Source organism: Pyrus communis, chromosome 7 (assembly GCF_963583255.1).
Source record: "Pyrus communis chromosome 7, drPyrComm1.1, whole genome shotgun sequence".
NCBI classification, from domain to species: Eukaryota; Viridiplantae; Streptophyta; class Magnoliopsida; order Rosales; family Rosaceae; genus Pyrus; species Pyrus communis.
The window spans coordinates 27,090,821-27,152,227 of record NC_084809.1 but is presented as its reverse complement, the minus strand read 5'-3'; the positions used below and the strand labels follow the sequence as shown (position 1 = coordinate 27,152,227).

Here is a 61,407-nt window from a genome sequence, read left to right as displayed (position 1 = left end):
CTTAATTAAAGCTAAGCCTAGTTCAATTTTGTCTCAGAAGTTAGTCTAATCCGAAATAGTCCAATGCAGCAAACACATCTTTATTTTATAATGTTAGGTTTGAAATTCTTTTTTGTAAGGTTGAATGTTAGGAAGGACTTACATGTGAACATCGGGGTGTTATGAATGAGGATCCTCTTTGTAAAAATTTCGGATATCTTTCAATCATATTCATTTATCATATGTTGTACGATCAGAAATCATTATAAATTTTTTTATTTAAAATTAAATATAAACAGTATTTAAAAAAAATTAATCACATAATATACAATAAATAAATATAATTGAATGATTTTCCAAATCCTCGTAAAGAAAATCCGAAGGGAATTTTCATTCGGATTTTATAGTGATTCAATTTCAAATGTTTCAATGACGTTTGCGTGTGTGATCATGGAACAGGCAATGGGGTCAATGGTCCCATATCAATTAAAATACTGACAACCGACATTAAATTACTAACAACCAACATTAAATTGCTAGGCTGGAGATATGTGGTTCTCCTTAATTCGTGCATGCAGATTTTTCGATTGAGTTTGACAGCACAAATGGACTTCACAGTCAACTTTTATTCTTCCACGCCATATTAGAGAAAAGCTTCAATTGTGGATAAGTACTCAAATTAGTAAGAGAAACCTCCTAACCAGCTTTAATTTCTATAGAGGAACCGGTGCACGTATTTCCAGTGTAAATTTAGAACAAATATTGGTAAAAATTACAAAGGCTTAACTATAGTTATAGTCTTTCAATTATACTTTTATTTTTGTTTGGATAAATTGTTGACTTAATTTCTGAGTTAACATCTAAGTAAAAATTAGATTTTGAAATTATTTTTTTGATAAAACAAGATGAATTAACAAAACATTGATCAAGTGTATCACATACAAATTATAAATTATGTAACTTAAATTGAAGAAAATTTGAATAGAATAGCTTCGCATCCAATATTGGAGATATAATTGGAAGATTTTAATTAGTTTGAGGACTGATTTGGGACATCCATTTTGTGTTTGGTAAACAATTTTTGGACATCTAGTAAAACTGAAGTGTTAAATTTTAGCAGTACAGAGTTGAAAAAAGAAAAGAAAAAAAGAAAGGCCTGTTTAGGAAGCAAAATATTGTATTTGCATATGGTTTAAAATCCTAGTGGATCGAGTTTCCACCTATGCGTCTAGAATTCGAAACTCTCATCCCCTAAATTATTGTAATAGTTTTGAACGCTCCCCCTTCCCTGAATAATAATAATTAAAAAAAAGCTAAATATTGTACTTAGTGTCACAAAATTGATTTTTAGCACCTCTACAGTCTTGTTGTGAGGTTTTCTTCATGCAGAACACTCACCTCATTGATGTTATAATACAATAAATATTGTTAATTTGTTGGTGTTGACTTCCACACCAAAGTGCTGAATAATTGCCATGAAAATTAATTGCGTCACTTAAGTCTTTTGTAATTACATACCACGTGAGGGTTTCTCTACTGTCTCACTCGTGCGTTCATTATATCCTCTTCTTATGCTAAGAGAGTTGTTCTTCCCATCCCCCTTCTCATTATTTGCTCCATCTTCTTATTAAACACACTTGTCTGGTTTTGTTTTTTCATCACAGCAACCTTCTTTTGCTTAATCTACTTTGCTTTACTTCTAAAAGTGAAAAATCAAATCCGTAAACCCAGAAGAACAAAAAAATATTACATTCTGTCAATTTCGTTGTTTTTCTGTGTCTCTTGATTTCATTTTCTGCCAATTTCAACTTCTTGTCGATCAATTTTACTTGAAAAGGAAAAAAAATGGCATACATACCATGTTCAACTTCATTTACAGACCGATTGTACTTCGGCTTTCCATAGGCAAAGGAGTTTGGAGAGATAAGGTAAGGTACGTGTTTTGATTTTTTTTTTCCTTGTTTTTATTTCATTCCTCTGGCTTTTATAGTTGTTTGTGTGGATTTTGTCCGTTTTGTTTAACCCAGATTATTGCTTTACTAGTTATGTTGAGATTCAAGTCCATCAACTCTCAAATCTGAGTCGTACACGTTGGCAATGACACACTATGATGCTTTGAGGAACGTTAATAGGAAAGTCAACCCTTTGGTCAAAGCGGCACCTCTAAAATCTTTGATCTAAAGTCTACGAACTTCAGGTACATGAACGTAAGTTTTTATAAGTTGCATATAGCATTAACAATAATATATTTAAAATTCATGACAATTAAACTATCGGATTGCCACCGTTCACAAAATGGAATGGCGATCAATTACGGTTTTTCCGATCAAGCATTTGAATCTGGAAAAACAATCCTAGAATTAGATTCGTACTCTCTATTTTTAGTTAAGTTTTAGCTAAAAAGGTTACAAAGCTATTTTAGGAGCTCCATAAAAAATTTCTAGTATAACAATAGTCTCTAATTTAGGGAGTCATAATAAATATGTACCCTTAAAAGCTTCTTTCTCACTTCCTAAATTTAGGAGCTCCTGGCAATTTTGCTATCCTATAAATATGATAGGAGTGATTGGCGTTGGAATTTTCTAAAGGGAAATTATGTTTGCACTAAACTTTTGTCTTTAGACACCCATCAATTTTATTTAATGTAAAATAATACTTATGCTCATATGTAAAATTACTATAAAGGACATACTAGACTCTTTAACATAATCTTAATTTCTTCGACACCCAAATTGAAAGAGCCACTAGGGTTTATATACAAAGAAATATGGCATCAAGTACAACTTTTTAAATTATATTTTTACATTTTTCTTAGCAACGGAAAAGTAAACATCTAACACTATGTTTGGAAAAGTAAACATCTAACATTATGTTTGGATGAAGAAATCTAAGATTACTACGAAATTTTAAAATGATTGAAACTGGAATTACGAGATTTTATTTTCTAAAATTTGTGAATTTTTTTGTTTGGTTAACATAAAAGAACAATGGGATTGAATATCAAATTTATTGTTTTGAAACTCTCAATCATATAAATTGAGAAATTACTAATATTTACATATAATTCAAACTTGGGAATTAGAGGTCCCAAATTCTAAGTTTTTTTTTTTTTTTTCACACGAAAATTCTAAATTTATATGTTTATAAATCCAAATAAGGAAATTAGTGCATGTCAATTTATAAATTTTGACTTATACTCAAATTTCAAGTTTATTTCCCTCATCCAAATATAGTTGAGATTTAAATTTTCGTTAATGCGCGTGTCCATAAATAAAAGTTGGGTGTAAACAAAATTTCTCTTCTCTAAATTCTTCCCAAATTTTATGTAAGGACCTTATTTAAAGAGCCCATTTTAGATGCCATAGCAACGGACTTAACAATCTCTCCTCCCTCTTTAACCGGCTAAGAGAGTTTCACTCAGCCTCTTTTAGACTTTATGGAATTATGCTGTCTTACAACTTAAATCCATGGGCCCCGATTGGGTCTAGGCCCAAATGAATTCCCAATGTTTGTGCTTTGTAGGATTAATAGACTTTTATTTCAATCTCTTTATTTCATGAATTAACTATTTAATTGATCTTTAACTATTCCAACAAAAATAAAAATTGATCTTAACTATCCTTGTTAGTTTCTTCAATCTATTTCTCAAACGGGTGTATGATCCATAATATTTTAATTAGCAAGACAGTGAGTAATACATTTTTTTCGATAAATTAATAAATTAAAATAAATTCCAATTCTCACAAATCAAGAATGATGTCAAATAGTATATTATTATTATCAAAATTTATTTAATTAAATTACAATACAATACAATTCTTCTCTCAAATCAATACTCTATGTCACATTCATCTAGGCTATCATGTCGTGTGCCTAAGGCGATCCATCTATGATTCCCTCAAATGTGATTATCTTTCTCATTGTTTTTCTTTTTCTTTTCTTTTTTGTCAAACATTGTTTTTCTTAAAGTACTATTTTTTAGTGCAATGAGATGAGACTAAATCTTGACATATTAGTTGCAACGCAATAATTGCATATGGTTGCGGCAACTTTGAGCTTTTTGTATATAAATGTATTATATACAAAAGGAGTTGTTATTGACAATCTAAAAGACATCATGTTGCATGATGTTAAATAATATCCACTATTATCGTCACTCCTTAGATTCAAAATCGGCGAAATAATTAAATTCCCGAACTCAGTGGGTGGATAAAAAATAAAATAAAAAAGAAAAAGAAAACAAACATCTCTTAAATTACATTGCAAAATTTTCTCTATAATTTCTATGAAAGTCAACTACTTTTTCGAGACTCACCTGTCAAATATTCATAAAGGTTGAGCTTCCAGCTTAGTAGGGTAAATGTCACACTTCGATTCCGAGATGCGTTCAGGATCGACACATGATACTCAAATGTGATAAGAAAAGAGACAAAACATCGAATGAGCTCAAAAGTGCATGTAGGATTCCGTTTAGTCCAACAAGAGCATTTTTGTCATTTTACAAATTTGAAAAAAAAACAAATTACGCCATACTTAAAGATGCATCGCAACAACTACGAAATACAAAATTTAAATAATGAAATTCGGGATGGGATTTCACATCCTTCCCCCTTTAAAAAAGAGTTTAGTCCCCTAAACTCAATGTACTTGAATCAAACAAATGTGGATAGTGCTGACGCATCTCGTCTTCTGTCTCCAAGGTGGACACAACCACCCCACGATTGTTCCACAAGACACGCACCAAATAAATAGCCTTGGTGCAGAGAGCATTCTCTCTTCGGTCAAGAATCTCAACGCGTCACTCGTCATAAGAGAGATCCTCTCTAATTTGGATAGGCTCATAAGAAATGGAATGAGATGGATCACTGCGATACCTTCAAAGTGAAGATACGTGGAACACCGAATGAATGTGTGATAATTCTGGTGGCAATGCAAGGCACCTCAAACGATCCCACATATCCCAGACTAAGTTTCCCGCCCGAATATGAAGACATCTCTTATATGAGAAACAGTAAGGAAGCATACTTTCCATTCTCAAATGTCACCTCACATCAGTGAGGATCGGCATAACTCTGTTGTCAACTCTGAGCTGCTAATAAACGTGCACGAATCAGAGCAACCTTCTTTGCAGTAATCTATACTAACTTTGGTACCAACAGCCGACGCTCTCCTACCTCATCCCAATACGAGGGAGATCTGCACCTCCTCCTATATAGTGCCTTGTAAGGTGCCATCTGAATACTCGCCTGGAAGCTGTTATTATACGCCAACTCAATCAACAGAAGATGTGTGCCCCAATTACCCTTCAAGTCTAGGACGCAGGCTTAAAGCATATCCTTCAAAGTCTGAATAGTACGCTCTGATTGACCATCTGTCTGAGGGTGAAAAGTTGTGTTGAAACTCACCTTAGTCCCCATAACTTTGTGAAGACTATTAAAAAAAGAGAAGTGAAACGAGGATTTCAATCAGAAACTCTCACCAAGATCCTAATATATCTTCATGCCCTCAGGGTGAATAGAAAAAGTAAAAGTATGAGTCTCTTCCATGACCTCCATCCATAGATCTCTGACATTCAGAACACTAAGTCTGATCCCGAAATAAAGAACACCACTATCAGAGATGGAAAATTGGAAGCGAGTACCTACTCGAACTTCATCCATGATCCAAATCAAATTTAGTCCATTAAGGGTGTTTTTGTCCTTTTACTAAAAAAAAAAAATTGTGCTGCAAATGTAAACGCATTGAAATTAATAATACTAAAATACGTAATTTTAAATAGTGAAATCCAGGGACATGATTTCACATCATAGGTAGAGAAAAGTTTTTGTCCCCACAAATATGTCTCGTTGCTTTGGTGTCAATCCACCAATCACTTGTATCAGACACCATGTTGGTTTCTGAAACAACCCCAACCAACACATCTCCTTCTATCACATTGGATTCATTGGTCTTGCCATTGTTGGTGTTTGAATTGTTAGATTTCATATCCTTTTGGTAACGACGATCTTGTGCCCTATGCCCTAGTTTTCCGCACACCCAGCATGGTCCCTTGATTTTTTTGAAGTATTTTGCTTTTGGTGCATGGATAGACGAGTTATTTTTCTGTTTAGTATTCTTCTCCATGTTTTTTTCTGGAAATTCTTTGGCCTTGGATTGCTTACCTCAACGAAGTTGGCCTTGGCTTCAATGGAAGACACATCAACTTTGTCGCCTTTACTGTGATCCTCTTAGACCCTTAGCCTGAGAATTAAATATTCCAGAGACATCTCTTTGCGCTTATGCTTTATATAGATTTTAAAGTCATTCCAAGATGAAGGCAGTTTTCCAATGATTGCCTTAACTAGGAAGTGTTCATTAATAGAGCATCCCTCAACATGTAAATCATGGATTAGGCATTAGAGTTCTTCCACTTGGCCCATAACAGGTTTGGAATCCACCATGTGGAATTTCAGAAATTTACCAATGATAAACTTCTTTAATCCAGAATCTTCAGTGATATATTTTTTGGTCAGTGACTCACAAAGGTTCTTGGCAATATTGCATGAAGAATATACATCATATAGACAATCGTCCAACCCATTGAAAATGTAGTTTCTGCAAAGAAACTCAGAGTGAGTCCAAGAATCTATTGCAGACAAGATGTCCTTATCCGCTGGCAGTTCAGTCGCCACATGAGCCTCATTCTTCACAACATGGGCTAGGTTCAAAGTGGTCAGGAAGAACATCATCTTTTGTTGCCATGTTTTGAAGTCCATACCTTTGAATTTCTCTAGTTTCTCAGGGAGAGGATTCTTAACGCTTGTTGCATTCATTGATGTTTGATCCATCTTAATTTTGTCTTTAGATTGTTGGAACAAACAATCAGAATACAACTTTATTGATAAAAAAAAATTATAATTAACAACTAAAATAACTATAATCCAATATTGTATTACAACCAATTCGTAATTGAAATATTGTAAACTCAGAGAAACAAAAAAGTAGGAAAACTGACTTGATTGATAGATAGAGGCCTACAGATTTTGCAGTGTCCTAAAGACAAAATTGCACCCTTACTCCATACTTGTAGTTCAACGGGTGGCCATCCCCCAGGATCTAACTATTAGTAATTCAAAGTTACAGCATCAGAGCTTTGAATTCTGGCAAACTTTTGAATGCTTTCTCTTCCAAATGATATGTATATTATATGCAGTAGATGCATATTATTATTATCTTTTTGTGTTTGACCTCTTGGTATTATATAGGATACTAAGTATCATTTCCCAACAAGTATTAAGAAGTTAAGAAACTGACCGCATAAGTCAAATTCAAATTGAAGAGATAACTATGAAATTTTGAATTTGGCTTATCCAAATACTTGTTCGGTCTTTTACCAACAGACCCATACAACATATTATTCACACCAAATTACTATTAATATGAGGAATATTGTCACGCCCCGATTCTGACATAAGTCCAGGATCGACACGTGATGTCACTCAAATACTCGTATATCTCACATACCCCGTCTCAGAAATATGGCAAATCACAATTTGAGAATCAAATTGCAAAGAAATTTTTCGTTTATCTTATGGCTGCATCTAACCTCCTCGTTAGACTGCCTACGTACCCTCAATAGGGATCAAGCTATTCGTAGTTCACTTACACAAAATCAGACGTTTATTCCACTAAGTTCAAGTAGAAAAGCATAGCATTCCTCAATCATTTATTATAACCTGACAACATGTAGTTCCTGGACTCAGGCTACATAATCAATCCCCATGAAAACATGATTTCTCTCCCAGCCAACATAAAAATCATTAAGTCTCATCATGATATCGCAATTCACAACACATATCATATTTAAGAGCCGACTAACACAAAACCATCCTCTAGCCACATTAATTAATTAATTAATTAATGAGATCAAAGTAAAACAATCATTCTCATATCTTCTAAATTCATACCTTATGAAATCATAATCGAATCATAGAAAATCCCTTAGGAGTCACTCAGACGTCCAACATCTTTTCTAACTCAATTCACAAGACTCTCGAAACCATTGACACAAATATATATATATATATATATATATATATATAACTAAGACTAGAGTGACACAGTTAGGCCAAGCCTACTTCTCCAAACAATGGGATTTTAGGCCACTCCACGAAATTCAACAACCTCGGGTTCCGGACCATTCAACGGAATCAAACCAAATATGATCGCCTAAAAATGTATCATGTACAACTAATCCTCATCACCTCTAGAATGCGTATGGTTCCCCATCGCGGATATACCAAGCAGGACCATAGGCATAAACTCATCGTGCAGGCAATGATCACCCATCACGGGTATACCAAGCATGAACACCTCTGAATACATATGGTCCCCCCATCACGAATATACCAAGCAGGACCATCCATGTACCATAACTACGTGATGCAATCTCATCATCACACATTACACATAATTATACGCATACATGCTATCGATTCCACATATCAACCAGCATCAAGTCAGATGGAGCACAACACAAGGAATTCCCTCAATTACTATGTCCACTAAAAATCTAATAAGGTAACTAACTCATCTCTTGCCTTCCATCTCCATCTCATGCTAGGTAGAATGCCAAATTCAAATAGATATACAGTTGGTAAGCATATCCAAATAATTATCAAACAATAATTAACTCCCATAATTGTCATAACATTCATCATAATCATCGTTCACATTATTAAAAAGATAATCAAACACATATATATCACAAACATCATCAATACACAAGCCAAATCATAGTTAATTAGCATAGGTTTATGGCTAAGTATATAAAATTCACATTTCAATAGAAATCACATTATAAAACCAACTCACATTTTCATACTAGTAAACATGCATATTATTTCTCAACTATACAATCAACATCGTAAGGTTCTATGCCTATGCTTCGTAACCTTCTTTCTCTATCCTTTAATAAACCAACCTAAAGTTAATGGTTTTCAAAACGCTATCTCTTCACTTTTGCCACTACCCCTTTTTGACATGTATAAGCAGCAAATATATATATATATATATATATATAAGAGAAATTGGTTCGTTTACCATTGATTTGAATATAAATACTCGTAAACAATCTAAACTCTTAAACCCCAACCAAACACACTCAAATAAGCACAAAATTAACAAGGATGTTATTTCAACTAGAATTCCCTTCTAGGTCTAGATGCTTGGTAACGAAAGAAGCATTTCATAAATCAAATGTTACATATCGGAAAATTCAACTTTTCCCAAAAATTCTCAAATTTCACAAGAATGAAGATCTCAACAAGTAAAATAAACTTTATACCTGCGGCCAAGGCCAATTTGGCCGGAAAACACCCCAAACTGGCCACGAACCGCCCGAACCCTAAGGTGGGTGTTCTTCAATTCGATTTCATCGGTGTTCTTATGCCCTAACCACTAGTTGGGTCTTGTTCCTGGTTCCAAGGGAAGTTTATTAAGGGTGATGGTGCATGGTGATACTCACCGGAATGACGAATCGCCGTCGAGAACCCCCGGGTTCTCCGGTGAAGTTCTACCCGAATTAGACCTTAAAAACCCTTGATTTTTGGTGGATATGGAAGGAGGAAGATAGCTGAGTAGGTTGCAGGTGATGAATGGGTGCAAAACACCTGAAAAATGAAGGATTTTGGCCTGAAATTGGTCGGGTCGAAAACCCTTTTTTTTTTTTTTTTTTAATATGGGTGCACGGGTTGACAAATGAGGGGGGAGAACTTTTTCTCTCCTCTCCTCATTCCTTTTTTCTAATCCCCTAGCCGGTTCCCTTAACCCCATTTATATAATTGGGCCTTTTACCCTCAAGTGGAAAATTAAATAATTCCCACAATCTATAATTTCACAATTTCAAACGTCCGTAACTATACCGTTATAATTCGGACTCGCAAACGGCTTTCGCCTATGCGCTCGTGGCTTCGAGACCTATTTGAAAACGTTACTTGTGACCTCAAAAGGTGAACGAGTAAAGAATAATTTTCCAAACTTCACTCTTCGTAACTAGTTTATTTGAAATCTAATTTCAAATAAATTAATATAAATTCTCGAAAAATAATATAAAATCTCAATAATACAAATACGTAGATTATAATAGTGAAATATGGAAAACGGGATTTCACAAATATAATATCAAGTATCTTGATAATATATACACTAAAGATATGTGACAATTTGCTTACAAACTCCAACATTTGTAACCGATAGCTTTCTTATCGTTAGGAAATTTAGCTAATTCCCAAGTTTTGTTCTTAAAAAGAGAATTCATCTCGCCACCCATAACATTGCACCACTTCTCATTTTCTTCACTCTCAATGGCTTCCTCAAAATTGGATGGAATCTCATCAGTGATAATACGAAGAGCAAAAGCAACATAATCACTATACCGATTTGGCTTGGTAATATTTATCATTCCTTTGTTCTTGGCAATAAACTCTTGAGGTGAAACTTGTTTTTCATCTTGAAAAGAGTCTTCAACTTCAATATCTTCAACATCCTCTTGGTCTCCCACTTCTTCACTTGTAGTGGCTTCAACATCAGCGGAAATAGGATGTGAAGTACTAAAGGAAACTTTCTCAAGCTCCAACTATTGGACATCTTTTACATTCTTCTCAGTCTCTAAACATACTTTCTTCGTCAAATGTCACATATCTGTTGATTACAAGTTTCTTCATCTTTGGGCACCACAAACTGTAACCTTTGGCACCACAACTAAAACCAAGAAATATGAATATAATCATAATCAGAAGAAGGTTTTCTAGTCCATACCTATATTGATGTTTTACCCTGAACAACAACTAAGGGTAACCGGTTGATGATTTGACATGCATAAGTAACTACATTTGCCTAAAACGACTTGCTCAAACCCGGCTAAGACAATATACATCTAACTTTCTGCAACTCCATTTTGCTGTGGAGTTTCCCTGACTCTGAAATGCCTCATAATCCTTTCCTCTTTGCAAACTTTAAGGAAAGATGTGTATTCTCCACCATTATCCTATCTCAAAAAATCTTAATATTCCTCCTAATCTGGTTCTCAACCATTTTCTCTGCTAGGTCGAGACTGTAATTTTTTCCTACTAGAGAAGGATTTCCTTTTCGATGATCTACCTCTAACAAACAAAGCCTTAGAGGTACTATCATGATTTTTATCTCTATGTCTCATTTCATAATTCATCAAAACATTCAACACATCTTCAAATTTTACCATTTCTTTACCATGCATAATAGTGGGTAACAGAATGCTCATAAGAGTTCGACAAAGAATTCAACAATATTAAGGTCTTGTCTTCATCCTTAATATCCTCATCTAAATTCATCAAATCGGCAATCAACTTATTAAAAACATTAAGATGTCTAATCATTTTTGTACCTTCTTTATATTGGAAGCGGTAGAGCATTTTCTTCAAGTATAGTCAGTTTTCTGCACTCTTCGTCATGTACTTGTTTTCTAGTTTCTGCCACAATATATTTTCCAATGTCTTCTGCATCACAAAATACTTCTGAGTTTTTGCAAGGCACAACCAAATTGTAGAGCAAGCTCGCAAATTTAATTTCTCCCAATCCGACTTCGACATAGTTTTCGACTTATCTCCCAAAGTGGCAAGTAAATCTTGTTGAGCCAACACATCCTTGATCTCACATTGCCACATCTTGAAGTTGTTTGTGCCATCAAACTTTTCCACTTAAATCTTTGCATTTTGCACTGTAATTCTTGCGAACTCGGAGTTGCTTCCAAAATGATTCTCATCTTGCCTGTTTGACATTTTTAGCAACTAAACGGTACCCAAAAGCAACCAATGCTCTGATACCAATTGTTGTGCTTGGATAGCACCAACCAACTCAAGTTAACGCACAAGAAATATATCAAATGAAATGCAAGAACAAAAATAGAAAAGACATCAAGAGTTAATGAGGTTTCTCAACAGTCAATATAACTGGAGTACGTTCTCGGAACAGGAGAAGCTCACCAATAATCCACTATCTACTAAATGGAAGTGTGTTTATAAAATGTTGATAATCTCACAATCTAAAATCTCAGTACTCCCAGTAGCTCTCACTCACCAAAGAAACAAAACTATTACAACAATAACTGCTTTGATGGATAATCGCTAACCAAACAGGGCAGCAACTCTCTTCTCTTCTCCAATAATGGAGTTGTCGGCTCCTCTTAATTTTCCTCTTTTTTTATTGCTGACTTCAAAAGGCAGCTGCTACCAATTAAAACCCTAGCCACCGTCCCAAAAAAGAAAGAAAAAAAAAAAACTATTACAACAATAACTGCTTTGATGGATAATTGCTAACCAAACAGGGCAGCAACTCTCTTCTCTTCTCCAATAATGTAGTTGTCGGCTCCTCTTAATTTTCTTCTTTTTTATTGCTGACTTCAAAAGGCAGCTACTGTCAATTAAAATCCTAGCCACCGTCCCAATAAAAATAAAAAATAAAAAAATAAAAAATAAAAGAGAAATCTCAAGAAATCTTAAATCCGAGTCAAGTCGGTCTTCTCCAAATCTCAAATCGGATTAATGGTTCTCGTGGCTACAGAGTATTAGGAAGATCGCGTTCCACCAACTCAAAGCTCAAATCCGAGTCGGTCTCCTCCAAGTATCCATCTATCTAATTTCTCTCATTTTGTCAAATTTTTCACAACTATTTCTGAATTTAATGGATACGTGGTGAAATGGGTGTCAGACCCGATAACCCAGAAATGGTATTTGGGGATTTCAAGCTGGTTTCTCCAGAATCCCAGAGAGATGGGTTTTCGTTGGAGTTTTCTGATTGGTGTTTAGAGAGAGGAGAGAGAGAGAGAAGGAAAGGTACACTTCTGCAAAACCTTTTGTTTTAGGCTATTTGAATTACTATTTTGGGTTCTGAACAGTCAGACTTGGGTTTGGGAATTTGCATTTGTGTGTGCGTGAATTTTCTAACTTCTAGATAGAGAGAGCAGAAGAGGAGAGAGAAGCAAAATTTGCAGTCTTTGAGATGTTTAGTGAGGGGAGAGACAAGATATTGGAGGTCGAAGAAGTCTTTGCATCTCTCACAATTCTATTAATGAAGCTTGTAGGTTTCAAGAACGGCGGAGATGGCGGTGGAGGGCTGCTTCTCCACCATCATCATCCAAACAGACACCAATTCTCTGAATTTCCAAACAATTCAATTGAAATTTCTAAAAAAATTATGAACAATACCGACTTGGCCGGATTCGGATCGTTGGATTCGAACTGCAACTGGGATTCATTATTTGTCTGAAAATGTTGGTCGAGATACAGACTAGAGAGAGAATAGAGATGAAGAGAGAACATGAAGAAAAAATGCGTGGATTGGACAAAAATACATATTTATCCCTTGATTTAACAGACAATGAATGAAAAGTTATTTTGGGGTAAATTTATTAACAGATTTTACTAGGGGTGGAAAAAATTCCCAAAAATCCCGAACCGAACCGAAAAAATCCCGATCCCAAACCAAAAATTTTCCAAACCGAAATTCCGGAAATTTTCGGGATGCTATCCCGAACCAATCCCAAAATTTCGGTATGAGATTCGGGATTGGCTTCTCGATATTTCGGGAATCCCATACCAAACCGAAAATATATAATATTAATTATTATATATATTTATACATATATATATTATTCTTTTATAATTGATGCTAGTTGTTTCTAATTCATGCTCAGCAACCTAGAATGCCCTACACCTTGCATATTTTTCATGTTCTGTTTGATATTCATGTGGATTTTATTATTGCTGCTGCCATGGCTGATGATTTCAGAAGGCTTGATTCTTTTGTCTCTCAACAGATTGCAAAAAGAGTTTAATTAATTTGAATTTTGACTATGATAAAAAGAGTCAAGCATGCCAGTGTTCAATTAAATGGTAGTATGAATGAAATGAAATTCCTAGTTCATAAATGTGTTCTTGAATTATATATTTGAAGAACAATTCATAATTTCATATTTCAATTTGGGATTCCCGATTTGTCCCAAAATCCCGAAAATATTTCCGGATTCCCGAAATTTGGGATTCCCGAAAATTTGGTTTGGGATTGGTCTTCAAATTCCCGTCCCGAAAAATTTCGGTTTGGGATTCGGAATACTAGTTTCGGTATGGTATCCCATACCGAACCACCCCTAGATTTTACCATAAGGGTTTAAATTCTAATTTTTTTTATTATAGGAGTTCTCTTTCGAATACCTTATCATTACGAAGACCATTAATCCGAATGAGGATTCTCTCCGAATCCTCTTTGTGAGGATCATGGGAATCCTCTAATCGTGTCCGTTTATCGAACATTGTACGGTTAATTTTTGTCAGATATTGTTTATATTCAATTTTAAATCAAAAAAATTACAATAATTTTTTACCACATGATATATGATGAACGGATACGATTGGAGGATCCTTGGGTCGGATCCTCTTTGTGAGGAACTCGGAGGAACCTCACATCGTGTCGACTTGTTCGTTCATCGTACATTGTGTAATTAGTTTTCGTCAGGTATTCTTCATGTTTAATTTTAAATAAAAGTATTTAAAGTAATTTCTGACTGCACGATGAACAATGAACAGACATAATTTGAAAATCCTTAGAATCCAAGATCCTCACAAAGAGGATCTTAGGAGGATTTGTCTATGTTCCTTACCTCACCTTCGCTCTAAAAGATAGTAGAACAATATTTGTAATCTCAACTCAATGGATGAGCGAGCCAATTATCATTATAACAAAAACATGATTATCTATGACGCATGGATACTTCTGTTTGGTCCCATATCCTGTATATGATACTTAATCAGATATGATATTTGCCTGATACAAAGAGCTTCTCTCTAATTAAAACCATGAATACGACTCTCATACTTCTTCTACTGTATAAAGAGGATTAGTTTTCGAACTTTTCTTCTCTAACAACTCAAATGTACTTGAATTTGAATGATGAATTATGTTTTAAAATGTTTAGTTTTGTTGCTATATACATTTGTATTTGCCATATCATAGCGGATTGTATCGTAATTTCTAGAGATTTTTCGTATCGCCATAGCCATATCAGTATCCGAGCTTAATAGATGATTATAGTCAGAACAACAATAGAACTGTCGAGAGGACTAAGACTCGGATTATGTTTCAGCAACAGGAGGCGTATCCTTATTGAACTTGGATTGTTCTTCAGCAACAGGAGGAGACGTGGAAGACACAGGTGGTTTATCATACTCGAGCTCATGGCTGCCTTGATCTCTCGGTTGATGGCCTTAGATTTCTTTAGCTCGTCATGAGCCTTTGGAACTCGTCGAGCCTTGGCAGAGTTAACTCGGTCAGCTCGCGAGAATCGAGGGTCAACTCCATCGTACCATCCAGCTCAGTAACTCTGTGATACAGTGTTCAACGAGCCTTGGTGGTCTTCAACGAGCAAATCGTTCTACATTTCGTGAAATTCAGATATGGTCGGCTTAAACTGTGCAGATATGGTGTTTGTTAAAAAGTCTCAGTGAAATTCATAACAGATTATATATGTTTTCATAGTTTTTAAGATTTGAAAATAGTTGCTTAAGTTCTGTACCAAGCAAGTTTTTTTAGTATAATAATTGTATTTGAAAACTTGTTCGTGGTCTCGACTTCTACTTTGCAAGTGTGGTTTAACCTTCTTTTTGCTTTTACTATGCAGATTTCTCCAAAAGCAAAAGAAAACCAAAAGATTTGCATACTGCTCTGTTTTTCTTCAAGCCTATTCTTGATCATGAGTTAAGGTATGACCTATTGTTTTCATTTTTCAAATTTCATCTGCTTTGATAAAAAATCAAAAAAAAAAAAAAAATTATAAAAAAAAGAAGATACCTTTCTCGCTTCCTAAAATTTTTGTTTGGATTCGTATATATTCAACAGATAGAAAAAGAAGACGAATTGGTAAGCTGAAGGTGCCAAGGCGATGGAGATAATCACTGCAATTATTCCTGCAATAATTGACTACACAGTTAGACCACTTGGACGCCAAGTGAGTTATGTCATTTTCTACAAAAGCAACCTTAAAGATCTAAGGAGTACATTGAAGCATTTTGATGCTGCCAAACAAAGGATGAACCATTCGGTTGAAGAAGTAAAAAAAAAAGTTAATCAAAAAGTCGAAGCTGATGTCCGGAACTGGCAGACAGAAGCAGATGAGATCTCTCGAGAGGCAGAAGCATTATTGGATGATGAAGGCCGTGCAAAGACAAGGTGTCTCTATATATGTCCTAACCTGATATCCTATCATCGGCTCAGCAGAAAATCAACTAAATTGGTGAGAAAGATTGAAGAACATGAAAATAAAAAAGAGTTTGCCAATATTTATTACAATGATGCCGTGGAAGACATATCTGCCATAGCCTCCGACGAGTACATGGCCTTTGAAACAAGGACTTCAATGGTAAAGAATATCATTACGGAACTGAAAAAACCTGATATCAACAAGATTGGTGTGTACGGGTTACCGGGCGTTGGGAAGACAACACTTGCCAAAGAGGTTTACAGAGAAGCTATGGAAGAGAAGTTATTTGATGATGTGGTTATAATTCTAAATGTAAAAGAAAAAAAAGACGACGAAAAAATTCAAAAAGCAATTACCGAAAAGTTGGGGATGGACATTGATGAATCTGATGGTATGGGAAAAAGGGCAAATCTCCTACGGGCTAGGATAAAAGAGGGGAAGACTCTTGTCATTTTAGACGATGTCTTGGAAATAATTAACTTCGAGGCTGTGGGACTCGTCGGTGTGCCGCACTGTAAGTTATTGTTGACATCTAGAGAAAGAAATGTTTTATTCTATGGTATGCATATTCAAAACAATTTTCAACTTGGATTTTTAACAGAAAATGAAAGTTGGAGTTTGTTTGAGAAGATGGCAGGTAATGTCGTTAAGGACAATCGTATACTGAAAGAAGCAACCCAACTAGCAAAGAAATGTGGAGGTTTGCCGGTTTTGGTTGTTGCAGTTGCAAGTGCTTTAAGGGAAAGTAGTTTGGAGGAATGGAAAGATGCGTTGAGAAGTTTCAAAAGATTTGACAAGAAAGAAATGAATGAAAAAGCCTTCTTGGCTCTAAAGTGGAGTTACGAACAATTGGAGGATCATGAGCTTAAGCAATTGTTCTTGCTTTGCGGGAGTTGCAGCAATTTGCTCAGTGACTTGTTAAAGTATAGTATGGGTTTGGGTTTGATAAAAAATGTTGAGACAGTGGAAGAGGCACGGAATTCATTGAATAGAATGGTTAAAAAACTAAAAAATTCTTGCCTATTGCTGGACAGTTATGACGATGACTCTGTTAGAATGCATGAGCTTGTACGAGATGTTGCTGTCCGGATTGCATCTGATGATCATAAGGCCTTTTCGAAAGCAGATGGAGAAGAGGTGAAAGAATGGCCCACTGAGGATTTATTTAAAAAGTACACTGCCATCTTCTTGAGTTATTGCAAAATCCCCAGATTTCCTGAAATACCTTGGGAATGCCCAGAATTAAAATTGTTGGTCTTGGAGAATTATGATTATATTGGCGACTCCCAGGAAATCCCAAGCAAATTTTTTGAAGAGATGAAAGAACTCAAAGTGTTGGATGTAACCGAATTCAGTATTCAGTCACTACCTGCATCTCTTCAATCCCTAAAGCATCTCCAGACATTGTGTTTAGATCAATGCGAGTTGGTAGACATAACTCTTGTTGGACAGCAAACAAGCTTGAAAATTCTTAGCCTGATACACTCCAAGGTTAAAGAATTGCCCAAAGAAATAGGGCAATTGACTCGACTACAATTACTGGATTTGACCGATTGCTCTGAACTTGTTCTGATCTCACCTGGTGTTATATCAAGCTTGACAAGACTAGAAGACTTGAGGATGGGAAGAAACAGCTTCAAGCAATGGGAGGTTGAAGGTTTGGTCGATGGCAGAAGAAGTAATGCTAGCGTTTCAGAGCTGAAGCACTTATCTCATCTATCCGCATTGGACATGCATATTACAGATGCTAACCTTCTTCCAAGCAACTTGTTCTCTGATAAGTTAGAAAGATACACCATACTTGTCGGTGATTGTTGGGAATGTCCTGACATCTATGGAACCTCCTCGAACATGCTAAAACTCAAGCTTACAAGGAGAAATCAATTCGATCGAGGTATAAAGTTGCTGGTAAAGAAATGTGAGCAGTTGTACTTGGATGGGATGGAGAGTGTGAATATTATTTCGTATCTATTTGACAGTGAAGCTATTAAACAACTGAAGCATCTCCATGTCCAAAACAACGACGAAGTTAAATATGTCATTAACTCCGTCAATTGGAGTTATTCTCATAATGCCTTCTCCAGCTTGGAATTTCTCTCTCTTGAAAGCCTTGTGAGTTTGGAAACTGTATGTTATGGGCAACTCATTGACGGGCCTTTCCAAAAGTTAAAATCTTTGACACTCAAAAATCTGCCAAAGCTTATTGGTTTCTCTTCCAAAGACAAGCAATTAATGGTTGATACAGAAGCCAACGAAATCGTTTTGGAGGATGAAGTTGGTGGACCACCGAGACTTTTCAGTAATGGGGAGGTACTTTCTCTGTTATTTTTATAGCAAAATGATTGCATGATTTTTTCTCCAAGTAGTTTTCTTCTTCGAATTTTGATTCCTTCTTAAGATTCATTTTGATAACCCACGTTTTTTTGTTCAAGATTCGTTTTTAAGATTTAAGATTTATTTTTTCAATAAACCAAAACCATTTAAATTATATATTTAAGTTATCAGGTTTTGATAACCCGCGATATTCAACTATAGATATTTTTTTTAACAAAAAATATTATTTACATTAAAAGAGTGGAAGAGTTAATTAAGACTCACAATAAATTAACAATAATATATTTCAAATTCGTTTTTGATAAGAATCGAAACTAGACATTTTTCTTAATATGCTAGCAATAATATAATTTAAATTCGCTTTTGACATGAATCGAAACTAGACGTTTTACTTATCAGGAAAGATAAATGTTGCTAGAGTGTATCATTAAGTGAAAACTTATGGTATTCAACTAATAAGTTCAAATCTTGTGCATCTATTTATGCATGTGACCTCTATGTGACTTTCGTACAATTTTGACATCTGTCCATTCACTCAACCAAACCTAACGGCGTTAAATCTAAATAAAATAAAAAAATCAGAGCGTAGCCCAGCGTACCGGTCTCTCTCCCATTCCCCTCCTTCCTTCCCAACGCCACCAATGACCGCCCCCTCCTCACGGACCTCCACCTCCACCTCTTCAAGCACAGCGGCAGCATCTCCCTTGATGACGTCATCGAGATCGGCAAGGTTATGAGAAACAGATCCATGGCCGAAGGAGCTCGCGGGAACGGTGAAGGAGATTCTCGGAACCTGCGTCTCCGTGGTCTGCACGGTCAACGGCAAGGACCCCAAGGATTTGCAATAGGAGATCGTCGATGGTGACGTCGAGATCCCTCTATTGTTTGAAGGAGCAATTAAATGGAAGGGCGAGGCTTTTGGGTTTGATTTATGGATTTAAAATGTGAAGGAGAAGGAGATGCAATTGATATTGCTGCTGTTGTGTTTGGGGAAGTGAGAGAGAGAGAGACGAGGAGGATGAGCGGCTTCTTTTTTCTTATTTTTATTTAATTTTCTTGGGAGTTGACAGGGTAATGTTAGGGTTAAGTTTGTTGACGGATGTCAGGGATTGAGTATTTTAGGTGTAAAAAATGGAACCCGATTTTAACTACTAAGATAATTCATAACTTACCACTAAAATCTTTCACAATAATGTGTTTTTAGTATCAATTTAAATAAAATAGATTTTTTCTGTCGAAAATAAAATAATTTAAATTTGAAATTAAATTGACATAATTTTTGGCCCTATATTTCATTTTTCAGAAGTTTTTTTTACTCCGTTTGTTTAATTAATGATGGTACAAAGGACATACTTCTGTCTAGTAGCCTAATGGCTTACAATTTAATATATTACCTTTACTTTATATCTACATATTAGAATATATACAGCTAACAATGTAAATAGTAATTTCTAAAAATAAACATGATTATTATTCTGTACTCTGCAGGTTTTGATGCCCAACTTAACAACCTTGAATGTGCATCAATGTGATAGTTTAAGATTCTTGTTTTCGAGTTCCATGGGTAAATGTTTCGGGCAACTCAAAAATCTCAAGATATCCAATTGTCAAATCATGGAAGAGATGGTAAGAAATGAGGAGAATATAGATGACATGTTTGATAAGCTAAATCGTTTAGAGTTACAACATCTTCCAAACCTCGCTAGATTCATCTCTGGAAGTTACATTAAATTTCCGTCTTTGGCGTATTTGGATATATACGATTGTCCTAAACTGGAGACATTCATCTTTGGTGCTAAGAGTGGAAATATTACAACCAACAAAGAAGAAAGAGATATTGAGCTCTTTGACGAAAAGGTGAATTATACCTTCACTTCTTTTATTTATGCTTTTATTTCCAACTTATGCATGTGTCCCACTCTTGTGAAAAAAGGTTTGTTCACAAGTTCTAAAATGAATATGTGACAGGTAGGATTTCCTAGCTTGGAGACGTTGTACATAAGGGACTTACCTAAGTTGAAGACAATATTCCACAACCAACTTCATCCAGATTCTTTTGGTAAGCTCAGAAATATGGATGTTCGTAGATGCCACAGTCTGATTAATATCTTTGGGCCAAGTATCATGGGAAGATTGAATGCTCTAGAGTCCTTAGTAATAATGCAGTGCCAGTCATTACAAGTGGTATATGACACATCATCTACCACTCAGTTGAACTGTTTTGAATTCTCTAAAGTAACATATATGATGTTTGAAGATCTACCCCAACTACGGAGTTTCTATTCAAGGCTGCATGTTTCTAATTGGCCATCACTCAACGAATTAAATTTCACAAAATGTGGTGGTGTGGAGATTTTTGCTGCCGAATTTTCAACATATCAAGACAAACTTGAGTTGGGCCACCCAAAACCAATGAAACAGCCTTTCTTTTTAATTGAGAAGGTAACCATACTTGTACACAATTTTTTTGATATTAGAAATTTTATGTGATTGCATGCGTCCCACTCTTGTGAAAAAAGGTTTGTTCACAAGTTCTAAAATGAATATGTGACAGGTAGGATTTCCTAGCTTGGAGGCGTTGTACATATGGGACATACCTGAGTTGAAGACAATATTTCATAACCAACTTCATTTAGATTCTTTTGGTAAGCTCAGAAATATGGATGTTCGTAGATGCCACAGTCTGATTAATATCTTTGGGCCAAGTATCATGGGAAGATTGAATGCTCTAGAGTCCTTATTAATAATGCAGTGCCAGTCATTACAAGTGGTATATGACACATCATCTACCACTCAGTTGAACTGTTTTGAATTCTCTAAAGTAACATATATGATGTTTGAAGATCTACCCCAACTACGGAGTTTCTATTCAAGGCTGCATGTTTCTAATTGGCCATCACTCAACGAATTAAATTTCACAAAATGTGGTGGTGTGGAGATTTTCGCTGCCGAATTTTCAACATATCAAGACAAACTTGAGTTGGGCCACCAAACACCAATGAAACAGCCTTTCTTTTTAATTGAGAAGGTAACCATACTTGTACACAATTCTTCTGATATTTGAAATTATATGTGATTTTACATGCTAGTTAAACATACACCATCAAGTAAATACATTTATTAAGTTTTCAATATTAAAATTATTATCTGGTGTCCAGTTTTTCAAAATATTTTTAAGCATCCCGTTACTGTTGATAATATTTCAGGGCAAGTCATTCCTCAACTTGGAATACTTGATGTTGGATGAGAACACGGAGATTTGGTATGAACCGTATGGTCCACTCCCGGCAGAGTTGTTGCGCAAACTCAAATCAATTAATTTTGCTACTTCACATCCCAAGTCAGATGTTTTCTTTGAGAATTTACAGAACATTGAAATGCTCTGTGTGCTCTCTGCTCCTTGGAAAGAATTATTTGTTCACGACCACCAAGGAAGTAGTGGAGGGGAAATACATGAAGTTGAGACCCTCCCACGCGGTCCTGTTTTTCCAAACTTGGAAGTTCCAAGCGTGCACAAATGTGGCAGATTAGAGAATCTAGCTTCAACTTTAATATCCTTTCGGAATCTAACCATTTTGAACATATGGAGTTGTAACGGACTGCAATACTTGATACCTTATTCTGTGGCTAAGAATTTGCAGCAACTCAAGAAGTTGGAAGTTAAGTACTGTCAAGGAATGGTAGAAATAGTGGCAGACAACGGAGAGGATTGTCGAGAAACTGAGATCACTTTCAGTTGCTTGCAACATCTTGAACTTTCTGATCTACCAAGTCTGCAAGGCTTTTGCATGGGAAATTGCATTTTCAAAGTCCCATCCTTAGAAACTTTGATTGTCAAGGACTGCCAGCTGATAGAGTTAAAGATTTCTCCTGATAGTTTACTCCAAAGTGATCCAACATCAGAAAGACTACAAATAGCAGAGACATTGGGGAAAGAAGAAGAAGAAGAATATGATGACGAAGACGATGCATGATTAAGATGGCAATGATGATGAAACGGTAAGTTTCCATATATGCTAAATATCATGTAAATATAAACTTTTATAAGTCGTAATTTCTGTTACTACTTGTTAATGTTCACTTACCGACACAAAATTTGCAATACTCCGTACTTATATAGTGAATAGCATCAAATAAATAGAACTGGTTTCTAATTTCTCTTGTTACTTGCTCTGACTATTCTCTGTTCTCCCCTAGTCTGCCCAGCCTTGCTTCCGTGGCCGATCTCATCTTGTTTGATATAAGCCTGCAAGCTGCGGTCTTAATGGAAAAGCTATCCTAGAAACTTGTGTGATTTGTATTTGGAGCTTTGTTCACTACACTTTCGGTTTGGGTGTTTGGGAAATAATGCTTGTGTGATTTCTGTAAACATTGATGCATTTGAAGTGGTGCTTTTGTGCACGTCTATTGAAACTGCTTTGTACTAGAGTGTGTTTATTTTAGCTCTTTACTAAAATTGAATCAATCGAATCCGCATCTTTTAACTGGATTGTTAATTTTCTTGATGTGTGTATGTGTGTATATTTTTCTTTTTCGTTTGGAAGGAAAGCTAGATTCAATTCATAAAATGCAGGTTGAAATTGAATTGGTTTAAATGATTTGGGGCCTTTTATCCGTGAATTGGTTTTGGGATGAACCTCAACTTCCATAATTTTCTTCAAACTCAAATATTTCTTCCCATGTTGTTTGGCCTCTTTTTTCATTCTTGTATTTTGCTTCCTGTGAATCATGAAAAATATCATTTTCCAATCATCTTTTTAGGAGAATCTCCAATGGACTCCCTAAACCAGCTCCTAACTAGAATTTAGAGAGCACTAGAAAGTTCTACCCGCGCGTTGTTGCGGGATTAATAAAAATTGTAATAAAGCTTATGTTTCAAAGATGTAAAGTCTATGCCATAAAAGATTTATACTAATTACATATGAAAACCTATGCAACAGACACCAAAAATTGTAGAAGTTTTATTACTTTATCTAGAATGACAAAATACGATAAATGTTGTTTACTGCAACGCTCAAAGTTTTTCTCCAATACTGTTGATTGATAAGAAAGCACCCTAGGTAAGGAAAGAAAATATTGTAACACATGAAATAAATTTATATGACAATGGAATAATACTGTAAAGAAAATAAGAATAAGTATGGTTACCTTTTTTAGCAATTTTATAGCACCTCATCAACTTTTGTGCATTTGCCTCTAATTAGTTTTGTCTCACTACCTTAAACGTATAACAAAGATTGAAAATGACAAATGTATATTAGATAAAAGCTCGATGAAAAGTAGGAGAACACACTGTTTGGTAGGGTGTAAACAGAAGGTTATATACCCGTCGATCAATTGGGGTGGCAAAAGTTGTATAGCTGAAGTTGCAATGTAAGCATTCTATATCATTGCGAATGTGCATCATTCATTTCTTAGTTTCTTTTAGTTCAAACCTAAACCAAAGATAACAAACAGAATATTAATTACAGTTTATTTAACTTCTAACATGACTAAATATAATCTGAAGGCAATAAAGCTTGAGCCTAATTCTATCAGCCAAAATGGAGGAACACTAAATTTTACACACGAAGTCCCAAGGGGTTTAATAAAGAAATCCCAAAACAGAAACTATAATTTGAAAACTCTGCATAGATGGTCAATTGTGTTCAAATGTGTTGATGATGTACATCCACCAAATTGGAAATATCAAGTTGTGAAAAATGAAGCTACTTCCTTTATAATAACAAAATGTTGGTCAAAATACCACAATGTGAACAAATATATCATAAAGAACAAATAGAAAAATGATACTTACCAATATTGACATATGGATTTCTTCGAAAGAATGTTACATGTAGTGTTATTATCTCAATGGTTTGGTCTGCGATAAGAAGAGTAACTATTTAGAAAGCAGTATCATTGCTACTTGCTAGTCTTCCTACATGATTTAAGAATATAATTAATTAAATAGATATGGGATCATATTGACCATAAATTATTACATGCAACTCAAAAAAAAAATAAAAAAAGAGAATAGTCGTCGGAAAAATAGAAAACCCTTGCCGGAAAAAGTAATTGTTACGCAATTAGATCTCTTTTAATAATTGCACATTTAAATCTTTTTCTTGATCAATAAGATGTCATAAATTTAATGTTCCATAGTTCATTACATTCTCATTTCTAGCCATTAGAACCTGAAACACATAACTAATGAGTGTAATAGAAACTTACCACAACATTGTCAAAAGAGAATATAAGACCATAAACTTCATCCAGTTTGACTACATATCGTATTCGTTTAAGAAAATCTTATTGCAACTTGTCTTCCAAAAAATCCTACTCATAGTAAAAACTAACAGTAGCAAGTCATAGCATAATCAGTAAAGTAATTTCGACAAAGCGTATAAAACAATCACTACCGTACATATATCTCCATAAATTACACCACATCAACCTTGAGAGGTCCAACATGTCCAAAACTCTCAAAACCTTCTCGATATTCAACTCAAATCACCTGAAAACAATGAAAAGTGGAGGAAAAAAAACATAAATTCATCAAAATTTCCTACCCAAGGATAAGTTAAAAATGGAAATATTTTCACTGACAAATATATGCATAGTATTAGTTACTATGTTGAACTGTTGGTAACACGGAAAATACTATTCCATTATCTTACCCACCAAAAAAAGAAAGCACTATAAAACTCTGTTTTTGTAACACATTTAGTTTGTTGGGTTCAAATTTTGGAAAAATAATCATTTATACATGAAAAAAATGTCGGAAAAATTATGTTGAAAAGAAGATGAGTTGTTCATATTATTTGATTTGATATAGTTTGGTAATACTCACTGGTCCACTTTGATGCTAGAAAGTGGTTGGCCATATGGCTTCAACAGCAGAACATATGCACTTCTGTGTAAATACAATACCAAAACAAAAAATGAACAAAAATTCTATGAAAATTAACATCTCTTATTCCATACAATATATACAGTATATATGAGTAAATTGCTTACGGGTCTGACTTCAATATAACCCCACTCCTCTTCATCCATCTAGAATCCTAGCAGCTGCTACTGTTGTAGTTCCTGCAGCTGCTACTGCTATATTGAAATTGACTACCTTAGATAGTTTATTTCACATTCTTACACACATGACAAACCAAAAAACATTCAAAACATATCAATAATCTAAAAAAAGGCCAATTTAATACCTTTTCTCAAACAGGTGGTAAGCACTGTTAACAGAAAAAACAGATGAACAACCACTGTGAAAAATACACCCAAAGAGTTAGTGAAATTAGATATAGAACATGCAATCATTCATAAAACATCATGAATAAATAAGGGAAAACTTAACAACTCACCCTCACCGAAATTAATCAAGCACTGTAAATCTGCAATTAACAAAACAAACAGTAAAAATTCATAAAATCAAACATGCAAAAAAAATAAAAAAATCAAACATGCAACGATATAAATCTATTAAACAGTTGTTAAGATAACATTAATGAATTTGACCTACTATTTTACTATATTCGATTTTTGGAATTTTGAGTGAATGAATGGCAAAAGAACATATAACAAAATAACAGAACCGTACCCCATTGAAGGAAGCCTGCCCGGCCAACCGGCCACAGACATCAGCAAAGGTACAGAGCCTTGTTGCACTGAAGAATCAGAAGACCAAATCACTATATGAGCAACCCAAATGAGAGGTAGAGGGGAAATTCCAATATTATTAATTTATCCTAATTTATCCTTTAAAAAGGGAAAAATATGACGGGAAAAAAATGAATTTGATGAAGCTCACCATCAGATCTATCTTGAACTTTTCTTCTCGGTGGTTTTCAACCTCTAGGATTGTTGAATTTCTGGAAGAAAAAAAAAACCCATGAACAGAAACCAAAATATGTAATGTACAACATAGTCATCTTTACACATGTATTATGGAACAAACCAAAACCAAATTAAGGAATTTTAATTTAAAAACAAAGGTAAAACATAAGGTATAAATTACACTAAAGTATGGACATTGCATCCAAAAAAAAGAATGGATCATTTACTGTCAAGTTAATATTGTAATCTCTTCTTACATTATTAAGGTCTTCTTCGTACTGCAAAGATAATAAACAAAGTTTAAGTCCACTAATCTTGAGGCCAAATAAGAAATAATATCATAATTATAAAAAACTAAAATAGCTGACAAATAATTTGATCAAAGTGAACAGAAGATGATCTTACAATGCCATACCCTACGATCAATGATAATTTGATACAATGCCACGTGGAAATTCCTTAGCCCATCTACTGAAGACTAAATGTGTGAAAAAATAGGGTGCAAAAGAAGAGTTAACGAAGCATAAGTTGAAAAAGAATATTTGGTCACAAATGACCTGACTGTTAAAAAGTAAATTATGAGAACTTACCATGGGTATTGATAGAAGCAGAAGACTGTTCATAAAGATTATCTATTACCAAAGAATTAGTGAAACACATGACTAAAAGCAAATTCCTATCTACCCAAGTCTTTATACAACTAAAAAAGTTGGGAACATTTAATCATAACCTGGAAGAAGAATTCATTTGGTGCTTTGATTCAAACCTGGCTGAAATCTTCGAGTCTTCTTACGATTTCAAATGTCGCCAAACCACCTGGTGTTTCAAAAAAACATCAAGCCTAATAAATACTACTCACACAACAAAAATTAATAAATATAAAAATCGATTTTGTTCGAATCAACACAAAAGACCAAAAACTTATAGGAGCTTCCTTCTAAGAATCTCAAACTCTAACCATTTCAAAAAAGTTCTTCGCATTTCCTCAAATACGTGCTAAACTCTCTCCTACTGCTCAAAATCCAAATGAGTACTTAAGATATACAGAACCACATTTAAGTTAAGGCTATACTGCACTAAATGACATTCAAAACCACAAAACGCCAAAACAAAGATGAATTCAACACCTTGAACGTGTAATAGTCATATCTAAATCTAATTTGAAACATAATTTTCGCCCTTAAAATTTTTTCAACAAAAGAACAATCAATTTAGGAAAGCAACTACAATGCAACTGAAGAGCTGTCGACTTAGCTCCATTTAGTATGGCCAAAAGCTTGAAAAACAGCTTAGAAGCACAATTCCAAATATTACCAAAAGCAAGCATCTTTGGGGTAAAGAGCCCACTTTCCCAAATAGAGCTTTAAGTTCATGCCACATGATTCGAATTAATTTATCACTAATATAAGTTCTAAAATGGTAAAAAATGAGGAAATACACCTATCACCCTGTTCACTGTGATCTTTGAAATCCAAGTTCCACTACGTGACCCTCTGCATAGTTGCGTAACTTCCAGTGACGAACACGGTTTCAGAATATATAAACTTTAGAACTTAACTCATTCTATAAAATAGAATAAAAAAAGATGATTTACACTTGTAAGGCATGCTCCAATGTTGATATAAAATTGAGTCAGTTGATTTATGACCACCAACTGTAAACGAAAAATGTAAATGCTAAGTTAGTTTACATGTTTAAATCTTTTGGTAAATGCTAAGTTATGTTATTATGTATGATGGCATGCCAAAGACCAAATAAAAAAAAATACCAGTAAGGAGTTAAAACTCAAAGTTGAAATACCATCTTCAATGTACCATCATATGCCAGCATTTAAAGTTGAATTGTTAAAATTTAAATCCTAGATCAACTCACCTTTCTTAATCTTTTCTGGAGGAATAAACAGAACGTTTCTTGTACTCTTCTTTAACAACTGCACTAAAAAAAAACCTTAATGTTTAAATATTAAAATTGAAGATCTTAAATTCATAAGTTATAAACTTAAAAGCTAGTTAAAATAAGCATCCATCACAACAATAGCACGGAAATTAAGTTGTTTTATCCTTGTCCTTAAAAAATGCACAAGGATGTCCTTTGATGGTTGCAGGATCCGCAAGCTTTCTAAAGTACCTTGGGAATGCCCAGAATTAAAATTGTTGGTCTTTGTGAATGATGATATTGGCAACTCCCGGGAAATCCCAAGCAAATTTTTTGAAGGGATGAAAGAACTCAAAGTGTTGGATGTAACTGCATTCAGTATTGAGTCATTACCTCCATCTCTTCAATCCCTAAAGCATCTCCACACCTTGTGTTTAGATCGGGGCGAGTTGGGAGACATAACTCTTGTTGGACAACTAACAAACTTGAAAATTCTTAGCCTGCTAAATTCCAAGATTAAAGAGTTGCCCAAAGAAATAGGGCAATTGACTAGCCTACAATTATTGGATTTGACCGATTGCTCTGAACTTCTTCTGATCTCACCTGGTGTTATATCAAGCTTGACAAGACTAGAAGACTTGAGGATGGGAATAAAAAGCTTTAAGCAATGGGAGGGTGAAGGTTTGGTCGATGGCAGAAGAAGTAATGCCAGCGTTTTAGAGCTGAATCATTTGTCTCATCTGTCCGCATTAGACATACATGTTCCAGATGCTAACCTTCTTCCAACTAACTTGTTCTCCGGTAAGTTAGAAAGATACACCATACTTATCGGTTATTGTTGGGAATATCCAGACTTCAATGGAACCTCCTCTAACCTGCTAAAACTCAAGCTCACCAGAAGTAATCAATTCGATCGAGGTATAAAGTTGCTGGTAAAGAAATGTGAGCAGTTATACTTGGATGGAATGGAGAGTGTGAATATTATTTCCTATCTATTTGACAGTGAAGCTGTTAATCAACTGAAGCATCTCCACGTCCAAAACAACGACGAAGTTACATATGTCATTAACTTCGTTAGTTGGAGCTATTCTCATAATGCCTTCTCCTGCCTGGAATTTCTATCTCTTGAAGGCCTTGTGAGTTTGGAAAGTGTATGTTATGGGCAACTCATAGGCGAGTCTTTCCAAAAGTTAAAATCTTTTACACTACGGAATCTACCAAAGCTTATTGGTTTCTCTTCCAAAGGAAAGTAATTAACGGATGATACAAATGTCGACAAAATCGTTTCGGAGGATGAAGCTGGTGGACCACCGAAACTGTTCAGTAATGGGAAGGTACTTTCCCTGTTATTTTAATAGCAAAATGGTTGCACGATTCTTTCTCACTATACTTTTCTTCGAATTTCGACCATATAATTCTTTCATCTTTTAAATTAGAAAAATATTTAAATGGTATATTAAATCAGGTTTCTTTCGCGTTTTAATTTTCATATGTTTTCCTCAGACAAAACCATTTAATTGGTATATTAAGATTTATTTTCCTATGTTGTATGTCATTTCATGTCCATTCACTCGAACAAAACCATTCAATTGGTATATTAACGATGTACGATAAACGGATGTGATTTAAGAATCCTCAGAACTCTCACAAAGAGGATCCTCATTAGCCTAGTACCTTACTTTTTAAATATATGACCTATACATGTAAACTGTAATTTTCTAAAATAAATATGAATTTTGTTCTGTACTATGCAGGTTTTGATGCCCAACTTAACAACCTTGACTGTGCATCAATATGATAGTTTAATATTCTTGCTTTCAAGTTCCATGGCTAAATGTCTCAGACAACTCAAACATCTCACGATATCCAAATGTCAAGCATTGCAAATGGTATATGACACATCATCTACCACTCAGTGGAATGGTTTTGAGTGTCCAAATCTGCACTCAGTTGAGATAGACTCGTGTGATATTTTGAAAAATGTCTTTCCCGCCTCAGTGGCCAAAGATCTTAAGCACCTAAGCAAGTTGAAGGTGAAGAATTGTGGTTTAATGGAGGAAATTGTTGCGAAGGAAGAAGGACCACAAACGACATATGAGGAGTTCGGGTTCCCTAAAGTAACATTTATGGAATTTGATAACCTGCCCCAACTTGGGAGTTTCTATCCAAGATTGCATGTTTCTAATTGGCCATCACTCAACTTAATAAAGTTCATGAAATGTGGTGGTGTGGAGATTTTTGCTGCCGAATTTTCACCATATCAAGACAAGCTTGAGTTGGGCCACACAAGACCAAAGAAACAACCCTTCTTTTTAATTGAGAAGGTAATTATACTTGTACACAATTCTTTTGATATTCGAAATTTTATGTGTTTTTTACACACTAGTTAAACTTACACCATCAAATGAATACATTTATTATGTTTTTAATATTAAAGTTATTATGTGGTGTCCAGTTTTTCAAAATATTTTAAAGCATGTCATTACCGTTGATTATATTTCAGGGTAAGTCATTCCTCAACTTGGAATACTTGAGGTTGGATAAGAACATGGAGATTTGGTATGAACCGTACGGTCCACTCCCGGCAGAGTTGTTGTGCAAACTCAAATCATTTTATTTTGCTACTTCACATCCCAAGTCAGTTGTTTTCTTTGAGAATTTACAGAATCTTGAAGAGCTCAGTGTACTCTCTGCTCCTTGGAAAGAATTATTTGCCCACGACCACCAAGCAAGTAGTAGAGGGGAAATACCCACGTGTAAAGGTTTTGTGGCTCTCTGATATGCCGGAGCTGATACATCTAGGAATGGAAAACTCCCAACCAGGGGGCCCTGTTTTTCCAAACTTGGAATTTCTTTTCCTAGAAAATTGTGGCAGATTAGAGAATCTAACTTCATCGTTGATATCCTTTCGGAATTTAACCAATTTGTACATACAGAGTTGTCACAGACTGCAATACTTAATACCTTATTATGTGGCTAAGAATTTGCAGCAACTCAAGGTGTTGGACGTTGGGCACTGTGAAAGAATGGTAGAAATAGTGGCAAGCAACGGAGATGATTCAGAAAATGCGATTACTTTCAGTTGCTTGCAAGATTTGAAACTTTCTAATCTACCAAGTCTGCAAGGATTTTGCACGGGAAATTGTGTTTTCAAAGTCCCATCCTTACTGTTGAAGAATTTGATTGTCGAGGACTGCCACCTGATGTTAAAGATTTCTCCTGATGGGTTACTCCAAAGTGATCCAAGACTGCAAATAGCAAAGGAAACTGATGATGTACCGATGCTAAGTGATTCAGAGGAGAGTGATCCTGATCAAACTGTAAGTACTTCATTCACTAATTAAGCATCTATTAATTTCACTCTGCAATTTTTCAGCTTTTTGTGAAATCGCCAATTAAATATATATTACTACAGGAGCAGCTGATAATTGCGGATTCAAACGTAAATGTTACAGTTTCATGACTATCTACCAAAAAGGAATCCTCATCTTTTGGCTGACGTGTTAAGTTTTTCTAGGTGTGTGTGATTGCGTGTTTGTGTGTTATTTTCCTCTTCCTTTTGTTTTTTCCCTTTAAAGAAAGAAATATCAGCCTGGAGAGCAGACTGGAAGGCACTCTGATCTGTTGGACCACACTACACATTCCACGGAAATCGCATTGCTGTGTTCAAATTTTTAGATGGAGAAAACTATGCTACTTGGAGTCAAAGGAAATACGCATTGGAAATCCTAGAGGATGCACGCTATCTTGGCTTTGGCGTTGTTGTGGTTGCTTGCTCTAACTATTCTCTGTTCTCCCCTCAATGGTCTGTACCCAGACTTGCTTCCCTGGCCGATCTCATTTTGTTTGACATAAGCCTGCAAGCTGCGGCCTCAATGCAATTTGGGAAGGCACTGATGCATATTCCATGTCATTTGTATTTGGAGCTTCGTTCGGTGATTTGTATTTAGAGCTTTGTTCGCTACATTTTTCGTTTTGGTGTTTTGGAAATAATGCTTGTGCGATTTCTGTAGATATTGATGCATTTGAAGTGGTGATTGTGTGCATATGTCTACTGAAACTGCTCTATACTAGAGTGTGCTTATTTGAGCTTCTTTTAACTGGATTGTTAATTTTCTTCATGTGTTCATTGAATTACAAAATTTGAACAATTTGAGCAATTGAATTACAAAATTTGAACAATTTGAGCAATTGGTTATCGTCAAAATAATTCAAAGAGCAATAATTCAACATGAAAGCTGCAGATAAACAAAAGAAAGACAAAAAATATGTGGAGAAAAATACCCTCAGCAGCCCTGGCAAAAACACAGAGATTTGTTCGGCTCTATAACAACAATCAACACTAATAATCGAAGTCCTTGTAGACCATTTTAAATGAAACGAAGAGAGTTGTCTTACACAGTTACACGCATGGCAGCCCATACCAAATCTATTATCTATGAATCCTACAAAACATCACGCAAACAATAAAAAACCATCCTTACAGATGACAACAAACGAAGCAGTAAGGAGACAGACTGGAACAAAATGTACAACAGGACAAATACAAATTAAGGGGAAAATAACCCAGAACAAAAAGATGAGACTTTTCAAAGTCTACCAAGGACAAATACACATTAGTGGCCAAATCCCTTAAGATATTGGTTTAATGTCTGGACTGCATGCAACTAATTGACCCATCACAAAATTCCCTTGAAGGGAAAATTTCATCGAAATAGGCGAACTCAGGAAGCTTCATTACCTTGACCCTTGTGAGAATTCCTTAAACTCTTCAATCGCTTTTGAGCTTGATTTTTTTGTAACTGTCACCGGAGTAGTGTAGTGGATTCGATTTGCAAGTTTCAAAGTGAACAATAACAATTTAATAGGGTATTTGCCCGAGTGCTTGAGGAATTGTTGGGCATTGTCTAGAAACCGTTTTGATGGGAACCAACTTACCAGGAACATTATAAATGCATTTGATATTCATCCCAGTCTTGACAGAAGAGGATTGACAGAGACAGCATACTTGAGTCTAGAGTGGAGTTGCAATCAATTGGATGAGGAGCTTAAGTTGAACTATATTATAGGTTTATAGTTGGTTACAAATGTCGATACTTTGGAAGAGGCACGAAATGCATTTCATTCCTTGGTTCAAAGACGGTTATGATGATCAAAGTGTTAGAATGCGCGACCTTGGATTTGAATGGTTTCTCTGGACTTAGACTGGTTGAGGGAAGAAATAAAGTCAAAGTATACAGATGCCAGAGTAATGAATATCCTTGTGCCAAGTATGATGGGCGCATTGAATAATTTAGACACCTTGCTGATATGGCAATGATAGTTACTACAATTGGCATTTTAACTGAAAGTTTTTGAGAAAACATCTACCAATCAGTTTCAGAAAATATCTTCATCAATGTAAAAGATCTTCCCTCACAGCATAATAAGCACGACTTGCTGAAAAAGCCAGAACTTGTTTGGAGTAGGTTTTGCTTGCCCCCTTCTTATTATTACTACAATATTCCATACAATCGTCTTTAAATGGTCGTCTAAACCTACACTAATTCCCAAAGTGTTGTGATACTTGCTACGCAACCCATGGAATTGGTTACACAACAGCAAGGAGTTCTCTCGGACCTTTGCTTACAAAATTCCATACAACCGCGTCCTTTTAATACGAAAGGTTAGCGAATTTCATAACCCAAAAATCTTTAGTACATTGTGATGCAGGCCACACAACTCAAAAGATTGAAGAAAGCCAAGGTTAACATCCAAGTGGTCATGCGGACTCGTCAGCTTCTGTAAGTAAGGCATCTCGCTGCTGATCCTATGGCTAACAACTTTGCAAAAGTTCTACACCAACACACATGGTTGCATAGGCTATGATGGCTTGTCTGCTTATAGAAAAGTAGCACACCTGTTGCTGGTCTAAAGGTCAAAGGTTGGGGGTGAACAAAAGAAGCGAAGATGAAGAAGAGCGAAAAAAGAAAATTTATTAAATTTTCTAGCAAAATTGATAAACAAGTAGCAAAGGCCGAAGGAGTTCAAGAAAAGCAAAAAGCAACAAGGAAAACAAAGATAATCCTAAAGGCTACCTAGAAAACTACTCTTCAGCAGCTTGGACATCCCACGACTACTCGGTCACCACACCTTTAGAGCCATGATGCTCTCAATAGTGGCATCATCTGGCACTTCACCCCCGGCTACGCCAGCCTAGGCACCAACTTCTCCGACTATTTCACCAATGGAAGCCTCAAAAGTAAAGGCAAGCAAGTTTTCTGGAGAACTAGAGAAGGTCTCGAAGTCTTTCCCAACAAACTTAAAGTCAAACGGCCTACCAAAGAGATGATTTACATAACCCAGCTTGTAGAAATCAGCCTGACTCTAAACAAGCAAAGCCTCGAGCTTAGCCTTCTCACCCTTCAGCTGCTCGTTCTCCTCAAGTAAACCAACACGGACGCGTTGCAACTCATCCACTTCCTTTTTCAGACTTTCATTGATCTTCGGTGCACCTTGGAGTTCCAACACTTAGGGTTCAAGCTTATCGACGATCTTCTTTGTCACGCCCTGATCCCGACATACGTCCCGGATCAACACGCGATGTCACCAAATACTCGTATATCTAACATACCCATCTCCGGGATATGGCAAATCACAACTCGAGAATCAAATCACATAGTAATTTTTTCGTATACTTTATGGCTGCATTTAACATCCTCGTTAGACTGCCTACGTAGCCTCATTAAGGATCAAGCCATTCGTAGTTCACCATTGCTATAACTCGACATATAACACAGTCTGTTTAAGCCAAAATGCATAACATTCCTCAATCAAACATTTGGACTTGACAAGCATGAATTATTCGATTCAAACTACATAACAACCTACAAGACAATCAAGGTTTCTATTTTATCCATCATATAAATCATTATGTTTCAACATAAAATTGTTATTCATATCATGTAATATATCAAAGAATCAATAAAGCACAATAGCATCCTCTAGTCGTATTGATCACAGATCTAATCATTTTAACAACAATCATATTCATCATCCTTCAACAATCATCTCAAGTAACCCATTCCATGATATCAAGGAGGCACGATATTAACATTTAATTATGTTAATCAGTCAATCAGATCACATCTCAATGCTCATAATTAATAAAGCATTTTCTATACAATTCCCTGCCGGGATTTCAAGTAATAACTTGATAATTCTAGTTTATATTCACAAGATTTATTGTGGATAATTCGCATTCACTCGAATCCGGGGTACAAGTCTAACTTATGGAAATGAGCAAGAGTAGGGATTTTGGACCACTCAACGGAATCCAAAACTATCAATCAGTTTCTCGCATGTAAAATTAGTGTCATCGATCACAATTTATAAACATCAAATATAGAATAATGCATTATGAAATCATAATCAAGTCACTGACAACTTCGAAGGAGTCACCCAGACATCCAACGACTTTTCTAATTCAAAGCACAAGATTCTCAAAATCCATCGTTCATATATACATTAAAAATTAGGGCTAGAGGGACGCAGTTTGTGTTGGAAATGTGCCCTAAAACCAATCATATGATGATACTTTATGGACATTTCACATGTTAAACTAATCTAGTTTAATATTAAGGGCAAACATTATTGTTTGAGCCGTCTCATATAAATGTTATATGCTTAAACGATAAGTCCAAGGAATATGTGATTGGAAGAATGCGATCTAAAGAAGTTAGATTCATGAGACCATTCTTTCGTTGACACATCCTAAACGTTCCTGATCATAGGATTGTCAATTGGGCATTGACAGTCCGTTAAGATCAGTACGTGCTATGTCTTCTCTCAGGGAGAGTGACTAGTCTCGAGTCATTGGTGTGTGTGACATCAAGACAAGTACGTAGGTGCTCAATAGAGAATGAGTTCACTGAACACGATCAACGAAGAGTTCTCATATTCATGTCACGTGAGAACTCATGGTTGGGATAATGCAAATTAGTCTTTTGACCTGAGGCATCACAGTTGTCTTGTGGTTAGGTCCTTAATCTTTGATTATGTCAAAGTCACTCCATCAGGAGGGTGTCCACGGCATCGTTGGGGTTAAGCCACTTAGCCATGGAGGCAAGTGAATGCGCAACAAGGGATCTCTAACCTTCAAACTGTTTGAGGGAGAATACTCTATGATATGATTTAGAATCTCTGGCCAGAGTATGAATGAGATTTAGGAATGTGTTCCAAATCACATTCAAGGTAATCATATAAGCACAAGACTCACATTGGATAGTAGACATGAATAAACTATCAAACCAAACAATGTGGTCAAGAGTATTGTATTAGAGAAAGACCGTATTGCATTTGTAATCCTAAAACTGAATAGGTTCTCCACCTCTTCTGATTAGCTTGGGTAACCATGACATGCTGCTAGGCGTCAACCATGGTTTGTGGAAGCCCTAAAAGTGTATTATCACTAACGGGAGAATTGAAAGTAAGTTTCAATTCACAATCGATTTGAAAGAGTTTGAATCGCCCACTGCCTCGCTAAAAGGAACCTAATGGATCGTACACCGTGTAAGGTAGAGATTGAAGATTCAACGGAGATGAGTAAGAATAATTAAATGGTTTAATTATTTATGGCAAGGATTAATTAATATGTTAATTAATCAAACGAATAAGTTCGTTAAAGACCTCGGGATAGTTTTGGACCTTAAGGCCCAATGGGCTTCGAACGTCAAGTCCATTGACTTAAGTTGTATGACAACTTAATGAATAATGATTCACAAAGGCCCAAATAGCCCAATAAATCCCCTTAAATTCGGCCATTTAGAGGAGGGTAGTGAACTTGGCTTAATTGCAAGTTTGCCACTCCATTTTGAGGTGGTATAAAGACATCTTTATAGCCATTTCATCCTTAGGGTTTTTCGAAGGAGTAAAGATGAGAACAAACTCTCATTTCTCTCTAAAATGGCCGGCCACTCTTGAGGAAAACATCTAGCAATCTTACTTCCTCAAGGTCACTCATTTCTTCTCCAATCTTACCTTGGTGTGGAGACTTAGAGGTTCTCAATTTTGGGAACTTGGAGAAACCTTTTCATCCATCCAAATCCATGGATCTAAGATGCAAGGAATGAAGGCCCTCTCTTTGGGTGATTAGCCTTTGCTTATGCAAAGAGGAATCTACAAAGGTATTGATTTCTCAACTCACTTTGTTTTGAGTTGAGTCTTGGTTCACCTATCTACTAGGCTTTGAAGTTCATGGGTTAAGTTTTGTTTTTGAGTGCATATAAACATGATTCCGCCTTTTAATTGTTAATTGCATGTTGTTGATGTTGCTCAAATGAACTTGTTTTTCACAAATATTCCTTCAAGTGGTATCAAGAGCCTAAGTCTAGTAGTTGGTGAATCCTTTTGGGTTTTGTAGTTCATAGTTTGTGATTTGAATGTTGTAATTGTTACAAGCTTTATTCTTGCTTCTTTGAATGTAAATTTTGTTAGAAAATTTGCCATCTCAAATGTTGTAGATGTAGTTCATATGAGCATGACTTTTGGAGCTAAATTTTGGTGCCATGTTTTTGGGGAAATTCGGCCAAATCCAAAGGGTGGATTTTTGGGTTCTTGTTTGACTTGTTAAAAGTGTTTTAAAGTGACTTTTGGAACCCCTATGTACCCTAGTATGGTTGTATGTTATTTCCCTTAAGTTTGAGTGGTTTTGGTATGTTTTTGGGTGAAGAATGTTCATGGAGCTCTTATGGGTTTTCATGGATGTTCTTCATTGTTCTTGATATGTTCTTGCCAAGAACAAAAGGTTTGGTGTTTTGATTCAAAGTTTTGATTTATTTCATAAAGTTTTTGTTTTGAAATATTTCTTATGTTTAAATATCTTAGATATTTGTTTTGAAAAATTAAAGAAATTTTAGTGGGTAGGTGTGTAATGATTTATTCCATTTCACCCACCCCACTTACAAAAACTTTGAAATTTTTTTTAATACTTTGCTTCAATGGCCGGCCACCCTACTCAATTAGGGTCCTTGTGGGGCTTTTATGCAATTACATAAAGTTTTGATACTTTTGTGTATTTGTAGTTTGACCCAAAAGTTTACGTTTTTGCGTAAAGGTCCAAAATCACTAAAAGGACAAATTGTTTTGCTCCTTTAATGAAGTTTTAGCTTTTGTGGAAATTTTTGGGTTCTAGTTGTAATTACATGAAGTAGTGGACTTTTGTGTTTTTACAAAGTGACCCCAAAAGTTTTTGTTTTAACATAGTGACCCAAATTGTTGTGGTCATTGTTTTTGGCCCAAAACAAAATGAGAACAAAAATTGTTTTGTCTCTTTAAATGAGAATTGGATTTTCATTTCATTTAGCTCCATTTAAATCAATTCTATGGATACAAAAACCAAATGAAAATGTTGCATTCATGTTTAATTAGTTAAAGCGTTAATTAATTAAAGAAAGGGTGATTATGAACCTTAGCCTACGATAATTGAGCTATGTGAAAGGCCGTTTCAAATTTGTTTGAACCATGGGAATGTGTAGATTAAATTTTGGTTGTAATTTGATATGATCAATTGTTGTAAAAGAGCATAAGCTCTTCTTTACTTTAAAGTAATTTGATTTGATCAATTGTTGTAAAAGAGCATAAGCTCTTATTTACTTTGAAGTACTCCTTTCTTGTTTTATTCGATATGCATGAAATTGGAGTAGTTGGGTCCAACGCCCAATAAGACAACACGCCTTAATGTGATTAAACGCGTAACTAAAATCAATCACAATCCCTAGACCGAGATTCAACACTAGGCTCGTGTTGAATCGAATCAAAGGTTCATAGTCATCCTAAGGCCCTAAGGCAACTATATAGTCCATCAATGAATGCAAATCTTATGTTAGTAGTACCATATAGTCTTGCTTTAAAAACCGTTTTAAAAGCATAGTGGGAGTATTATATACTACTAAATCAATCATATGGACCAATAGTTGTAATAGGACCAAAATGTTTTAATTGGATTAAAATGTATGTTTATATGTGATGAGACCTAAAACCCTCAACAAACCATTATTAAGTTGATAAACGAGAGATGTTTTGAACATTTCTTCGTAGGCCTTCCACCGTGGTGGGCTCCAATCGTTTGTGACTCATGCACCGGCTTCACCCTATAATGGGGAAGTACAAGTATGTGCTTACATCCAAGAGGAGTCCATAAACATATGATGAGGTGAGTGTAGACAACGAGTATGACCAACATGATATAATTCTGAGGTTGTGCTTGAACCTCTACATAAACTAAGCATGGTGGGAATAACTTAACTAAGTGCAATGGTGCCAACATGATATAATTCTGAGGCATTCATTCTCTAGAGGCCAAACTAGATGGGTAATTACAAGAGTTGTAAATGACTAAAGTGTTATTCTCTCATCATTATTTTTGCTAACCAACATGATATAATTCTGAGGTGGGCTTGGTAATGGTGAGTCTCCCATGCCCCGCTAAGAGTTCAATATAACTCTCGAATTCCGATGAGGGATATGGAATTTGCCAAAAATAGTGGGTGGTGCTATTTTGATTTAAAGACCCGGATCAAATAGCTTAAAATCAATCAATTTATATTCGTTATGTATTTGTTTACCAATATATTTGCAAACGCTATCCAAAACTTGACAAAGAAAAACCGAACGCTTAAGTTTCCGAACTTGGTACCACAATCCCATAGATTGTCTTGAATGGATTGTAAAAGTGCCTAAGTAGTCACATCCTCACAATCTTCCTATTGATAATGTATCAATGGAAGAACATGTTAGATAAGTCTATCATGAAGAGGACAATGCAAACTCTAGTGCTTGTCTCTTTGTTACACGAACAAGGAACTTGAGAAGTAAGCACAAGGGCATGGACACTTTATGTGCCATGATTCTTCACTTACAAATTGTTGTATGAAGAAATGAGAGTTGCCTTGAACAACTCTTGAAAGTTTGTAATTATGTTGAGAACATAATGGTTGGTTGACAAAAATAGTCCATCAACATGGACTTATGATGATTTTGAATCATTGAATGTTGAAGTGTCAAAACACTTAACGAGACGGAAACTAGGCAAGGACTTCACCTTTGTGTCCCTATCCTAATGGTTCACTAAGTTTATTGTAAACTATATAGTGAACAATAACCGCACGCTCTCCAAATCGTTTGATGTGTATAACACATTTGAAATAAGTTTCAAGAGAGATAGTGGGAGTTTAGGGACCATGACTATTGTAGTCAAAAGGGAAGTCAAATGAAGAAAGCAAAAATAACTCCAAGGGAACAAACTTTCTTTATGAAAGGATGGACATTGGAAGGGGTATTTGCAAGAAATGTCTTGCAAGTGTCAAGAACACACCTTTCGAAGGTGTTGTAAAATGTTCTTGAATAATTCAAAACAGTTGGTTCTTCTACTTGAATACATGATTCTGTATTAGCAACTATGTTTCACAATCGTTGTAAAAGTGTGGCTAATAAGAAGTAGAAGATAAATGAGAGAAGAGAAAGTACTTCACATTCGAAACGTGAATCAAATATAGATCTCTGCGAAAGCGGATTGTACTTACTTCCTCATATGAACTACCAAAGAAATTGGAAAAACCAAAGATTGTCTTTACGTCCCAATTTTAAGGAACTTAATTCCGTCACTATTGTAGAGATGGATGAATGTTTTGTTTGACAAAACATTGTTCTTTATTAATGAATGATTAGATTATGGTAATCTAATTAATTGTCTCTATAGTAGAGATGATGTGGTAGTGTTAACTGTTTAAGAATATAACGATGCTTAAAACCCAAAAGGTTGCAAGGTAGTGACTAATCCCACTGAGTTGTGACACCTCTAAAACATAAATTACGAGTTGGTAATAGATGGATGCTTTGGATCGTTAGATCCGGATCCAATGCCTTCTTGTTAAAATTGTATAGAGGCGAAATGTTCGAATCTTTATTCTTTTGGAAAGAAGAAAGAATCACAAAGTTGTTGAGGTTAATTCACTTAGATGTTAGTGGCACTTGTCCACAACATAATACTACTCATGTTGTATGACATTCACCGAAGATCACTCTCGGTTGGACTATAGTTTATTTTGAATAAACACAAGTCCGAATACTTTGCAAAAGGTTTCAAAGAATTCAAGAAATGTAAGTAGATGAGTAAGACGTCTAAAGTATTTACTTCCTTAGATTTGATCCAAGGAAAAAGTAACACTTTAGATTAATTTCCTTGAAAAATATCAAGGAAAGTAGCATCGTAAAATAATGAATTTCTCCATTAGGAGAAGAATGAACATGAATAAGATTTAGTTCGTTGGACATTATCAATTACCCATATATATATGATATATACTTCTAAGACAACCTAGTTCCTATACCACAAGCTCCAAGGTAGTCCAGAAGGATTTATAAACCGTCTCAGTTGAATGGTTTGAACTTTATGACTATGTCATTGAGTTGCACCTCTTAATTCGAAAGAAATAAGAATGAAAATCCTTATGACTACATTGAGTGTATATACGATATATACTCAAGGAAATGGATCTTAGCAAGCTAGTGGGAGCTATAAGCGTCTTATGAGAAAAGATCAATTGTTTGATTTCTCATAAAGATGTAAATGAATCTTTTGTTTACTAGGTTTACAAAAGATTAGTGGGAGTTAATCGTATTCCTAAATTAGAATATATATACATGATATATATTAATTTTGAAAATGAAAGGAATTCTTCATCGTTAAAGTTATGACTTTAAACATTCTATAATGATAGAATGTATATGGGAGATATAGTCTATATAATGGAATGGAAATCTATAATGATATATTTCAAGATATAATTGGATTATATCAATCCCTAAAATAGACAAGAGATGCTAGGAAGTTTCTCATATGATGATAAACTTCAATTAGAATGACAATTCTAGTGAGACTAGGAAGTTGTTCTTCTCAAAGGGAATGTACCCTTTGACTCCCAAAGAAATAATGCGTAAATAGAATACTTTATGCATACGCAGAAAGGTGATTTATGTATTTCATATTGTATGAAAACATTGATATAAGTTGTACCTAGAACGGTACAAGATGATATCAGTGCAAGCCCAGGATCAGAACCATGGCAACTGTCAAGTGAATCCTTAGGTATTTAAGAAATACTAAGGATGGATTCCTCAAGAATGAGGAAGAATTAGAGTAACGTAATGGAAGCGTAAATGTATTAGATTATGAATCTAATCCACCATTGGATATTTCTTCATTATGAATGAAGAGATAAACAGATATCTCTTTATTATGACTAAAAAGATATTTGAATGGAAACATTAAAGTAATGACTTTAGTGTGTTCCATTATGAATGCAAAATATATTGCCATATAGAAGTTTACAACAATGTTGTTTGGATGGGAAAGTTCATTTATGAACTCTCTATTCGGTTCCAACCAGAAAGTGTATGACACTAATGGGGCGATAGCTCAAGCCAGGGAATCAAGGTCTCATCAAGGTCCGAACTCAAATGAGAGACTGAACCACATGATTGAGAATCATGTATAATGGTGACGTCGTTATTCTCAAGGTTGCTTCTATGGATAACATATAGATATCCATCTTGTTTAGGCCTACTACTCAGCCATTTATGAAATGAATTACAGAAGAGGTATCATCACTGATGACTAAGCTGATTGGCTCTAGTGCAAGTGGGAGATTGTTGGAAATGTGCCCTAAAACCAATCATATGATGATACTTTATGGACATTTCACATGTTAAACTAATCTAGTTTAATATTAAGGGCAAACATTATTGTTTGAGCCGTCTCATATAAATGTTATATGCTTAAACGATAAGTCCAAGGAATATGTGATTGGAAGAATGCGATCTAAAGAAGTTAGATTCATGAGACCATTCTTTCGTTGACACATCCTAAACGTTCCTGATCATAGGATTGTCAATTGGGCATTGACAGTCCGTTAAGATCAGTACGTGCTATGTCTTCTCTCAGGGAGAGTGACTAGTCTCGAGTCATTGGTGTGTGTGACATCAAGACAAGTACGTAGGTGCTCAATAGAGAATGAGTTCACTGAACACGATCAACGAAGAGTTCTCATATTCATGTCACGTGAGAACTCATGGTTGGGATAATGCAAATTAGTCTTTTGACCTGAGGCATCACAGTTGTCTTGTGGTTAGGTCCTTAATCTTTGATTATGTCAAAGTCACTCCATCAGGAGGGTGTCCACGGCATCGTTGAGGTTAAGCCACTTAGCCATGGAGGCAAGTGAATGCGCAACAAGGGATCTCTAACCTTCAAACTGTTTGAGGGAGAATACTCTATGATATGATTTAGAATCTCTGGCCAGAGTATGAATGAGATTTAGGAATGTGTTCCAAATCACATTCAAGGTAATCATATAAGCACAAGACTCACATTGGATAGTAGACATGAATAAACTATCAAACCAAACAATGTGGTCATGAGTATTGTATTAGAGAAAGACCGTATTGCATTTGTAATCCTAAAACTGAATAGGTTCTCCACCTCTTCTGATTAGCTTGGGTAACCATGACATGCTGCTAGGCGTCAACCATGGTTTGTGGAAGCCCTAAAAGTGTATTATCACTAACGGGAGAATTGAAAGTAAGTTTCAATTCACAATCGATTTGAAAGAGTTTGAATCGCCCACTGCCTCGCTAAAAGGAACCTAATGGATCGTACACCGTGTAAGGTAGAGATTGAAGATTCAACGGAGATGAGTAAGAATAATTAAATGGTTTAATTATTTATGGCAAGGATTAATTAATATGTTAATTAATCAAACGAATAAGTTCGTTAAAGACCTCGGGATAGTTTTGGACCTTAAGGCCCAATGGGCTTCGAACGTCAAGTCCATTGACTTAAGTTGTATGACAACTTAATGAATAATGATTCACAAAGGCCCAAATAGCCCAATAAATCCCCTTAAATTCGGCCATTTAGAGGAGGGTAGTGAACTTGGCTTAATTACAAGTTTGCCACTCCATTGTGAGGTGGTATAAAGACATCTTTATAGCCATTTCATCCTTAGGGTTTTTCTAAGGAGTAAAGATGAGAACAAACTCTCCTTTCTCTCTAAAATGGCCGGCCACTCTTGAGGAAAACATCTAGCAATCTTACTTCCTCAAGGTCACTCATTTCTTCTTCAATCTTACCTTGGTGTGGAGACTTAGAGGTTCTCAATTTTGGGAACTTGGAGAAACCTTTTCATCCATCCAAATCCATGGATTTAAGATGCAAGGAATGAAGGCCCTCTCTTTGGGTGATTAGCCTTTGCTTATGCAAAGAGGAATCTACAAAGGTATTGATTTCTCAACTCACTTTGTTTTGAGTTGAGTCTTGGTTCACCTATCTACTAGGCTTTGAAGTTCATGGGTTAAGTTTTGTTTTTGAGTGCATATAAACATGATTCCGCCTTTTAATTGTTAATTGCATGTTGTTGATGTTGCTCAAATGAACTTGTTTTTCACAAATATTCCTTCAATTCGACCGAAGCCTACATCTTTGAAGCTATCTCAATCCAAACTCAATGAAACCCAAGGTGGATACGATCCCAGACCATCACTCAAAGGAATCGAGCAGTAGGAGGGATTCCGGACCATCTCTCAATGGAATCCGAGTGGATACGATTACGGACCATCACTCAACGGAATCACGGAGTAAGAGGGATTCCAGACTATCTCTCAACGGAATCCGAGTGGATACGATTCCGGACCATCACTCAACGGAATCGCGGAGGGCTGACCACCATATATACAACGGGTCAAAGAAATGAGAAATGTACACGTTACTTAATTTACAAAAGTTCAACCAAGGAAAATAAGGCACATATATTAAATTTAGAATGAATCAACGAAACGGGAGATAAAACCATATCGAAGCAACAAATCCCCATCACCACGGGTTAATGGTCTACCACTAGTCCTCACATTTCATTACAAAATGCTAAGCAAACCAATCAAACCATATTTCAATATATACATGTCAAATCTAACCTGATCGGTTCCGCTTGTCTTCTCCAGTGGTTTTCGTCAGTTTTTCAGATGAACCACATGACCTAATCACATAGAAAACATTCCTTATTGCTCCCTCTTCCCTTTACACCCCAAACTTGATGAAAATTAGCCTTGATTTCGTGAGAATCGCACCAGTGGGTGTGAGGGAAGTTTACCAGCGATCCACCATTTTTGAAACAATCTCCACCAATTACCACCACCAAAGCACTCCTCTAGAGGCCAGGAACAAAGCCCAAACAGGTTTGGGGGCGGCGGAGCACTGATGGTGACGGGTCGAGGCACACCTATTTCTAGGGTTCCAGCAGGTTTGAGTAAAATTGGAGCTTTTCCTAGCCAAATTGGACTTGGCCACATCTATGAAACTTACTCCACTCATTGAGATCTACATTTTTGTGAAATTTAAGAATTTTTGGAAAAAGTCAAAATTTCCGGTAAGTCGGGGCGGTCGGTCGCCACGTGTTGCGACGCGTGGTGGCGGCGCTTGGGCCAAACCCCACCTTCCCTTCCTCAACTAATTCAGATAGCTTGATTCCATATGTGACGTCCAATTGACGTATTTCTATCATTTGAACCTAGTTACATTGGATTATCACTAAACTTTGATGCATTATAGTACATAATATTTTAGGACAATAGAACCTTATAGATTGGGAATTTGACATACGAATCTTCCCGAATTGGATTTGTAAGTTCATAAAATAAAACGCTGACTGCTACTTGAATTTGCAATTGGCAGAGATCCAACCATTGGATCGTAATTAAATTTTAGTATGATGTAATAGAGGCATAATGTGGACTTTGGGAAGTTATGAATCAAAAATCTGATTGGCGAATCTTCCGGTTTAGATTTCTAGGTTTGTGGACCCTACTCTTGACTTTGATTGACGGTTGGCTTTTTACTCAACTAGCTTGAGTTCTTCTAGCGCGTCGGTTATCTTAAAATGTTGTTGAGATTCCATAAAGCTTATTGGGCTCAGCGTGATGACATGTCCTTCTCGTTTGACCCGTATCTCGATTTACGTACTAATGGCACCATATTTTGTTATTCTTGGTTATTATAGGTGATTTATATTGAATTGTTATTTTATTTTGTTGCCATCGATCTACATTTATGTATTGTGATTTGATTGTGGATTGAAAACATTTACGATAAGTGATTTGATGTGTATACTTGAAATGTCCTATGATTGTATGTTTGGCATGAGGTGATGAAATATGAGGGTAGTGGACCGTTAACCCATTGTGTCACGCACCGAACCTGACATACGTCCAGGATCGACTCGTGACGTCACCCAGCATCTGTATATCTAACAGATCCCGCCTCCGGGATATGTACAAGGCATAACTCAAGATCCAATTGTGTAATAATTTTTCGTATGCTTTATGACTGTATCTAACTTCCTCGTTAGACTACCTACGTACCCTAAACAGGGATCAAGCTATTCGTAGTTCATCATTTCACTACACTCGAATATTCATCACATAAACCGCCATATCTGAACATAATACATAATTCAACGCATACAGCATCTCAAGGAACAATCAACGAAGCATAATAATGATCTATAGCCATATTGGTCAACGGTCTATCATAATCATAACAATTACATCCAACAACATCCAATAATCACACCAAATAATAACACCTACAATACACTGAAATGTAGGGCTAAGGCAACACAGTTCGGTCGAAGCCTACATCTCTGAAGCTGAAATCAAATCCAAGGAACCAAGATGCCAAAGGGATTCTAGACCACTCAACAGAATCCAAACTATGATATGATTCTAGACCATCACGCAACGGAATCTGAGTGGATACGATTCCGGACCATCACTCAACGGAATCATGGAGTATAATACATATAGAACCACTCAATGAAATACAAGTTGGATACGATTCTGAACCATCACTTAACGGAATCGCGAAATAGAAGGGATTACGGACCATCACTCAACGGAATCCAGATGGAATAACGAACCGATCCTCTTAACGGAACCCTAGCGGATACCTAATTTCGGATCACTCAACGGAATCGAGTGGAAGGCCAAGGGATACAACAACGGCTCAAAGAAACAATACAAGAATCAAGTACTCAATTTAGAAGGGATGAACGACGCAAAAAGTGAAATAAAGAAACAAGATGTGAAATAAGTGTTGAAGCAACAAACCCCATGATAATGGGTTAACGATCCACTACTAGCCCTCACATTTCATCACATCAAACCAATCATACAAATCAAACCACACATTCCATAACAAGTTCAATACATAAGTAAAATCACATAAAATGAACAAGCATATCACATCAAGGTGCACGTCAATCGAGAAGACATGTCATCACGATGAGCCCATCAAGCTCCATGAAATCTCAACCGCACACTAAGATTGGCAACACGCTAGAAGAACTCATGCTAGTTGGCTGAAAAGTCAACCATTGATCAAGGTCAAGAGTAGGGTCCACAACCCTAGAAATCTAAACCGGAATATCAGCTTATCAGATTTCTGATCCGTAACTTCCCAAGGTCCACAATATGCTTATAGAATAACATACTAAAATCTCACTACGATCTACTGGTCGGATCTCTGCCAATCACAAATTCAAGTGGCGGTCAACAATTAATTTTACTAACTTAGAAATCTAGTTTGGGAAGATCCTTACATCGGATTCCCGATCTGTCACTTCGACTTATCCTCAAATATTACGTTCTATAATGCATTAAAGTTTGGTGACGATCCAACGATCGGATCATCGATTCAAATTTTGATCTAGTGATGTATTGTAACGAAAATAAGTTCAGACAATCAAACCATGTCATACGGATATCAATTATGAAATCAAGGCCTCTAATTGAACTTAGAAAGACATCATCGGCCCACTAGCCACACGCCGTCGTGGGTGGCGGTCGGCCGCCCCGACTTGCCGGAAATTTCAACTATGACCAAAATTTACAGAAATGAAGATCTCAATGAGTGGAGCAAGTTTTATACTTGACCAAGGCCAATTTGGTTGGGAAAGGCTCCAATTTACCTCGAACCCGCTAGAAACCCTTAATTTGGGTGCTCTTGTTTCGACTCCAAAACAACTCCACTGCCCCCAAATTTGTTTGGGCTTTGTTCCTGGACTCAAGAGAATGTTATAGATGGTCGAAGGAAAGTGTTTCCAGAATTGGAGAATCGACGCAAGAACACCCGTACCCACCGGTGCAATTTTTCCGAATTCCAAGCCAAAAACTTTTGATTTTGGGGTGTAATAGGATGAGGGAATGATGAGGAATGTTTTCCCGATGGTTAGGTGACTTAGTTCCCCAAAGAAATCGACGAAATTTGAAGGAGAACATAAACGGAAACCGGGTCGGGTCGAAAAAGGGGGACGAGTCAAGGATCCCCCGCTTCCCCTTTTTCCCTCATTTCCTTTCCTTTCTCTTCTCTCCTTTCCATCACAGCCATCCATCCCTCCCATTTCTTTTCTTTTCCTTTCATTCCAACCACACACGTGGCCTTTCCTTTGCTCTAGAAAATCTGGAGCCTTCCAAATGAAGGCCAAATTACAAAAATATCCCTAACTTCAAACGTTAATAACTTCTTCGTTATAACTCCACTTCACGAACGGTTTGCTCCTACGCATTCGTGAGATCAAGCTCTATTAAAAAAAATAAATTGTGACCTCGAAAGGTCTACGGATTTTAAATAATTAATTTTCAAACTTCAACTTCGTAACTAGTTTAATTAAAGTCTAAATTCAAATAAATTGATATAAATTCTTGAAAAAACAATATAAAATCTCAATAATACAAATACATAGATTATAACAGTGAAATCCAGGAACGGGATTTTACGCATTGTCATGGGATTTGTTGCTTTGATACTTGTTTCACATCTCGTTTCCTTATTTTATTTCTTGTGTCGTTGAACTTCTGTATTTTGAGTGCTTGTTTCATATCGTGTTCTTCGAGTGTTGTTATATTCCTTGGATTTTCGCTTAGTTCCGTTAAGTGATCCGGAACTGGGTATTTGCTGGTGTTCCGTTGAGTGGTCTGGTTCCCTGCTCCATCTATATTACATTGAGTGGTTCGGAATCCCTCGTGATCCATGATTCCGTTAAATGGTGTGGAATCGTATCCAGCTTTAATTTTATTGAGTGATTCGATATGCATTGTACTCCATAATTTTGTTGAGTGTTCCAGAATCGTATCTGTTTGAATTCCGTTGAGAGGTCCAGAATCTGTTCTACTTCGCGATTCCATTGAGTGGTCCAAAGTCGTATCTTGGTTTGGATTCCTTTGAGTGGTCTAGAATCCCCTTTGGTGTCTTGGTTTCGTTGAGTGGTCCGGAACCCGATGTTGATGGATTTCGTTAAGTGATCCGAAATTGCATCATTTGACTTGTTGGTTCCTTAGATTTAAGTTCAGCTTTAGAGATGTAGGCTTCGGCTGAACTGTGTCGCACTAGCCCTGCATTTCGATGTATTGTACGTGCTATTATTGGGTGAGATTATTGGATGATGTTGGTTGTGATTGTTGGCATTATGATTAGACTTGTTGATCAATATGACTAGAGAATATAATTGTGCTTTGTTGTTTGTTCTTTGAAATATTGCATGATATACATTGTGGTATATTGTTGAGACATAGCGATTTACGTGATGAATATTCGAGTGTAGTGAAATGATGAACTACGAATGGCTTGATCCCTATTGAGGATATATAGGTAGTCTAACGAGGAGGTTAGATGCAGCCATAAAGTATACGAAAAATTACTATGCGAATCGATTCTAGTTGTGAGTTGCCATATCCCGGAGGTGGGGTATGTTTGAGATACAGGTATTTGGTGATGTTATGTGTCGATCCTGGACGTATGTTGGGATCGGAGCATGACACTTTCCGTCTTCGAATTTCGACCATATAATTCTTTCGTGTTTCAAATTAGAAAAAATATTTAAATGGTATATTAAATCATTTAAATTGTACTAGCCTTCATGAGCGCATCCAGAAGACATTTTTTGAATCATGGCGTGGTATGTGTGACTTACACGTTTTATATGTATTTAGTGTAAATTGACAAAAGGAAAGTATTTGAAGTAAATGAATAATCTTAGATTATGCTAAAAGAAAGCCCTAATAAACCAATTAAAGTAGCTGAATTCACATAATAAAATAGGTATCTATATAATTTACATTAAGAATAGAGAAAATAATCTTAATAAACAATTAATTGAATCACATTATTGTTAACTCATTGTGAGGCTAAGCCCACCCCTTCCCCCTTAGTGTAGATAATATCGTTTGTTAAATATAAAAAAAACAATCATTTGACAACTAATTTAATCACATGATTATCCGCATGCGAATGACCTTTTTTATAACAGGCATTACACGCCTCTTAAGATGTTTTGAACGTGTTTAAAAAGAGAAAATAATATTTAATAAACAACTGATTGAATCACATTATTGCTAGTCCATTGTGAGGCTAAGCCCACCCCTCTCCCTTAGTGTAGATACTATCGAATTATGTAGTGTTGTGGAACCTATCGTTGACCGAGAGTTGACTTTTGGTCAACATGTCTCGAAACATTCTAAATGCTAAAATTAGTACTACAGGAGACTAAGGGAAGTCTACTGGGCCTACATTGGTTAAAGGGTGACTTGAATATATGTGATATGGTTATTACCTTAATTTCTTATATTAATATCGTATGTGATTATGACTTGGTTTTGTAAATGTGAATTCTATTGCAATGTGATTTTTATATATTTAGCCATAGACCTAGGTTTATTAAACATGATTTGGCTTGTGTATTGATGATGATTGTGATATATGTGTGTTTAATTATTATTTTTAGTAATGTGAATGATAGGTATGGTAAATGTTATGACGATGTGAACCTAGAATCTTATTAGCAGTATTATGTAGAACTTTTATGCCTGCATGACAAGATAGTAGTCATGAGAATTTGATAGAGCATGTACCTATATTGTAAATCATAGGGATTGAGGTAAGGGTAGATTATGTGTTGAATTGACTGCACCATGTTGCAGAGGTACATGGATGGTCGTGCTTGGTATATCCGTGATGAGAGACTATACATATTTCAGGGGTGATCATGCTTGGTATATTTGCGATAGGTGACCACCGCCTGCACGATTAGACTATGTTTTCGATCCTGCTTGGTATATCCGTGATAGGGGACCATACACATTCTAGGAGTGATCATGCTTGGTATATCCGCGATGTGTGATCACTACCTAGAGCTATAGGATACAATCCTACTTGGTATATCCACGATGGATGACTGTTAAGGGTGATCATGCTTGGTATATCTACAATGTGTGATCATTGCCTACGTTATTAGACTATGCATATGGTTCTGCTTGGTGTATCCGCAATGGGGGACCATATGTATTCAGGGTTGATCATGCTTGGTATATCCGTGATAGGTGATCACTACCTGCACGATGAGATTATGCCTATGGTTCTGCTTGGTATATCCACGATGGGGGGACCATATGCATTCTAGGGGTGATGAGGATTAATTGTACTTGGTACATTTGATAGGCGATCATAGTTTAGTTTGGTTCCGTTGAGTGGTCCGGAACCCGATATTGTTGGATTTCGTTGAGTGGTCCGAAATTCCATTCTTCGGAGAAGTAGGCTTGACTTAACTGTGTCACTCTAGCCATAGTTTTAGTATATTTGTGATCAATGGTTTCGAGAATTTTGTGAATTGAATTAAAAAAGCTATTGGACGTCTGGGGGACTCCTTAGGGATCTTCTACGATTCGATTGTGATTTCATAAAGTATGAATGTAGAAGATAAGGATATGATTGTTATTATTTTGGGCAAATTAGTTAATTAATGTGGCTAGAGAATGGTATTGTGGTTTGTCGGTTCTTTGATATGATATATAGTGAATTGGGTATCATGTTGAGACATACTGACTTATATGATGGATGGAAGGGAAATCACGATTTTCATGTGGGTTTGTTATCTAGCCTGAGTCTAGGAATTTCGTGCTTGTCAAGTTCTAAAGATTGATTGAGGAATGTTATGCATTTCGGCTTAAACGAATTGTGATATATGTCAATTGTAGTGGATAGTGAACTATGAATGGCTTGATCCGTGTTTAGGGTACGTAGGCAGTCTAACGAGGAGTTTAGATGCAGCCATAAAGTATACGAAAAATATTACGCATTTGGATCTCGAGTTGTGCTTTGCCATATTCTGGAGGTAGGGTATGTTTGAGATATGGGTATTTGGTGACGTCACGTGCCGATCCTGGACGTATGTCGGGATTGGAGACTGACACCTTGTGCCTGGCGTGTTAAGGTTTTCCGATTGTGTGCTATTGCGTGTTTGTGTGTTATTTTCCTCTTCCTTTTGTTCTTCCTTTTAAAGGAAGAAATATCAGCCAGGAGAGCAGACTGGAAGACACTCTGATCTGTTGCAAGCTTACGCCTCAAGGGAGAGCCTTGCTTGTGAGATTACTGTTGGCAATAGGTCAATTTCAAGCCTTGGTTATATTATGTTTGTGTATGATTGTTTGGACCTTTTTGCCTTTGGGGTGGTTGTAGTTACTAGATCAGAGCCATTGTTCTTTGGCATTATTGCGGTTGCTACTTTCAGTATACTTATTTCTAATTTTTCTTGTTACTTGCTCTAATTATTCTATGTTCTCCCCTCAATGATCTGTGCGCAGCCTTGCTTCCTCGCCCGATCTCATCCTGTTTGATATAAGCCTGCAAGCTGCGGCCTCAATGCAGTTTGGGAAGGCACTGATGCATATTCCATGTCATGTTTTGCTTGTATTGACTTGTGTGCTTCGTCGTAAAAGTGTGATTTGTATTTGGAGCTCTGTTCGCTGCATTTTCGGCTTTGGTGTTTGGGAAATAATGCTTGTGTGATTTCTGTAAAACATTAACGCAATTGAAGTTGTGCTTGTGTGCATATGTCTACTGACACTGCTTTATACTAGAGTGTGCTTCTTATTTGAGCTCCTTTACTAAAATCGAATCTGCATTTTTTAATTGGATTGTTCATTTTCTTGATGTGTGTATGTGCGTATATTCCATTCATAAAATGCAGACTTAAATTGGTTTAAATGATTTTGGGCCTCTTTATCCGAGAATTGGTTTTGAGACGAACCTCAGCTTCCATATTACTTTTAAACTCTCTACTAAACTTAATGAAATACGCATTTTATCTCTTCCCATGTTTTGCCTCCTTTTTTCCCTTGTATTTTGCTTCTTGTGATACATGAAAAATATCATTAACAATCATCTCCACTGAGCTCCTAACAAGAATTTAGAGAGGAATAGTAGTGGTAGCCTGCGTATTGCCACATGAATGTCATATGTATAAAATAAGTATCAAACCAGAAATGCACATAAAAGCTCACTGAAATACCAAATTTGAACAACTAGAAAAATCAATTATTTTGGCTATAAATGTTCAATTCGATTCACTTCAAATAAGAACCAAACAAAAAATGCACATAAAAGGTTATTGAATTACAAAATTTGAACAATTTGAGCTGCTGGTTATCCTCGAAACAATTCAAAGAGCAATAACTCAGCATGAAAGCCACAGACAAACAAAAGAAAGATAAAAAATATATGGAGAAAAATACCCTCAGCAGCCATGGCAAAAAAAAAAAAAAGAAAAAGAGATTTCTTCGGCTCTGCGACAACAATCAACACTAATAATCGATGTCCTTGTAGACCATTTTAAATGAAACGAAGAGAGTTGTCTTACACAGTTACACGCATGGCAGCCCATACCAAATCTATTATCTATGAATCCTGCAAAACATCACTTAAACAATAAAAAACCATCCTCACAGATGACAACAAACGAAACAGTAAGGAGACAGATTGGAACAAAACGTACAACAGGACAAATACAGATTAAGGGGAAAATAACCCAGAACAAAAAGATGGGTCTTTTCAAAGTCTACCAAGGATGAATACACATTAGTGGCCAAATCCCTTCAGATATTGGTTTAATGTCTGGACTGCATGCAACATATTGACCCATCTCAAAATTCCCTTGAAGGGAAAATTTCATCGAAATAGGCAAACTCAGGAAGCTTCACCACCTTGACCTTGGTGAGAATTCCTTAAACTCTTCAATCGCTTTTGAGCTTGGTTTTTTTGTAACTGTCACCGGAGTTGTGTAGCGGATTCACTTTCTAAGTTTCAAAGTGAACAATAACAATCTAATAGGGTATATGCCCGAGTGCTTGAGGAATTGTTGGGCATTGTCTAGAATCCGGTTTGATGGGAACCAACTTACCGGGAACATTATAAATGCATTTGATGTTCATCCCAGTCTTGACAGAAAAGGATTGACAGAGACATCATACTTGAGTCTAGAGTGGAGTTGCAATCAATTGGATGAGGAGCTTAAGTTGAAATATATTATAGGTTTATAGTTGGTTGAAAACGTCGATACTTTGGAAGAGGCACGCAATGCATTTCATTCCTTGGTTCAAAGACGGTTATGATGATCAAAGTGTTAGAATGCACGACCTTGGATTTGAGTGGTTTCTCTGGACTTGGACTGATCAAGGGAAGAAATAAAGTCAAAGTATACAGATGCCAGAGTAATGAATATCCTTGTGCCAAGGAAGATAGGCACATTGAATAATCTAGACACCTTGCTGATATGGCAATGACAGTCACTACAATTGGCATTTCAACTGAAATTTTTTGAGAAAACATCTACCCTTTCTTATTATTACTACAATATGTTCGTAACACTATCTATACAAGGGGCTGCTTCCTGCTCGCCCCTATCTCTAATGGTGAGATATGTAGATTAAAAAGTTAATAATTTAAAATATAAAATTTTTCATCACTCGTATAAAAACAAGTGGTGTACCCTTCATATTTCGGTCACAACTAAAAATTTCTCCCTTGTACACCCAGAATATGGGCCCAGAAATTGCGGAGCATTTGGATTCAGAGCGGTGGCTGCTGCAAGAACAAAATATTCCAAAGCATTTGCTTCTGAAAGAATTTGAACCAATTGTGCCACAGTTGAGCATTTATGTCCAATTGCTACTTAGTGTCGATGAATCGACATCAAAATAGAGGAATTCAAATTTTCTTTTCAGAGTAATGCAATGCAATCGAACAAATTTATTCAGAAGCACGTAAAATAAGGCAATTTGCACAAAAGTAGTTGGCTCAAATTTTAATTCTGAATGTAGTTCTGACCTTTAATCTCCTTTTTCCTTCCAGGTGTTCACCTGGTTAGGAACAAACAACACAAATTGAAATCATTTTTACATGACATAGTGATCGCCTAGACCTAAAGGAACCCAGTGAGTGACAAAGAATCCGATTCAACAACAATGGCTTAAATCAGGTGATATAAATCCAGACATACATAATTTATCTTCACAATTTACTTATTTACAACCTCCAATTCGATAACCCTTTCGCCAAAATAACAATTGTAAAGCCTAATTGAACATTGATCCCACGTAGCCACTTCGAATTTCACAGTTCCGATCGGAATCACCCTGAAAACAACAATCAAACGCAGAAAGAGCACGAAAGAATCAAAATTTAGGAGAGGGCAAGAAATACCCACAAAATTATTCAACTGCCTAACGAAGCTAGAGAAATCGTAGTGCTTGAAATACTTGGGAAGGAGGTCCCTCGAGGACTCGGGGACGTTCCACACGCCGAAGCTGTTGTTGTCGTTGCTCCAGGAGGGAGATGAAAGCGTCGGTGGAGGGGTCATCCACCATATCGCATATTTTGTTCAGAAACGGCGGCGGCGGAGGAGTTGGCCACCGATGCCGCGTCTTCAACTCCCAACATGGTTGTTTTCATCAGTGTTTGGGAGGATTGGGTGTTTTTATAATTTTTGACACAGAGTCCGAGAGAATTAGTGAAGAGAGGAAAAGAAAGAGTAAACTATCGATTTACCCTGAACCTTCTCCTAGCTTTTAATTTCTTTCTTAAATTTTTTTATTGGAAAATTAAGAATTCAAACTAATTTTTTTAGCCGATTTACACCGTACTGTTAGTTTTTCATATATTTCATCCATATTTATATTAAGTGAAATCATGTGCACAACATGTGAGGGTAGTAAAGTCATTTCACTCTTAAAAATGATTAAAAAAACTGAAAAAATAAAATAAAATACTTTCCCTCTATTTTTTCTCACTAATTCCTATGCTCAATTTTATTTTTCCCTCATTCCTATGCATGAGAAATGACATGTGATGTTATTGTCTTCATAAGTAGCTAAGTTAGTCTTTTTCTTGAAGCATGTACTACCGTTTTTATTTTCTCTAACAAATTAATAATTTGACAAATGCTCATGGTGTTATTGTCTTCAATGCAGTGCATTAATGTAAGAAACATGTTCATAATACTCATAAAAAAATGCTCAAGATAATTACATAGTTTTCATAATGTCATAATAATCCCAATACAATTCCACAAAATGATCCTTAAGAAGTTGGAAAACATAACACCCTCAACCTTACTCAACCATCAGAAATGAAAATAAGTTTAGGTACAAGATTCCAACCAAACGAGGAAGGCCATGGAAAGTGTAGTTGATCTCCAAGTGTCATATGCGTTTCGAGTAGAATGTTTGTGCTCTTGTTTTGATAACTAAAATTTTATTTTGCTTGTGTTTGGTTAAGTTGAATGCCCATATTTTGTAATCCAGATTCTATGGGTTATATACCTTATGGATGGTAAAATCTCTTATGTTTTGCAACTTCTTAAGGATCATTTTGTGGAATTGTATTGGGACTATTATGACATTATGAAAAGTATGTAATTATCTTGAGCATTTTTTATGAGTATTATGAACATGTTTCTTATATTAATGCACTGCTTTGGAGACAATAACACCATGAACATTTGTCAAATTATTAATTTGTTAGAGAAAATAAAAATGGTAGTGTATGCTTCAAGAAAAAGACTAACTTAGCTACTTATGAAGACAATAACACCATATGTCATTTCTCATGCATAGGAATGAGAGGGAAAAATAAAATTGAGAATAGGAATTAGCGGGAAAAAAAATAGAGGGAAAATTTTGTTTTTTTATTTATTTTCAGTTTTTTAATCATTTTTAAAAATGAAATGACTTAACTACCCTCACATGTTGTGCACATGGTCTCACTTAATAGAAATATGGATGAAATATGTGAAAAACTAACTATAGGGGGCAAATTGGCTAAAAAAATTAGTTTGAGTCCTTAATTTTCCAATGGAAAAGCTCAGGGGGGAAATCAAAAGCTAAGTGAAAGTTCAGGAAGTAAACCGACAGTTTACTCGGAAAAAAAAAGCCCCCCTTCTTCCAGAACCCCCTTTAATTTTGTATTATTATTTTAATCCTTTATATGTTTTATTTATCTATTATATATTTTGGTCTCACAGTGAGTAACAAGAGACTTACCATAGCTTTAATCAAAATGAGACTTTGGCTAATCTTCCAACTATGAAGATTAAAAGTAATCATTTTCATCATAAATTGAATTACAAAAGTTTAAACATTAATCGTCATATAGTCGAGTCAAATAACTAAAATACAAATTTAAGGTGTCACGCCTAATATAGTATAAGCGAGATTTGAAAATCTACACTCAACTTAAAGAGTTTTTGCGTCGGAAATTTCAAGATTCTAGAAAAGCTTGATCAATTGGGCCTCCATACACCTATCAACACCTTTCTTTTTTTATTGACAAGGTAAGATACTTGTAAACAACTTTCTTAAGCGAAATTCCCTTTTACACATTTTATTTGAAAAAAAATTAATTTTATAACGATTATGTTGTAATCTTATTAGATTAGGAATGTGATTGTGTAAATCCTAGTATATTTAGGGATATCTTAGAATATTCCCTTTCGTAAATGTTATCCTATTACATCTCTCTCATCTCTCTTTTTTGCCAGCGGTCCTCTCCCTCTCTAGTCCTAAATAAAGTTCAATAAATTAGGCCTACAACACATTATCAGCACGCTCTTTCCAGAAGTTAAGGAACTGAAGGATCGTGGAGGAACTTAATTGTTTTTTGCCACTCAGATTATTTTAAAATAAATTAAGATATTTGAAACGACCTTGAAGCATGAAAATATTCCCCATGATGCATGAACCCCCTATATTTATATTTTCCTTTCAATTATATATATTATTTTTCTACCATGTCGGATGCTTTTACTGATCTAGCAAAGGTGACAAGATCACATATACCCGCTACAAACGCACCTGCAAGGATGGACGTACTTAAGGTACGCCGTAACACCGCCTTAGAAGGTCGGACCGTCCCCGAGGGGTGAGGCAGCCACACCTCCCATGCAGCCTGGTACACTGGCAACTAGCCAATCATCTGCTCTTACCCTAAAGCGTGGCAGACCCCCTAGGTCAAAGGATTCACAACCTCGGAAGAGGAAAACGACACAAACTAGTGAACCTAGTCTGAATCCAACCACCGCTTACTCATTTGTTCCAATGTATGAGATTATTTTAGATTATGGTAATGTCTTAGACGAGACAAGCCGGCCTCCCGAGAATCTTAGATTTCAGTCTATTAATGCATTCGCGTATACAGTTGCTACCCACATCATGCTTAGAGATGACATTGAACCACGTTCCGTTGATAAATGTCAACATAGAACATATTGATTAAACTGGAAACAAGCAATCCATGTCAAACTTGATTCACTTGCGAAACGTAAAGTGTTTGGGCTCGTAACTCTTAATCCACCACATGTGAAGCCTATAGGCTACAAGTGGGTTTCCATGAGGAAGTGTAATGAGAAGAATGAAATAGTGCGATATAAAGCACGCCTCGTAGCGTAAGCCTTCTCTCAACGATCTGAGATTGATTACGAGGAGACGTATTCCCTCGTAATGGACGTCATAACGTTCCACTACCTTATCAGTTTGGTAGTTTTCAAAAAACTGAATATGCAGCTTATGGACGTGGTAACTGCTATGTCTATGGGGATCTAGATATGGAAATCTACATGAAAGTTCCAAAAGGACTTCCATTGACTGGTTCAAATAGTTCTAGACCATGGAACACCCTTTTGATTAGATTAAGGAGATCACTCTACGGATTGAAACAATCAGGGCAGATGTGGTATAACTATCTGAGTGAATATTTGACAAGTCAGGGTTACGTGAACAATGAACTATGCCCATGCGTGTTCACCAAGAAGTCACATTTCGGATTTGTGATCATTGCAATTTATGTCAACCACATGAACCTCATCGAAACTCTCGTAGAGATTGAGGAAATTGTCGTTCACTTGAAATCAGAATTTAAGATGAAGGATCTTAGGAAAATTCGATATTATCTTGGCCTGGAGATCGAACATTGTTCAGATGGAATCCTAGCTAATACATCAATCGAATTACACTCAAAAGGTGTTACGACATTTTAATGAAGATAAAGCGAAGCCTTCGAATACTCCTATGGTTGTTTGGACTCTAGATGCTAAATGAGATCCCTTCCGTCCCAAGGAGGATGAAGAAGAAATTTTTGAGTCTGAAGTTCTATACCTAAGTGCAGTTGGTGCTTTACTGTACTTGGCTCAATGCACTAGACCTGACATCTCCTTCGTTGTTAATCTTTTGGCTAGATATAGCAACAAGCCTAGACACTGGAATGGTGTTAAAGTCATTTTCGGATACCTCAAGGGTACGATGGATTTGGGCTTGTTCTACACCCATGAATCATTAAGATAAGCCGCCACCCCCTTGGTTGTAACAACCCGTCCCGGGATTTACGTAGGAAAATGGGTATTTTTGTATTTTCACTAAGTTTGGGGGATACCTTTCTTTTTAAAAATTGTTTTTGAGCCTTAATTGGTGAGCCCAAGGGGGCCCACCCCCTGTTTTGTCCCCCGTCCTTTCCCTTTCCCTTCTTTTCTTTTCTTTTTCTGAAAAGTCTTCTCTTCTCTCTTCTCTCTTTCTTCCCGTGCTCTCTCTCCTTTCTCCCCCTCTCGGTGCTTCTTCCTCCGACAAGAACACACACACACACACACCCATGCCCACACCTATAACTCTTTTCTAACCCCCATGGTTGTGTTTTGGACGTCAAACCATGAAGAAACCACCTCGGAGACATTTCCCAGTTTTCCGGCCAGCACCGCCCCTTTCGAGGCAATTTCCGGCCAAACCACGGCGATTTGGCCGGCGTGCGAGGTATCAATCTCTTCGTCTCGCTAAGTACTACAACTTTCCTTTTTGTTTCACCCAATTTCATTGAGTATTGAAGAAGTTATGCTCATTTGAATCTTACCCAGTTCCGGCGGACACCCGTGGCTTCCAGGCTGTTTTCCGGCCAATTCCGACCACAATGACGGGAACCAAGGGTATATTTCGATTCCTTACCTTCGGGGCTTCATTTTGGTATATTGAATGACATGTTTTGGTTGCGTTTTGAGCTCCAACGGAGCTTGGGAATTCTCCGGCCGAATTCTGGCGTCTCCGGCGCACCCAGGCCTTCGGGCCGTTCTCCACCCTCACACGGGCCTTAGGCCTGTTTGGTCTCTGGCCCAAAACCCTAAACCTTTTCCTTTTTATTTTTATTTTTTTTCATTTAAAAACCCAAAAGGCCTTAGGGCCTGTTAGCCCAAAACCCATCACCCTTTCTGTTGTGGGCCTTTGGGCCGTATGGGTTCAAGCCCAACCCAACCCACCTAAAACCTAACCCAATTACCTTAGACCCAAACCCGGATCCAACCCAAGTCCAAACCCTTTAACCCAATCCGGATCCAAGCCCAAACCCATTGACCCGTGACCCTGACCCGTTGACCGTTGACTGGGTTAACGGTCAGCGTTGACGTTGACTTTGACCGTTGACTTTTTGGGTTTTCGTGCGGGACCCCTCCTAGGCTAATTTCGACGTCCTGAACCCGTTTCCGATGTCCGTTTTCCCAAATTCAATCGTTTGAGTAGAGTTTGACTAAATGTACCCTTTATGTGCTTAGGGGCGTTTATCTGTGGCGTTTCCTTCTTCGCTAGGTGGCGTGGCTTTTCGACGGCGAAGTACTGTGAGTGGACCCCTTCTGAAAATGCATGTTTTAATGATAGAATTGCATACACAGAAAAGCATGACTTTA

The 61,407-nt window shown here is 36.2% G+C and overlaps 1 protein-coding gene, 2 long non-coding RNA genes and 1 pseudogene across 3 annotated transcripts in view; 3 read left to right on the top strand and 1 right to left on the bottom strand.

Annotated features, from left to right (window-relative positions):
* Positions 1 to 1,539: 1,539 nt before the first annotated feature.
* On the top strand, positions 1,540 to 23,147 carry LOC137738851 (disease resistance protein At4g27190-like). Its single transcript, XM_068478324.1, has 8 exons — positions 1,540 to 2,176; positions 15,668 to 15,749; positions 15,886 to 18,556; positions 20,069 to 20,437; positions 20,549 to 21,022; positions 21,135 to 21,608; positions 21,787 to 22,579; positions 22,778 to 23,147. The coding sequence occupies exons 3-7, from the start codon at positions 15,929 to 15,931 to the stop codon at positions 22,552 to 22,554; spliced, it is 4,713 nt and encodes a 1,570-aa protein (XP_068334425.1). The 5' UTR covers positions 1,540 to 2,176; positions 15,668 to 15,749; positions 15,886 to 15,928; the 3' UTR covers positions 22,555 to 22,579; positions 22,778 to 23,147.
* Positions 23,148 to 23,387: 240 nt separating this feature from the next.
* Positions 23,388 to 24,016, bottom strand: LOC137739010 (uncharacterized). The gene is made up of 3 exons (XR_011069081.1): positions 23,907 to 24,016; positions 23,729 to 23,794; positions 23,388 to 23,636 (listed from the first exon to the last, which is right to left on the bottom strand). It is a non-coding gene; the product is annotated as an uncharacterized lncRNA (long non-coding RNA).
* Positions 24,017 to 27,827: 3,811 nt separating this feature from the next.
* Positions 27,828 to 31,896, top strand: LOC137740761 (uncharacterized; annotated as a pseudogene).
* Positions 31,897 to 60,586: 28,690 nt separating this feature from the next.
* The window catches only part of LOC137738907 (uncharacterized), a 1,732-nt gene continuing 911 nt past the window's right edge, over positions 60,587 to 61,407 (top strand). The window contains exons 1-2 of the long non-coding RNA XR_011069071.1: positions 60,587 to 60,657; positions 61,276 to 61,338. This is a non-coding gene — a long non-coding RNA (uncharacterized lncRNA). The remainder of the gene's footprint in view (positions 60,658 to 61,275; positions 61,339 to 61,407) is intronic.

Excerpts from the sequence above, each read along its gene's own strand:
- LOC137738851 (XM_068478324.1), top strand. The coding sequence starts at position 15,929 with ATGGAGATAATCACTGCAATTATTCCTGCAATAATTGACTACACAGTT. Across the intron at positions 18,557-20,068 it reads GACTTTTCAGTAATGGGGAG|GTTTTGATGCCCAACTTAAC; the intron begins GTACTTTCTCTG and ends TGTACTCTGCAG. Across the intron at positions 20,438-20,548 it reads TTGAGCTCTTTGACGAAAAG|GTAGGATTTCCTAGCTTGGA; the intron begins GTGAATTATACC and ends AATATGTGACAG.